General features: G+C 40.4%; 1 protein-coding gene across 1 annotated transcript; it reads left to right on the top strand.

Moving 5' to 3' along the window:
* Nucleotides 1-18,375: 18,375 nt before the first annotated feature.
* On the top strand, nt 18,376-63,381 carry CNIH3 (cornichon family AMPA receptor auxiliary protein 3). The gene is made up of 6 exons (XM_059468668.1): nt 18,376-18,509; nt 40,355-40,423; nt 43,040-43,087; nt 58,033-58,145; nt 60,579-60,722; nt 62,409-63,381. Exons 1-6 carry the CDS (start codon nt 18,429-18,431, stop codon nt 62,434-62,436), a joined length of 483 nt encoding a protein of 160 aa, XP_059324651.1. The 5' UTR covers nt 18,376-18,428; the 3' UTR covers nt 62,437-63,381.
* Nucleotides 63,382-72,089: the final 8,708 nt, after the last annotated feature.

Below are 72,089 nucleotides of genomic sequence, written 5' to 3'. Positions count from 1 at the left end.
GGCTGTGCTGCAGCATCCCTTTGCAAGAACATCAATATTATCTATTTCACACTATTTTTTTATTTTTATGATCATCAGTGTTTCATACTTATTATGAAACACTCATATTAATTCATTATTTCATATTGTTTAATATTTAATAGGAAAGCCTCACATGAAATATCAAATTGTCATAAGATCCTTAAATGCTCAGTTCAGGATAAAAATACCTTAACTGCACATGTTGGAGCTAAACTTGTTTATCATAAAAAAAGCAGGGTTTAGATGTTATTACTTGGAATTCTGTAACATTTAGTAGTCCTTGTTTCACACCTGCTGCCCAGTCTTTACAAGGACACCAAGAGATGGAAACAGAAGAGTGAAAATGAAGTAATGCTTGATGAAGTGCAGTGTTTACTCTGCTGCTAACAGATTGTCACCTGTTGTTGTTAAGTGCAGGATGAAAAGTGCTATTGTCTTCCAGCTTCTGATAGGAACAAATGTATGTGATAAAATGTTGTTCTAACAGAAGAATATACCCTGGTGCTTACTGATATATTAGCATATATCCTGGTTTAGTCTCCAGGAAGAGATGGTGAACAGACCTTTTGCTCTTTAACCCAATCCTGAAATATGGATATGCAGAAATTTGGTTTTGCTTGCTGTCCCTCCACTGTTTATTCTATACCCAAATGACTTGAATTCTGAATTCTGGCTCTGGGTCACTGATGCCTACCTTTGGTTTGGTTTTTTGAATTATATGTAGCTCATTTCAATCCTTCCACTAGTTTGGCTGGTTGATTGTGTTGGGTTTTAGTGTTAAAAAGTTTGGTTTTATTCCTCAAAGACTGGACAAATCATGTTAAAAACCAGTTTGTCTTCTGCTTTGTTTATGGCATATTTTGCTAGCCAGCATAAACAAAGTCTAGGGCAATTTGCCATCCTATTCTAGACAGGGTGTCCAACAAGTGGAGTAAGTGCAAAGTCTTCTGTTTACACTGTGAACTGAGTTTGGAGTTTTTTGCTTCCCTGTTCTGGGTTCTTTATCCCAAAAGTGATTTCTTATCCTATGAGGAGATAACTACAACTCACAGTGCACAAATCTACATTTTTAGGTAAAAATATGTAGTAGGCTGAATAAATGTGTCCCAATACTTGGGTTACAGGAAAAGGAGTATGCTGAGGGAAGAAAGAAGTCTGCCATGTATGTTGATATTCACCTTAGTTTCTGTTGGGAAGTTGGGAAGACCATACTTGAAAGACATGAGGAGTGATGTGCTTTATCCCTTCCCACACACTGGGGCTTGGCTTGCCCTGGAAGAGTCTCCCAGTAATTGTTATTTATGACTGTGCTGCATCTCTCCAGTGGCTCATGAAGTGTCTCTGGCGTCTCACTGAAATGGAATGTTTCAGATACAGACATGAATATCATAAAACACACTTTTCCCAATAAAGCTACACCCCTGCTGATTAGCCAGTGCCCTGAGGTCTTGTGATAATAAGATGTGACTTCAACCTCCACGCTCATCCCTCTGCATGCCTTCTGTGTCAGCACAGCTCTTCCAGCACTCAAGTTCATTTCAGTAGCTAAAATTTGGCTCCTCACCCTCAAGAACATCGAGGTCTGGCTCTTTGCAAGTGGTGCCTGCTAGACATGCACATTAATTTATTAATTTCAGGGAGAAAATGAGAAAAGAGGAGAAAGAAGAGAGCTTAGTAGTGGAAAAGGAGCAAGAAGGTGGCTCAGGATCAGCCCCACAGCCTGGTGGTAGCAGGGTGAGCCACAGTGCTCTGCCAGGAGATCAAAACAAGTGGATCCACCCTCATAATCTTCTTCTTGCACAACCCCTGACATGGCTGTGTTTCACACTGGAAAGAGGTGAATAGAGGACAGACTGCTGACTTAAACAACATTTAGAGGAGATAGAAGTGGATTTTTAGGCAGTCCTTACAGCCAATTCACTGGATAAACTGACAAGTATAAAGGATGCAGTAAGCAAGTTGGTTTTGTATCAGAGTGCAACTAATTTAATAGTTACCAGACCAAACTCCTGCCTTCTGGTGTTTTGAATTCTGAGGTATGAAAATAAAATGTGTGAAGTACAAAATAGGATTTCTAGATGGTGGGAGTGAGCAAGATTTTATTAAGGATGTTTGTTTAAATACTGCTACAGCAGATGTAATACAGATCATAACATCTCACTAAGTCACAGGAGTTCAAGAGTTGAAAATGGCCATTTAAAACTTGTGTGTATAAATAAGTGTCAGAGAAACTGAATAAATTCTTTTCTCTTGAAGTTGAAAAACCTTCTCAGGCACTATAAATGACAGAAATTTCATCTTATTCACCAGTAAGCCTTTCCAGAGCAGTCAGTGACTCACAGATTCAATGTCAGTCCTAAAAGCCTTCCAACCTGAGGAGAATATGAAATGATGAAGCATCCTCTGCTGCACATCTGCTTGAAGTACAGCATAATGCTGTTTTAGCACCCTTGATTTCAGGAACACAGGCACCAGTCTCAAGTCACTGTGGCAAGACAGGATTGTCCCTTTTCTGTGGAGTTTTTTGTTTAGATTTGGGTTTTTTGGGGGGTTTTTTGGGTTGTTGTTTTTTTTTTTCATCTTCAAGCACAGATAGCCAAGGGAGGAAGTAACTGACTGATTGATTACTTGTGACTACTGAATGAAGGCCTCTTTAAAGAAATATCTTTGGGCTTAAGCAGACAAAGTCATCACCTGGATAGCCTGTTGATTTGCAGTAGGAAATCACTTAAACAGATATTCTTCCTGGAAAAGTCCTGTCTGCTGCTTTGCAGAAGTTCAGATGGAGCACTGTGCTTTGCTTCATCATCACTTACAATGTGTAGTATTCCTGTAGGAGTGCAAAGAACAGGCAAGAGACCAACAGAGAAACTTTCAAAAGTTAATTATATAATATCTTGGGCATTGATTATAGCAGGATTTAACCCAGCTGTGCTGGAAATGTGCTGTTAGTTTGGACAAGCAATTGCACCCATTGGCACCTCATGGATTTAGGACAGAAATTTCACTATTAGTTTAAGCCCATCTGAGACTGTACTGCTGCCAAAGGGACATTCCTCCCTCTCACATCAGACCAGGCACCCACATGCTCATACAATAAACTGATCCATCTGAAAACCTGCCTGGGGTGGGGGCAAAGAGGGAGAGATTACTTTTTCAAGTCAGAAAGTTAAGCAGGAAGCCAGAAGGTTGCTGGGGCTTATGGAATGGGTGGACTGGCAACAAGGATCTGGGGGACGGAGAGGTGAGACCACCACCTCTGAGGCAGTGGGATTCAGCAGGTGAGGGTCATTTGAAGCCCTTTAGATGCAGTGTGGCCAGCCAAGAAGGTTTGCTCTGGAGAGAGAAGCAGGTTATGCTGAGTGTGTTGGAGAGGCTGTGCCTCAGGTTAGCTCTGGGCTTGTCCCTGTGGGAGCCTGCTGTGCTGGGTGAACTCCTGGAGTGTCTCTTCCACACAAACTTGTGTGGATGCACTCAGTGTGTACCTGGGAACACCACTGGTACTCATATTTGTTGAGATGTTGAGATGCTCCGATCATATGGAGGTATTTAGAGTCTGTTTGAACTCTCCTGTTTGGGGGTGAGAGGCAGGAATGTAGTAGAGCCAGGGTTGAGCAGATATTTCTTCCACTTCAGCTGATCACACAAACTTGTGTGGATGCACCCAGTGTGTACCTGGGGACACCACTGGTACTCACATTTTCTGAGATGTCGAGGTGCTCCCATCATATGGAAGTATTTAGGGTCTGTTTGAACTCTCCTGTTTGGGGGTGAGAGGCAGGAATGTAGCAGAGCTGGTGTTGAGCAAGAAAAGAGAGATCACAGGGATTAGTCTGGTTTTATCCCCACAAGAAACTGAATATTTTCTGTGGCTATGGTTTGAAGCAGTGGAGGTGTGCCAAGGCTGAAGCTCAGCTCTCTGCGTGGCTCCTGTTGGCCATGGTGAACTCAAAGTTTTCACTCAATGTTTTCACTCAATGTTTTTCCTCTTTGTGGTCATTCCCAACAGGGAGCTCTGCTCTTCTCAGCTCCTGGCTGCTTCACCAAAGCAATTTGTGAACTCACACTCTAAATGTGCCTTTTTGAGCAGCATTCTTAATTTGCCCTTTGGGGGTGTTTTGTGCAGTTCAGCGTGTTTAATCACTTATTCATATTTTTCATGGGTCACTCTGGTAGTAAAAGACAGCAGGGGGCACCAAATCTGCATAATTCTGTTAAAATTGCAACATCTAGGTCCATGCTCATAAAATTTAAGTTATTAGGCATACTTTCAGTTTAACAGTTATGCATACCTTCAATTTAACATCTGTAATTTCATTCCAGTACCAATACTTTCTAAGATACCTCCTTGCTTCTCAAGAGTTGCAGGGCTGAAAATTGGGGTTGAATTTCCACAAAAATAAACATTTGGGCCAGTAGCAGATTTTCTCCTGCCTGTTGTCATCCCATTTCCTTCCCTACTTGGTGCTGTAGGCTCCAGAGTTCATACCCAGGGAGATTCTCTCTCTAATACTTAATTCAGGAAGCTGTTTGTATTTGCAGAATTGGATTAACCGAAGGCTCTGCTTTTCAGTGCCAAAGTATCCTGATATTTGCATTGTGAAAAGATTTTGTGCTGAAATTAGTGTTGAACTATCTAAAGGACTTCTCAATGGCCATGCAGAATGTTTTCAAGCCTAGAATAACCAATGCAGTTGCCTCTGTTCTTTTGGAGAAGCTGGAACTCAACTGTCTTACAGGTTTTTCAAGAAAAAATCCTCTGCAAAATAAAGAGGAAACACAAAATATATTCTCTATTGGTTCTTTGAGTATTGATTTAAAAGTAATCTGTGAGCATGTATTCCTAAATTGAGTGGTTCACACTCATGAGACAGCTGTGGATACATTCAAAGTAAACCCTATTGTTTGTGTATGTAACACACAAGTATTATTTGTACTTTGGAAATGCTTCAGGGTTGGATCCTTATTTGGTAACATACAAAGAAAAGTAACATTACAGTTTGACAGACACTTTTAGAAATCTATTAATTGATTAATCCGTAAATTGTGAGCTACTGGTGGTGCATTTCTGTAATGCACTCAAGCCTTGCTGAGATGGTCATCACATTATTTTTTTTTTTCTGCCCTGCATGCCCAGTCTTGGATTTCTCTTCTCCTAAATTTAAAATCCTTCTTTGAAAAATCAGACCATAAAGAGAGAGAAAGAGTCATGCAACTAAGAAGAGAACATAGGTCTGAGATATAGCTGCTCATCCTGCAGCTTCTGGTAAGTCATTTTAGTGTCAGATCCACAAAATAATTTGGTTATTTGAATTCTAAGTTCAGCTGGTTAGCTGCATGCCTAAATAAGTAGCATTTCCAAGCTTATTTATCTACTTTAAATGTAATCACTCATTGGGTAGAACAGGCAAACAACAGACTTGCTAAGCTTTCCAGAACAGCATGTTCTTACAGGCAGTTGCTATTGTTTCAGTCAGCAGGAAAAAAAATCATCTTGTCAGATGACCAAGGCTCAGGTGAGAGCAAATAATGTGCATATTAACAGCTTGGTAAGTGTCTAACAGCACCTGTCCTGCTCTGTGCTGAATGATGGCACATGCTCCACTGATCTGTGCATGTACAGTCCACCCAGTTTTTTGGAATTCAGTGATTTGGGCAGATCTGAAATGTCAAAAGCGGGAGCTAGAAGTGTGATTTCCTCCAAAATACAACTGGAATTACTCTTCATGATTGGTTTACTGAGCATTTTCTCTTTGGGTTCACAAATCTTGTATTTTGGATTGTGTGGTCTCACAGATTTGCTGACCTTACAGCATTATTGTGAAGAGAAGTACATTAAATATTGGGAAGAGTACTAATACTGCCCTAATGGGGATTGCATAAATATCTTGTGTAGGTAGACTTCACATTACCATTGATTTCTTTGGAGAAAATTTACATCCCTGAACTTTTGGCTTCTCACAATAGCAGGTTAAAATAATGATTTCAAACCCATATTTTACAGTCACCTGCCAAAAACTGTGTAAGACTATAAATAATAGGTTTGGATGGTTCCTTAATCATCTGTAGGATTGCTGTGGGTTTTGTGTTTCCATAGTTCTTAAACTTTGTCAGCTGGAACATCTCTGGAAGCATCCAAGGTCGGGCTGGATGGGCCTTTGAACAACCTGATGAAGCAGAAGCTGTCCCTGGATCTGTGTGTATGACAGTTCTGAAGGTGGCTTATGGAAGCATGGCTTGGTTGGCATTTTCACATTACCATTAATGTCATGTAGGGAGCATGCAAGTTTAGTGATGTGTTCTCACTTTCATGTCTTTGTAATTTTTTTAACTCCTAATTTAAATAACTTTTTGTAGTTTCAGACTATTACATTTTACCCTGTCTGTGGTGGATAGAGAATGTTGTATTTCCACACTTACTACCACTTTACATTTATGTTTTCATGTGTGTCTGCAGAGTTTTCTTTTGGTGTAATGAGCTCAGTTCTTTCTGGTTTATCTCCAATAGCTCTAATATCTCCTGAATTATCTCAAATATGTGCATGCAGCTTACACAAAACTGTAATGTCCCAAAATGTCACTTCTTCACATCTTCAGTGCTACTTTTTGGCTTATGCATCCCAGTACAGTGTTTTCTGTTTTCATTCTGGATTGATGTCATTCTGTTTGTTCCATTTGTGATAAAACATGCAGCTATTTTTTCTGAGTACTGCTGCATCATGTTGGGAAAATGCAGCTGGTTTTAGTAACCATGATTCATCATCAAAATGAAAGGATTCTGCACTAGGGTTTGCAGGATCCTACCTTAGATCTAGCACTAGTCAGGACTTCCATTAATATTTTGGATAACACTGTAGAGAGGATTATTAAATAGCATCCAGCCATCAGCTGCAGAGGATCCCTTAGCTGGCTGTTAAAGGGGAGGATGGAAATTGAGAATCATCATGAGAGTTCAAGAAATCAGGGTGAAAATATACACAACTTAAATTCAAATGAGAGCTACTTCATTTAGGTAGGAATAATTAAATACACAAGAGTAAGAGTGGGAACAATCAGACAGCACTGTGAAACATTTCAGGGCTAGTATATATGGCTTTAATTGCTCATTCTTTTTCCCAAGACCTATTACTTTTTTATAGAAAGAATTTTGTTTAGTTTCATACAATTTTCCTTTGATTAATCATTAGTCCTTGCTGTTTTTTTACTGCTCTCTTCTGGATGCTTGTTTAATTTAAATCAAGAGAAAAATAATGGAATAAACAATTCAACATGCCAAAATGTTGACTGTTCCACAGCTATTCCATTTTCTTAAGATAGTTTTTATCTTCACCAGTCTTCTGGAACCTCATCTGTCTTGCAGGATTTCTCAAATACGCAGTCAGTCTGTGATTACAGCAAATTCTGAAATATAAACCAGACTGGAAATGTGTGCCAGTCTCCTTAAATAAACTCACTTTCCTGGAGGGGCACTTCATGCATATCTCAGACTGCCTCACTATATTCTATAGTATGTAAGAAACATTTTTATTGCTGTCAATGATAGTAAAATATTATTTTTTGTGGAGAAACACATTTCCACAGTATATAGAGATGCCATAAAACTTGCATATTGAAGCAGAATCTCATTGAAGAAGTTGTATGGACAGAAGGGGGAATATCTGCTGCACTTGTGAATTTGAGAAATATTCAGATATAAAATTGTGTGGCAATCCACTTTCACAACATAATATGACAGTAAATTCAGATACCTCAGATTTGCAGGGTTTGGAAGGCACGTATGATGTTCAGAGACAGAAGACACTAAAGTTAACAAAAGAGACATAAAATGCATAAAATTAGTTTATACAACTATGATCTGTGCAGCTTTGGACTGAAATACAGTGAGGGAATTGCTCTTGGTTTATCTGGAGATACCAAATGAAGAGCAATTCCCTGACTGTGTTTTTTTGCTCTTTGGTATCTGGAGACTCCCCCCAGCTTGGTTTCACACCTTGCCTAGGAATTCAAACAAGCTGAATGTATCTTTGCCTTGCAGCGCTGTTAAATTAGTGTTCCTACAACTGGGATTTCTAAACTCAAAGGTATCTTTTTAAAGAAGACCCTGGCTGTGTAGGGGGGGACAATGGAAGATTTCATGCAGTTTCCATGTGCTTTTGTAGTTAAGAGCATATTCTTATTGATTTAAAATAAAATCCTACAGCTGACACCAAAGAATACTGATAAATACAATCAAAGGACAGCAAACAGTCTAAAGTGTTTGGGTTCAATTCAGGCCTGGCAACCCTGCAGGATGAAATAATCCATGTAGGATAATTCTGGAATGGGCAAAAGCAGAGACAGTCCCCGGTGCAGTCTCTGGATTTTAGTGTGGAGTTTCCATTTGTTGGAGCAGAAGGATAATTAAGTTTTTTGTTCCTCTTCGCTTGCACCAAGATGATTAGCAGGGGAATCTCATGCTGCTGAGTTTTGCAAGGCAGACACTTTTCTGATAAGAATTGAATTTGCTCGTTTCAGGCAGTCTGATAAAGAACCATCAGCGGACAGCTTCTCCCAGCCTGTGTCAGGCACACCTTGCCATGCTCAGCTCTCTTGGCTCCTCAGCTGAGCATTTAGTGAGCAGCACATCAAACTCTTTGCTCAGCTGCTTCAGGTCATTTGCAGTAATTCTGCCTTCCTTCCTTGGGATGCACTTCTTCCTCCTCTTCAAGGTGAGAGGAGTTCAGTAAGTCCATTTGTGGACACAGCTCATCTTAATTCATTTTCCTAGTGACTTGTGCTACTTTTGTGATATACTTTTTTTTTCTTTCTGGGCATCTATTACCCTGTTAGTCTGCTCCAGCCGCCTGCCCTATTTATGGGCATTTTAACAGAAGGAAGTTAATAGAAACTCATATTGGGTGTGAATTTCCATTTCACTGATTCACACTATTCTTGCTGGGGACACTTCAGTGTTAAAGGAAAAATAGCTTACAGTACTTTCAAGGCCAGATTGCTTTCTCCCAGCAAGACAAAGTGGCCTTAGTGGGAACTAGGGCAGCTAAGCTGCAGTGCTTGGAAATTTACACCCTAATTACCACAAATTAGCTTCTCCATCCAGGCCAGAACAAATATGTGGAGAAACTCAGAAGGTTGTCCAGTGTGTTACCTTTTCCTACAGGGTGATCTCCACTGAGTGCACGTGGGTCATACCGAGAGCATCTCAGTGGAAAACCCTTTTGCAGCTCCAATTAGCAAAAGTGCTTTCTGATTTTCAGTTCCCTGAAAGTTCAAAGTACCACTCAGAAGGCAGCATGCATGTAAATTACAGCAGTAACTGATGGATTGGAAACACCTGTACTGCTGAAATGTCTTATTTGCTCCCATTTCAAGCCTGAGTCCCCCAGCTTGGCTAGCTTGGCTTAATAACTTTGCTTATGTTAATTGCTTCAATGGACACAGAATTATTGCCACTAAAATGAATGCTTCAGAAGCCAAAATAACCCCTCACTGGAATAGTTGTTGAAAAAGATTTTTCTTTTAGAACACTATGTCCTCAAAGAAAACCTACCTGGAGTTCATTTGATTTTGAGAGTTGCTTTACTTGCAATCCAAAGCAAACTCTTACAAAATCTCTTTGTAAGAGAAGAAAAAAAGTTAATTTCTGTTATGTGTTGTTTCACAGAAGTTTATAGGTCAACAATTTACGTATCCCAGTCAGCAAGAAACACACATATAGCATCTACTTCTCTGAATCAGAGAGCTGGCTGATGTCAAGGTAATTGCATTGGTATAAGGCTGTTGTAGCTTCAAGGAGATAAGAGCTGAGTTTTTCTACAGAAGAACTAAATACCTTGAACAGAGAAGAAGACTCTGTGTGTGCAGTGCTTGTGAGTCATGATATTTTCCAAAAGGCTGTTTAACTTTCTGAAGTTGATGTGAGTCATAGTTCTCTTCCCAGGTAATGACTAGTTAAGATCCCATTTAGCTCTTCCATTTCTCTAGTAATCTCTGAGACCTGTGTTTCATTGATCTTCCAGGGAACAGCAGCTTCAGAGCTCTGAGTGACAGCTGAGAGCTTTAGGAAACAACACAGATCCTTCCATTTGGAGAGCACAGATGACTAGAGCTGGAACCTGTCACTGCTCAGCCACTTTTGTCACATTAAAGTGACAATTGGTTTAACAAAAGAAAGCTTGTACTAACTGTTTAATGTAGGTACAAAACATACAGGATTGGGGAAAAGGTGACTTTGAATGACACAGATAAAAATAGGCACAAGGGCAGGTTTTTTATTTATGACATCAGAAACTCTTTTTCTCCTAACTATTGCTGGAGTTAAACTGAGTATTTTAGAGGACATACAGAATATATTAAAGATCTAGATCCAAGCTTATCTTGTGGTTTAGGGAAGTTTATCTGGACATTTCAAGGTTACAGAAAGAAAAAGAATCACAGAGAGGGTCAGTCACAATGGGTCATCTGGTCCAACCTCCCTAGGGTCATCCTAGAGCAGGTGGATTTTGTCCAGATGGTTTTTGAATATTTTCAGGGAAGGAGACTCTACAACCTCTCTGGGTGCCCTGTTCCAGTGCTCTGTCACTTGCACAGTAAGGAAGTTCTTCCTAATTTTCAGGGGGAGCTTTCCTGTGTTCCAGCTTCTGCCTCTTGCCTCTTGTCCTATTGCTTGCCACCAGAAGGTAGAACAGAAACTGAAATACTTGCAATACAAAAATACAAAATGCATTGGAATCTCTCAACAGGATTTCAATCCTTCTCTTCTTTGTAAGAGATAGGTAAATTGCAGAGAATCACCTTGTCTTGCTTGTTCTTCTTCAGACTGGCAATAAAAATACATTAGGATGTTAAAGCCAGGATGTATTAAATGTATTAAAGATTTATATTTAGAATAAAAATCATCTTTCAGCACAGTGTTCTCAAGAGATTTCTTGCTAAACATGTTCCCAACTCCTCCATTGCCACCTCCAACCTTTTCTTCTGGTATTTTTCCAATTTACAATATGAATTCTTCAGTACTTGTTGTCAAATGCAAAGATAGTTTTTATAAGGGATTTTAGCTGAAGTGACTAGAAATTCTAAGTGATACAGAGTGCTATAATCATTAGTTTTACTCCTACAGTTAAAAATATCCCTATTTATGGCTTTTCTATTTTCTCTGGTTTAACATGAGGAATATGTTCCAAAGTTACAAAAGATTAGGGGATCAGTTTGGAGAGGGTTTAAATTCAGTGTTTTAAAAGAGTTGCATTGCTGATGTGCTAATAATACAAGTCATGTTTTATGGCAACTGATTTATTTATTATTTTCAAATAGAAATCAGTCAAACCTGATACTAATTTAATGAGTTAGAGGACAAGGAGACAGGGCTACAGAGGTCCTGAGCTGATGACCACCAGATAATTCCTACTGTTACTGCAGCACATGCTGCTGCACACCTTGCATGGCCTCTCCTTCCTTTTGTACCACAGATGAGCCCACCTCTCATAAAACTGCTTCAAAACCAACTTTTCTGAATTAATAAAGCCATAATTGAATGTTTATATATTCATTAGTCAACACTGTTAGTTATGCAGACCATATTGTAGCTATTCATTTATGCCTGCAAGTTAAAAATGACTAAGACCATTAATTCACTGAGAACACATATGTCAGTTTGGTGAAATACTGATTTTTTTTTCCTAAATTATAGCAAAGACTCCAGGTCTAGGTTTTCTGCAACAGATTGTTATTTTTGGGACAGCAGGGATGAGCATTCAGTATCAGTCTCAGTACAGAAAGACAAAGAGCATTTGGTTTAATTGGAGATAATTTAATCATCCTCTGAGAAGGAGAACTTTTGAAGGGCATTGCATATTTGACTTTGTTCTGGCATCTCTGTTCACAGTGATGAAGCCATGGGGTGTGATCTGATACAGCCTGCAGTGGGTGGGAGCACCAGCAGGTCTTGGAGATTAGCAGAGTGTTACAGGGTGAGAAAAAATGAAATATTGTCAAAATCAGAGCAATCTGGCCCAGAATGTTATTTTAGTGTTTGGACTAATGCATATATTATGCAAATTGTCTTATTAGAGGTCTGCAGGGTCTTCAGTGACTAATGAAGGATTTCTTATGAGAAAGCTTATTCAGAAAATTTGTCATTCCTTTTTCATTTCTTTGATGGAATTCAGTTATTCAGAATTGATGAAGTTGTAACCCACTCTCTCCCCAGCACAGACACAAATTAAATTCCTTCTTGGCAGGATTAAGCAATGTTAGCAAGAATTACTTCTGTAGGCTTTCCATGTATTGATTTGAAGCAAAATAGGTAATGTAAAAGGCAATTAAGACTGTTTCAGATATTCCATGTTAAGATCTTTCTATTCCCTTCATGAGCTCCCATTCTTATGTTTGGCTTCCCCTCCAGACCAAAGATCTGGACCAGTTCAGAAAAATCTTCTTGGGAAAAACACACAGATGCTATTCTGCCAATGCTGAAAATCTCATTACTAATTTATGGAAGGTTCTTGTCTTCCATGTATTGGAAGGATTTCACACCTGGAAGGAGGTAACTTTTGCCCAATGAAGATGACTTGTCCTGTTGCCATGAATAATTATGGTTTTGTCTAATTCTAATCCTTCTGAAAATTCCACACATAGACATTAGAAATGTGTTGTAATTAAGCAAATCCTTTCCCCAATCCATTTCACTTTAAAGCAGGACCTCCCCTGCAATTGCTTTTTCCACTTGCTTTTTCTCCTCTGTCCTGGAACCAAGGGCAGAGATCCTGTCCTTCTGGGGGGATTAATGTCCTGTCAGATATTTCACCATTGGTGAGGAAGCAGTCCTGATGAGCTCCCAGGAGATAAAAGCTAGATTTGGAGGAGGTATGGAAGTGAGAGGCAGTACATGGACTAAGCTGAGACTATGAGCAAACAAGAAGATAAGGGGAAAACAGGCTAATGGGAAAGAACTGTGCAGTAGAGGGACAGAGGAGGCTGGAGCAATGAGGAGAAAAGAACATCTTAAGAATTAAGAGGTGGACTGGCATCTGTACTCACAAAGTTGCTCCACTAATCCTGGAGGTAATGGGAAAAGTCACAGATTCCCTGATGACAAACACTTTTGTAATTGCTAGCAGATCACTGGTGTCATGAAGAATCAGCATGAGTGTCCTGCCAGTGGTGCTGGTTATCAGAGCATGGCACAGAACAGAACTGAGATCACTTTGTTTTCAGCTGGGGGATCTGAGCTGCAGACCTGAAGCCCCAGTTTTGCCAGGGGCCATTATGGATATGAGTGGGATTCTGTGTAATTCTGATACAGGCTGGAAAGACAACAGCAGAAGCAAAGCAACTATAGTGTCATGCTCTGGACAGTCTTATTTTGCTCTTTAGGAACATTTCTGTATCACATATTAGTTAATCCATGTTTTAAAGTGGATTTCTATAATATGGAGTTTGTAGCCTAACAGGAACCTTACAAACTTCACCGGGGACAAATGTAAAGTTGTGCACTAGGCAGGGAATAAGCCCTGGCAATGAGACAGGCTGGGACCTGACAATTCTGCTGGAGATAACCTGAGACAGGCAGTGGAACAGGTTGCCCACAGAAGCTGGGCTGTCTCTGTCCATGGAGGTTTTCCAGACTGGTCCAGATGAAACCTTGAGCAATAAGCCTGACCTTGCCTTGTCATGCTTTGCACAGGAGGTGGGACTAGAGACAGCCTGAAGTCCCTTCTGACATAAACTTTCCTGTGATCTTATGACAATGTACTTAAAATTTATTCATCCAGGTCCTACAAAAAAAGGTGAAAACAGCTGGCAGTAAAATGAGATTATTGTCAGTGGGTTTGTGAACTATCTTATTCTTGGAAATCTGAAAATGAGACTTCATTAACAAAATGTCACTTGCCTCTATTATTGCAAAGGTAACCTTTTGAAAATGAACTGACCATGAAATAACAGAGTAGTTTCATCTAGAATCTGCAGATAATCTGAAATAATAATGCACAAGGATATGAAATGCTTCTATTAATCTCTGTGGGATATTAGTGGTAAAACCCAATGATGGCAATTTGTATATAAGCATTGTTAATAATTTAGTATTACTTAATGTTCACAAAAGAGAGAGTCACATGTATTATTAAAAATAATCTGTGAATGAGAGTTCTCTACTATAATTAATATAATGGCTTTTACTCTAACAGGTATTCACTAACATGTTACTCTTAACAAGAATGTAGCAATAATACATAAATCTTAAAACTATGAACTACTTTCGCTGAGGGTGTATCATCACCTTGTGGATGGATTTACAGTGATTTTAGCCTTCCACTTCAGGGACTGCAAGCCTTATAAAGACTTGTCCTTTAAGTTTATCCAGTTGTGGTAATTATTTGGGAGTTGAAAGGACTCATTAGCAGTCCCTTCTCATCTCTGATGCTGTTCTGTAAATTAGCCACTGGAAATTTCTTTAAGTACCTTCGAATTCTTTCATTATCTAGCACAAAAGGTCATTTCACATAAAATCAGGTGCTCTGAGACCTGCTAATGTAAGGACATGCTGAACTTGTGAATCTATTAAATCTGTTATCACAATCTGTTTTCACAATTGGATGTTTGTTTTTGAGGGCTGTCTACTGCTCACCAGATGTTCTCTGTTATATTTACCTAGTGACTGAATTTTTATGGCTCCTTCATAGAGGTCCTCACCAAGTATAAAAACCATCCTTAAGTAAAAAAGTCCCCAATCCTGTTTGTGCTTTGAGCTATGGTGATATTTGCAGAGTGATAGCTTTGGAAATCAGCATCTCAGTACTATTTGTACAAATGCAGCACCACCATGTATCTGCTTGTGATGACTCTGTGTGAAATTGGGATCAGACTGTACTGCAGTCATATTTTTCAACAAATATGCAAAATAAAGAGAAATGCTTTCTGCTTACAAGCAGCAGATCCAAAGAGGGATAACTAGCATTCCAAAATTGAATCTGCTCAAGGAAAGCAAGAGCCCCCACAATCTTTTGTAAAACCCTTTTCTCCTCAGGGTTTACATATGCACTGTCACGATCTCTTTGTGGGTACTGTGGGACAAAGCCAGCTCACGTAAAAACTTGTGCTAGGAACTGTTGTCAAGCTTGAAACGCCTTGTGTACCCATTATGAAATATATTTTTAAAAAAGAGCCTCTGGTTAAAGATGAAACCCTTTTTTAATCAGTCTGAACAGAATTTACTTTCCATTTCTCACCTCTCTACTTGGTCTGCAATTCATCTCATGGTTGAGCTTTCTGACTATATTTTCTGTTACATTCCTGAGTTACAGGTGTGAGCCACAGAGAGAGAGAGAGAGCAGCAATCCCTGCTGGAAATGGCTTGGGAATACCATGGAGGAAGCAGGAGCATGGGTGAGATTTTGAGGACGGAAGAGTGAAAGATGAAGTGCTAAATCTGAGACTGTGGCTGCTAAAATGAGCTGCTGAACATCAGAGAGCAGGAATTACTGCATTTCCTGAGAGTGCTGCAGAACCTCTGAGCCTTTTATTTCCAGTAGTAGAAACCCACATGGGTCTCAGGAAGTGTAAAAATGACAGGTTTTGAAAGCAACAGTTTTTCATCAAGGCAAAAATATATTTTATATGTATAAAATAGGTATCTTATGCTCTGTGTTTATCTGTTCTGCCCATTCCAGGTCCCCTGAGCAGATAATGCTGCAGTCTCAGCTCCCACAGCCTCCACCCTCAGCTCCCTCTCCCTCCACCCTGGCTGCTGTGCTGTACATCATTTCAAAGGAGCACAGCTGGGTGCTGGACTGTAATTTCTCATGCAGCTCAGATCAAGTCCATTAGTTTATTTGAAGGTTAGGACCAAGACCATGGAGGTGCACGAGGAGCTAATAGACAGACCGGTGTTCCTGCTGTGCTCACGGGGGCTTAAACCAGGGAGAAAATAGTCAGGCACATCCATATTATTTTCACCTTTTGCTTCACCATTTGCAGCAGTCTCATTCATAAATGACAAAGAAACAGCTCCCTGCTGTGAGGTCCTCATGCCACAGAGAGCTGTAATGAGTTTGTAACGAGATGGAGATAAGGAAGGTTTTTTGTGATTACTCAGACAAATCTCTGAGTGCAAATCAGAGGGGTATGTCTTTCCATCACTCTCCATGGCTTAAACATCTGAGGATAGTTAAGGTATTCTCATGGCATTTTGTAAGAAGAACTCAGTAAGACAAAAATGTTCTAAATGCATCTTTATGGATTTCTTGCCTTCCGTGTATGTCAGAATCTTTTGTAATTTGACAGCCACTAGCAGTGATTAATGGCTGGCAATATGGCTGGGAGCAATGTGTGTTTCAAAGTCAGTATCAGGGAAGCCTCTGTGATCTGGGAAGTCTTTGGCTCTGGAACTGTCTCCTTGCAGAATCAGAAACAAGTGTTTTGCCTGTGTGCTCCGTGAAGAGCTCCAAATACATACCTGGAATATTAATGAAGATGAGAGTGAAAAACAGGGGAATATTCACCTTGGAGTGTGGTGCTAAACTGAGATTTAAGGGTTGTTTCTGTTTCAGTCCTTTATGACAGCTATAGTAAATTTATATTTTTCATATGTATGCATATATATTTGTGGAGGTATATACATATAAATGCTCCAGAAAGAAATATTTTATTTTCATTTCCTTAGAAGAATCAGGTGTTTTTTGTGTTGAATCTTAGCATGGGTAATATATATCCAGATATTAAAGTAACCATGGCAAAATAATTAAATAAATATTTCCAAAGATGACTCCTGTACCTGATTCACTGTTCTTTTCAAAAGGTATGTTTATGAACAAGCCATTTACATCCACAAGTAGATGCTCTACAGGATTTCAGGTACAAAAAAATTAAAAGGTCAGACAATTACAATAAATAGGTTTACTGTATAACATAAATCTCATTTCTATTTGCCATGTCCTGTCCTTCTTAATTAAAGCATCAGACCTCACATACAGTCTGGAGCAGCTCAATTATGAAAGGTCAGATCCATCAGTTTATTCCTGATTGGTTTATTAATTACTGGCCTTGACCCTTGATTCAAATCAACACTCTTTCCTCGGGATAAAAGTGATTATTATGCTACAAATAATATGTTACAAATAATATACTGTACTTTTAAACAAAAAATATATTGGAAATATTTACAAAGAAAGCTTCCACTGGAGTTGGCTTTGATGGAATTATGTTCTCTTGTGCCATGAAGTCTGACTTTCACAGGTGACCACTGGCAAATTTCTAAACAGTGTTGTTACTGAATCCCTTTAATCCATAAAATGGATGGAAAAAATGCTGTGAGCTGAAACTCTATTTCAGTTTTGTAAGGATACAAATACATAACTTCAAATACATAAACTTTCAAATACATAACTTTCATCCACGGTTTTCAAGATATTTTTAAATGGGATTTCTGATGGTTCTCTGATATTTTCTCATGAAAACTTTTTGCTTGCAAGCCTACTCTATTGTGCCAGCTCCAAAGAAGTGGAAGAACTTTTGATGGTAAATCAAAACCAGATCTGCAGAAACAGCTAAATTGTGTCTGGAGACACTGTGGATGCTGTTAAAGACAAGGTACTAATGGATCTATCCATTAAAAATAAGAGAAGGCAGGAGCTTGCTTTTCCTCTGTTATTTAATGTATTTAATGTATTTAATGTATTTCATTTTCTATGTACTTCAGCAACTTGGATATTGCATATACCTGAAAGCAGTGGCAGTTAAGAAAGGTTTTATTTATTTACTCCAACAGTAAATGCCTTTTTCAGCTGATGGGAAAGGGCAAACTGGTCCTGCTTTGCTCAGCTGCTCTGCTTTGGTTCATGAGCTCTTGGGCTGGGCTCCTGTCCCCTCTGCCTCAAAGGATGGACACTCCACCGCTGGTCTGAGCATGGGGAATGCTTCACCCTCTTTAGCTGTCCCTGAAAGGAAATAAAAAAACCAAAAAACTTCAAAAACCCCCATCAAAGCACTTCAAGTTTAGGCACATAATTATCTTCTCAAGACTTGGCCCGAACTGATCCCAGCCTACGCTCCTTCCTCTCACGCTGTCGTGACAGGATTTCAGTCAGGAACACGCGGCTCTCTCTGCCTGCAGACGCGATCGAGCGGCAGCGGAGCCCCCGGCCGGCCGCGCTCCGCCGAGCCCGGACCCCCAACTCATCCCGCCGGGAGAACCCGCCCCGGGTGGAGCCTCCGGGGGCGCGGATCGCGGCCGAGGGGCCGGGCCGGGGGCGTTGCGGGGCTCGGGGCGGGCCCGGGCGCGGCTGCGGGGGGCGGCGGCCGCCCGGCCCCGGCTGCGTGAGGCGCTGCCCGCTCCGCCGGCCGGGGGCTCCTGTGCCGCTCGCCCGCCGGCAGCTCCCGCCCGGCGGAGGGGGGCGCGGAGGGCTCTCCCCGCCATGGCCTTCACCTTCGCCGCCTTCTGCTACATGCTGTCGCTGGTGCTGTGCGCCGCCCTCATCTTCTTCGCCATCTGGCATGTGAGTACCCCAGCCCCGCAGCCCCCGCGCCGGAGGCGGCTCCAGCCGCGGTCCGCGCAGGGTCCCGGTGCCGTGAGGGAGCCGTGAGGGAGCGGGGCGGGCTGAGGCGGGGGCGAGCAGCCCCTGGCCCGGGCGGCCGGGGAGCGGCGTCCCGCGGTGGGGCCGGGGCGGAAAGAGCTTGCCTGAGACCTCTGCGTGTGGGACCGTGTCAATTTCACTGCTGGGAGCGCACGGAGCCGCGGCCACGGGGCTGTGGCAGCCCGGGGTCCGTCTGTGGCACCTCGGGGTCTGTGGGACCTCGGCGGCTATGGCAGCCCGAGGTCTGTCTGTAGCAGCCCGGGGTCCTCCGTGGCAGCTCGGGGTCTGTCTGTGGCAGCCTGGGGTCGGTCGGTCTGTGTGTGGCAGCCCGGGGTCTTTCGGTCTGTGTGTGGCAGCCCGGGGTCTGTCGGTCTGTCTGTGGCAGCCCGGGGTCGGTCGGTCGGTCTGTCTGTCTGTCTGTCTGTGGCAGCCCGGGGTCTGTGCCAGCTCGGTCCCCGCTGCCGGGAGCGCTGTCCCGGCCCCGCGGTGCTGGCGGCGCTCTCCAGGTGACACCATCCGCTTCTCTCGCCTGCGATCAGAGCGCTGTGACGGGGAAACAGCCCCGTTTGTGATCGAGCAGATACGGTGTTTTCCCTTAATAACTTCCTAAAAAGTTAGATGGGAAACTCGCTCGTCCTTCTGATACACGACCCGCACATTGTGGTCCACCTTTGTTAATTTCACTGCACGGGGCTGCTGCTCGTTCCGTGCTGTTCCGGGTGTCTGTGGTAGGCGTAAACCTGTAACTCAGATGTGAGATCGCTCTAATGCGTAACTTGCAATTCTTTTGAACTGTTACATATTTTAGAATTAATTACACTTCGTGTGTGCTACACGATAACTCCGTGCTGTAAGCATTCAGGATGGAGCAGGGTAAGTTGGAATATTGAGCGAGTCTCATGGATGCTTCCACAGCTACCTGATGGAGTATGATTAAAAGAAAAACCCTCCTTTGACTGACAAGCAAGGGAGCTGCAGAGTTTGTTTTTATTGAAATGGAAGTAAAGCTGCTAGCTTAGTTGTGTTTGCACTCTGAAAGAAATCCTTCTGTTGCAAGAATGCTTTGAAATGTAATTATTTTGTACTCTTCATGGGACTGTTACAAGTTCTTTTTTTATTATTTTTTTATTAAGGAAACCACAAAGCTGTGATGGTATTGCCAAGTGCTGTTGTGATGTCAAAATACTGCAAGGCTGTAAAGGATCTGTAGCAGGCAGCTACTGCACTACTCTGAAAAAAGGAGTAGTAAAATTTAGATTATTACTCATGTTTTCTCTCCTCCTCTTCTGCAAACCTTTAGGTCTCCAAAAGTGAGAATTCCACAGCTTCCTCAAGGGGCTTAGAGTTAGAAGTGTGTTCTCCTTTGAATCTCTAGCTACAAATTAAACTGCAGCAATTTTAATGGTTGTTTTATGTGTTTGAAGTTTGTCACTGTGTCCTCTTTTTTTGAGTCTGGAGTTGATGTCCTGTGAATTCCTAAAGGACTTGTAGCAAATCTGGCAAATAATTCTCCCATAAATGACTGCAGTTACTGCAAATTTACTCTTATTGAAACATTTTTTTAAACTTTCATTCTATAAACTCATGAAGAGCAATCCCTGAGTGCAAGAGCTCTGTAGAGGCAACTAGGAAAGAAAACCTCTTCTTGATACATTTATGTTTATGCTGCATGTTTCTTACATCTGTTGAAAAATTGTTGAGGGATTGAAATGGAAAATGGCTGGAAATGCTCTTGTGTTGTAAGAGTGAAAGAATTGGCACTATCTTTTCTAGTAAATAGAAAAATTCTAATAAAATACATGGTTTGTGAAGGAAAGTCATGGAATAACAGATTTAACACCCTGCCCAAATAAACTTTTAGGTGTCCATGTTATCCACATACACAGAGCACAAGGACTTTTATTATCCTTTCTGTAAGAACTGGTGCAGCCTGGTTTCTTCTCTAAGTTATGTATTGAGTCATAGGAGTTTCTTTCACCTTAAACATCTCAGTAGTGAAAATCTTCCCAAGAAACAAAACTCCTACTCCTTCCCTGTGACCTGATTTTTCTTCCACTATAATATACTGGTAAGGGACAGTAAATATATTGCACATAGGTTCTAATAATGGCAGAGGAGTGTTCCCGTAATTACATTGTCCTGTGTATTTTTTAAGACATTCTGCTGCTAAGAATAAGTTGAGTGTCCTATCACTCTGGAAGATTTCTGAGAATAAGAATTTATATTTTGCAAATTATTTTAAAGGATAAGAAAAAGCTGTAGCATTTGGACTTGATATTGTTCTAACCTGAAGCTGAATGAGGTTTGGGCATATATCTGGAATGATTTAACAGAAAATTAAGTAAAACTTCCTTTTCTTCCTGCTGGAAAGTCAGATGAATTATGAATTTCATTCATATTGATCTAATAAGTATAATATAAACTGTACAACCAAAACAAGAGAGTAAGGTGAGGATTTTTGGTTTTGGACACTGTGCTTTTCTGGTGCCTTTCCTCTGAGAAGTTAAACTGCCTGTACATTTCTTACTCTTTGGAAGCAGAATTGAGAACAAAATGCACACAGTCCTCCAGATACCTGGAATATATTGTAATATTTTTCCTGCCTCTGGGTGATTTTCTTGTATAGGTAGCCAGAGGTGTCTGTCATAAAAAAAACCTCCCAACAAAACCAAATTAGAAATTATCAAGAAACTTTTGTTAGCAATAATTCCTGTGCAGCGCTTAATGTATTATTGCTGGAATTCCACTCATATATATTAAGTGGAAGAAAAAGGCTTGAAAATCTACATGTACTGCATTAAACCAATGTGGCACTCTGTGGTGCAGGAATTTTTACAGCATTTTGGTTGTTCAGTGTCCACATTTCCTCTGGGTGTAATGTCACAGTATTAGGAACATCCTACAGAAGTGTGTGATACAACTAACAGCAAAATTTGTTCTACTAACTGCATAATTTGATATTCTCATCTGATCTTGTTGGAAGCTCAAGAATGGTGTTAGTCCTCCTACTAACTATCACAGGCACTTTGTTTTGCTGTCCTCAGCTCTTTTTCTTCTTTATATACAGCTTTTTACTGATCAGTTTCATTCCATTCCTAAACGGTATTGAGCTAAGATTTTAGCTTCTTGTTAACATTGAGCTGAGCCCTATCAAGTCTGTTTGGACTCCCAACAAGCCTTGACACAGCACATTCATTTCTAGTGTAGCTCCACTGAATTGCCTCAAGTGAAGTTAACTGAAGTTGACCAAGTTGTGCCTTATTTCTCCTCAGTTAAAAAAGGGATGTGCTTGTGTTGAGTCCTGCAGCACTGTGTTCTCTTAAAGCATATTGGTTTTGAGTAATCTGAGTCCTTCCCTTCTGGTGATATTTTAAGATGGAAAGACTTGCTTTGAGATTTGTTATTTAAAGGAAAGCTTTAAGAAAAGAGCTTTTCAAAGTGGTCCATGGCAAAGCAATTCATAAGTACCAAGAACATTGCTGTTAAAAAGAAAAGAATTTCCGTGGTGGGCCATCTCTTTTTCAACTCATACAAGCAAATCTTTGCATGTGACTGCTTCATAACCTAAGGATTGCCAGAAAGTTTCAGGGCTATCGTGCCAGTGAAAAAATTGGCAATGCCAGTGTGAGAAGTTGTGCCACACTGGATGTTTTCTGGAATATTTTGATATAGCTGAGAACACAGATGAATCCAGGAACAGCCCTTTGGCACAACAAGAGCGGCGTGTGTCGAAAGTGATGGCAGCTACTTGAGCCAAGCTTAAGGAGAATAAAGCAGCAAAGGATGGAGGTGTTTTGGTTTATGCCCCCCACACCACCTTATTTTTCTTTTGGATAGTATTAATCTTGATAAACTACTTAATATAACTTTGGCTTCACTTAACGGTTACAAGTTCACAAGTGTAATTAAAAACAGTGGCAGGCTGTGACTGAACAGAGTGATATAGGCTAAGATTGACTTGTAGTTTTAATCAAAGCATCCTTTTTTTTTTTTTTTTTTTTTTTTTTTTTTTGCAAACACCAAGGAATTAAGCCCTTGCAATCTGTATTCAGTGTTGTTTCTGCTAATGGCTTTGTGTTTTATGTTTATCAGATACCTTGAGTTATCTATGCCTTGTTTTCTCATTTGCTAAGTGTGAGTAATGGAACTAAACTGCAAGTACTGCCTGTCACTTTATTTAAGACTATTCTTAAAATGTCTTTGCTTTCTGACAGAAGGTGCTATACACATGTAAGGTGTTGCCACTTCTGGTTTTTGTCACTGTAGCATCCTGGTGATGTGGACTGTAATTATTAGCACTCAAGTTTCAATAGCTCAGGTAAAAAATTCAAAAGCTCTCAAAGAGTTGTGGATGCAGAATTTGATGAGGATTTGGTTTCTGACTTACTTAGGCTTCTTCATAAAATTCCTAGTTTAATTTCTGATAAATTGTACAGCCTTAATTTTGACTATACATAAAAAGCACATAAGCTTGGCTTGACGGCAAATTCAGTTGAACAAAACACTTTGGTCGCAAACTGAGTGCTGATCTGTCAGTGCTCTCTGTGTTATCTGTGTCTTATTGTTTCTGTAGCTGAGGTTTGGAGGAGAGCTCTGCCCTACCTGAAAGCTGTAAAGAGATCTGTGATCTGACTTGAGCCTGTGCTTCTCTCTGGTGAAGGCTGCCAGCCATCTCAATTTAACCTCTCTGCAATGCTTTAGAGCCTGTCTAGAGAATAAAGTCTGTCATTTCCTTACAGACTTCTGGTCAAGCCTGAATTTTGTTCAGACATTGAAGTTCAGTGCTGTTCTCTAATGAGTCATTAATGCATTTCTCTGAGAATGTTGGTTAATTATGTGCTTAAAACTAAAATCAGATTAATGCTTGATGAAGGGGAGCACAAATGCTATTGCTGTGTGTTATACATATTTCTTGAAAATGTCTTTTCTTGCCCAAGCAGCTAAGCACATTGTCCCTCAAGGTTTTATAGTCAGGACAGTTTAGGGAATGAGTCTGATATTTCCACTCTTTTTAAAGACAGCACAGCCAGACTGCCCTGGCTATAACATAGCTTGACAGTTCCCTTACAACTTTTCTTTCAGAAGTTTGTCACATTAATGCTGACAGACAGATATTAGGCCAGGCAGCACAGGCTGTGGAGCAAACTGTATCTTTTCTATTGGGAAAGAGGTATATCTGAGTTTTGTAACCTTGCCATGCTTAAATAATAATTTAAAAGATCACAGAAGTCAGTCTATGGGCCCCAGCACAGACTTAAGCAGCATCTCTGTGTATGCTTGAACTGTCATGATGAGATTTATTTGGAGAAAGATTTTAAATTGTGTGTGTTCGCCACTGGCTGTAATTCTGGATGCCTCACAAGGCATAGTCACTCCATTATCTGTGTAAAATAAATTATTCTGTGGAGTCTCGTGCCTCCCACAATATGTGCAGAGAGCTATTTAAATCTTATTTGGTTGTCACATATCCGAGGGGTTTTCGGTCTTAGGATTAGTTGTAAAATCTACTTACTAAGGGGATTTATATCTAAATTGGTAAAGAATGTATTTCTAGTGCTTTTAAGTAACTGCTATGCTTGTTAATAAGCAAGGCAATATAGCTGTCATATTTTATTAGACCATGAGTAAAACTCTTAGACTGAGTTGGAGGCATGAGTTTATAGTTCATTACATGTGTTTGTTTATTCAGCCACCACATACCGCATTAAATCAAATTTAAAACATTGAATTCAGCCTTCAGACCTCTGGCTTAGTGGATTACCCTCACCCCAACATAAATATCCTTTTAGCAAAGTATTTTTCAGAAGGAGGAGAAAGCTCAGCAGAGAATGTTTCCATACAGATAACAGACACCTCTTTGACCCATTCCTCTTTGTCAGACATGCCTCTCATTTATAACCAGTGTGACTGCTGACAGCTGGAGGTGACTCTACCAGGCAGTGGAACTTGGTCTCATTTAAGCTGTAAACTGGGAATACTGGGAGGTTTACTATTCTGGTGATGATAGTTTGGAAAACACTTCCAATTTCTGTGGAAACAAAGAGTATCTCCCACATGAAACAGGTAAAAATTAGTATTATTTCCACTTTGAAAAGAGTCACTTAAAGTCACAGGGCAGAGTCAGCTGATGGGGTAAAGGCAGAAGAATGTCAAATACTGTTTGATTTACTAGGTCACCTTCCAGGGTTTCACAGCTGGAAGTTCCCTGTTAAAAATTCAACTTGTGACTGTGATGGTGTGCAGAGAGCAAGAAGCAATTTTATTAACAGAATGGTTCCTGTATTCCTTGTTAGCAATTACAACTTCAGAAATGTCTTGTTCCTCTTAAAAGAAATGGTAAAAGGTTCATAGAATAATTTTGATTGGAAGAAATCTAGGAAATCATCCAGTCAAATCTCTTCTTCAAGGAAGGCTTAATTTCAAGGTTAGGCCAGGCTGCTGAAGGACCTGTCCAGATCACTGGTGAACTCTCCATGGGTGGAGAGATTAAACAGTGCCTGGATGGATGAGGAGAGAGCTGTGGATATTGTGCACTTTGACTTCAGCAAGGCTTTCCTCACTGTCTCTCACAACATCCTCGCAGGCAAACTCAGGAAGTGTGGAGAGGGTGAGTGGACAGTGGGAGTGGATGTGGAGCTGGCTGAATGCCAGATCTCAGAGGGCTGCTACCCATGGCACAGGAGAGTGGTGTCCCCTAAGGGTTGGTACTGAGCCCAGTGTCGTTTGGCTTACCCATCCATGACTTGGATGAAGGGGCAGATGTGTCCTCAGCAAGTTCACTGGTGGCACCAGGCTGGGAGCAGAGGCTGATACCCCAGAGGGCTCTGCAGCCTTCAGAAGGACCTCGGCAGGATGGAGAGATGGGTAGAGAAGAACTGCCTGGAGTTCAGCAAGGGCAAATTCAGGGTCCTGCACCTGGGTTGGAATAACCCCAGGCGCCTGTGCAGGCTGGGGGCCAAGCTGCTGGAGAGCAGCTCTCTGGAGAGGGACCTGGGGGTCTGGTTGGGCAGCAAGCTGTCCCTGAGCCAGCAGTTTGTCCTTGTGGCCAAGAAGATGAATGGTATCCAGGGATGCATTAGGAAAACTGTTGCCAGCAGGTCGAAGTCCATGGTCCTGGCCCTCTGCTCAGCCCTGGTGAGGCACATCTGGAGAGCTGTGTCCACTTCTGGGCTTCTCAGTACAAGAGAGATGTGGAGCTGCTGGAGCAGGTCCAGGGGAGGCTACAAAGGTGATCAAGGGACTGGAGCTCTTCCTTCTGAGGAAAGGCTGAGGGAGCTGGGCCTGTTCTGCCTTGAGAGGGAACCTCACCAATGTCAATATCTGAAGGAAGGGTGTCAAGAGGACAGGCTCTTCTAGAGTGGTGCCAAGCAACAGGACAAGAGGAATGGGCAGAAGCTGATGCAGAGGAAGTTGAAGGAGAAATTCTGTACTTGCAGCTGAGCACTGAGACAGATTGCCCAGAGAAGCTGTGGAGTGTCCCTCACTGGAGATATTCCAGAACCATGTGGACACAATCCTGTGCCGTGTGCTCTGGGATGACCTTGCTTGAGCAGGAGGTTGGACCAGGAAACCTACTGTGGTCCCTTCCAAACTGATCCACTCTGTGATTCTGCAAGTTTGAGAACTTGTTCCAGTACCTTATTCATTGCACTGTGAACATTGTTTTCTTACACACGGCTGGAATTTCTGTGGTGCAGCTTCTGACTTTTATGCTGTCCTTATGGTGCATTCCCCTGAAAAAAGTTTTGTGCTAACTTCTGTGGAACCCACCCCAGGAAACTGAATGCAAGATCACGGAGCAAATCCTCCTAGATGCCATGCTAAGGAAAAGAAAGAAATGGTTGGTGACAGCCAACACATCCTCACTAAGGGCAAATCGCACTGAGAAATTTGGTGACCTTTTACAACAGGGTTACTGAGTTGATGGATGAGGGAGGAGGAGTCATCTGCCTGGACTTGTGCAAAGCATTTGACACTGTCCTGAGTGACATCCTTGCCTCTAAACTGGAGAGACATGGATTGGACAGATGGATAACTCAGTGGAATCAGCTGGACAGTTGCACTCTCAGAGTTGTGGTCAGCAGCTCGATTGTTGAGACCAGTGACAAGTGGTGTTTCTTGGAGGTGGGAATGGGAACCAGTGCTGTCAAACCTCTCTGGTGACATAGAAGGTGGGACCAAGGTCACCCTTGGTGGGTTTAATGACACCAGGCCGTGGGGTGTGGTCAACACGTGGGAGGGAAGGGATGCCATCCAGAGGGACATTGACAGCTGGAGAAGTGTGTCACAAAACAACACAAAATGAACGACACTCGCACGCTGAGATGTCCAAGGCAAAAAAAGGCCATTTCTGGACCTCCAAATTTATAGAATTCTAAAAGTGACCATGGATTGGAGGATGAAATTGTCACTTCTCCAACCACACTGGTCAAACTAACGGTTCATCAATTCTCTCTTCCTTCAGAAGGGAATGCAAAACAATCATTATTTACATGAAAGTATGTGAGAAACTCCATTACAAAAATGCAAACATCAGAAGGCTTAGAAAAACTTTAGAAGAACAGGGCGACAGAGGTGGACCTGTGTGAGCCTTGTGACATTCAACAAGGCCAAGGACCAGATCCTGCTCCTGGGTCAGGTGCAACCCAAGCACAAACACAGCCAGGATGGAGAATGGATGGAGAGCAGCCCTGAGCAGGACTGGGGGCTGTTGGTTGGTGAGAAACTCAGCATGACCTGACAATGTGTGCTCACAGCCCAGAAAGCCAAACGTGTCCTGGGCTGCATCAAAGGAGCTGTGACCAGCAGGTCAAGGGAGGGGATTCTCCTCCTCCACTCTGCTCTCCTGACATCCCACCTGGAGTGCTGTGCCCAGCTCTGGAATCCCTAGCATAAGAAGAACTGTTGGAGTGTGTCCAGAGTAGTTCCACAAAGATGCTCAGAGGTTTGGAGCACCCTGAGAAGGCTGAAAGAATTGGAATTGTTCAGCCTGGAGAAGAGAAGGCTCCAGGGAGACGTTACAGCACCTTCCAGTACTGGAATGGGGCCTACAAGAGAGCTGGAGAGGGATTTTTACAAGGAACAGAACAAGAGGGAATGGCTTTGAACAGAGGGTAGGTTTAAATTCAGAGAGCTGTCAGTGCACTTTGTGAAGGGAGGACAAAAGTCTTCGCGTTTTTCTCAGCTTCCCATTGAAAAGGTATTGCTATAAAGCAAGGATTTATTTTAGGATTGTCATTGTGGAAAGTTACATTAAAATCACAAAACATTGACAATGGAAGTAGGTTTTCTCAGCAAGATACTGCAGGAGTGCTGAACTTGTGGCTCCAGTTTTGATTATGTGAGCACATGAAGCAGAACACAGGGGAGATGAAGAGGTAGTGCCATCACTGAGTTCTTCCATTGTGCATGGCTCACCAATGTAACAGGTCATGAAAAATCTGAATTGGACTTGGGTCCTTTTGTATTTCTATGCTTTTGCAGGTCATGTCATATTCTAGTTGTCAAATATAGGTTGGGTTTTTTAAAATACATCCAGCAGTCTAAGCACATTGCTGGAGAAACCAAAGCTTAAAGAATTAAGGAAACTGACAGTAAAATGGTAATAATTAGCAACTTATAGCCCTTGCAATTATCTCATACCAGATAGTGTGCAAATGCCAGGCATTGTTGATAAAAGCACCATTTTTTTAATAGAATGACATTTGATTTTTTAAATGCATTTAAATGCCAACCATCTTCACGCTGTGTGTGAGTCACGGTTTCAAGTGTGTAATTGTTTAGTCAATCTTCTGTTGCATTATTATTTCATCACGCTATGAGTTTGGGCTAAATAGTTCACATTGTATCAGCATCTAACTAGAAACTTCTTTATACATTCAAAGAATGGGCATTTATAAGCAAACATAATGAAGGCTCCACTGAAATCAATTTGATTGCATGTGCTTCAGAGTTGTTCTTCCCTCAGTATTATATAAACACTATTAGCAGATCCTTTAGAAAATTGATTTGCTGATCATCCAAGTGACAGGCCTGTTTGGAGCTATGCTGAAATGTATCTTCATCCTTAATCATGCTCCTGTAATTAAACTAAGGAGTTTTATGAGAACATGGCTGAACAGATGAGGAGGTTTTTGGGTGTTGTTCTTTTAATCTCAGTTTTTGATCACTTTTACACGTTGTTGTGTCCCTTCCCCTTGCCTCTTTTCTGCAACCACAGCTCCAGTGCTGCTTTATTGCTTGCCCTTGCTTCAGCCCTGCAAACCCAGCTGTGTGGCCGAAGGCCATTTCACATATGTCTGTGTGTGTGTCTTGGCCTTGGAGTTATTTCCTCCAAGTTCTGCCTGGCCTCTTTTTGGCCAAGAAAGAAAACTTGGGAAGGTCTTTAAGGTGCTCATCCCTGCATTTAGAAGAGCCCCTGTTCCATTGTCCTGCCTCTTGCTGGTCCAGCTGGGCTCCTGCTGTGCCCCTGAAAGTCGGGAAGCACAGATCCAGCAGAATTTCTGCCTCCCACGGGCTCCTTTCTGAGACAGTTTTAGTAGAACCCCACTGCTGAGTGGGTAACAGGGAATAAAAATGACGTGGAAAGGGGGAAAATGGAACTGTGGGAGGGAGGACTTCAGGGAGAAAGATGTGAAGGAAAGAGGAAATGAGAGGAAGAAAATCCTTGTATGAGCCAGGAGACTAACAACAGGGAAGATTTTTGTGTTCTCATTCTCATTTGGGAGGAAATTATTTGGGCAGAAGAGGCTGCCTGAAGCCAGAAGGTGTGGTTAATTCAGGTGGTGGATGTTTTTGGAAAGCCCATGTTATGAGTCTTCTGTGTGGGTATGGTGTAATGTCTGACATGCTTGAACAGATTTTTTAGTGACAGAACCCAGATTCCTTTATGTGAATCCTGGGTTTTGGTGTATGTGCATAAATTGCTGCTCTCAGGAATGGAGAACATGGGAGAGGGGGGAAAAGTATCAGCAGCAATGAGAGGAAAACTAAGGAGTGTGTGGGGAAAAGGAAGGTAATGCTTCTCCCAAGCATGTATCAGCATAACAGAACTTTAAAATATCAAAATAATAACTTGTAGCAATGTGTAGGAGTCTTTGGAAGCTCAAGAAAAGAACAAATTGTGTTGTGGTGATAAGACTGAATACTTGCTTAGAGACAGCACCAGCCAGCTGGCCAGTCTCTCACCTCTGACTTTTATCTACTGATACTGGAAAGAACCTTCTCTTTTGATCTCATTCTCTTACTGTCTTCTTTGGGGCAAATATTTTTTTCTAGTTGTACCTATTTTGGTACATATTCCCATCTGTTTACTACCCTGTCCCTGAATTTATTCTGCAGAAACAGTCTGTTTATTCCTAGCTTTGGATTATCAGCTTCGAGCTGTTAAGTAATAGAAAAAGTGCTTTGGTTCACTTTGAGAATAATTTATGAAGATGGAGCTTTGTGGCTGTAGTGCATCTGTGTGTTTCTCCTTGCACATACTATAATTCTGGTGAGAATTAAAAGATAAGTAGAAACATTGCATGGGAGCACACTGAATTTAAGGTGAGATAGATTAGAGATTGTTTGTAATTTTGAGGAAAACCAGGGGCAGAAGAATAAACCCTCTCACCTCCATAGGTAGGCAGTTATCTTGCTTCCATACAGAATAAACCAGCTATTGGTCCACTGTAACCAGGCCACCTTTCCTGCTCCCTTGTGCACCTGGCCAGCCTCTTGTACAGGTGTTTCACCAACCCATGTGTAGCCTGTCCTCAGTTTTTGGTGTGGAAAAAACTGGATAGTGAAGAATTTGGCCTATGCAAGTAGCAGATGTACAAATCTGTAGTGATGCATCTGTGATATAGGGGCTGTGAGAAAGACATTGGAGTTGTTTTATTTCTTACTGTGTTTTTGTAGTTGATATGGAGTTTAGTGTAAAGAGAAGCAAGGGCAAAGCAGTGCTATCTCTGGTGCTGAAAGCAGAGTTCTGCAGCCTCTCCTGGACATGGACAGAAAATCACACTGCTTTCATCTCCCTCTGCTTGGCTGGGGGACCTGCAAGTCAATTCATCTGCACTAGATATTCCCTGAATCAGAGCCACAGATCTGAGTTTGACACCTCAGCTGTAAAGCTTGGATCCAAACTCCCATAATTTCCTCTTGGCCCATTGAAGGCATCAAGACTAGAGGTGAAGTCTTGGCCTAAATTTATACATATGCTTGTTGAGTTTGTCTGCAGATGTGCTCCTTGTTTACATCCTTTCCAGGACAGAAGACAAAGCTGATGCAAGAATCTGTATGACTTTGTTATGATGACCTTTGCTTTGATCAAGGCACTGGAGCATCTCCCTTCTGAGGGAAGGCTGAGGGAGCTGGGCCTGTTCAGCCCTGAGAAGGGACAACACATTGGGGACCTCATCAAATGTCTGTCAGTGTCTGAGGGAGGGTGCCAAGAGGACAGAGCCTGGCTCTTCTCAGTGGTGCCAGTCAACAGGACAAGTGGCAATGGGCAGAAGCTGATGCACAGGAGGTTCAGCCAGACTGTGAGGAAGAACTTTCCTGTGCAGTGACCAAGCACTGGACCAGAATGGCCAGAGGAGGGGCAGAGTGTCCCTCACTGGAGATATTCCAGAGCCATGGACACAATCCTGTGCTGTGTGCTCTGGGATGACCCTGCTTGAGCAGAGAGGTTGAAAACGCTGTGTTCCCTTCCAACCTGACCCATTCTGTGATGCTGTGACACCTTTTCTTGGTTTGCTGAATGTGTGGCTGTGGCTGTGGCTGGGAATCCTTGTTGTAGCAGGTTGTTTGCTTTTCAAGTCCTGACCATCACATCAAGTTAATACCTAACTAAGAAGTGACAGCATTCCCAGTAATGACATGTCAGTTTGATGTCACTGGTGCTCTGTGGAAAACTGATCTTGGGGTTTTGGTGCTGGACTGAAGAGATCAGAAGCAGTTAGAGACTGAAATGTTTAAAAGGTTTTGATCTTGTTATCTAAATTGAAAAACCTGTTTGTTTTATAAGGAATCCACATTAAGTACCCCAGTGCATGTAGGAGGAGGAGACCATATGCATGAAGAGAATATTGGCAGCATGCTTGTCTCAAAAGCACAAGGAGTGTGGGAGACTCTGTTCCCTATTGCTGCAGAGATTCCACCTGTATTTCCCCCAGCCTACAATGATGCCCAGATATTGTGCCTTTGGGGCTGGTGGGAAACACTGTCAAATGCTCTGTAAGATTTTATTGGAAAAAAGAGAAGAGCACACATACAAGAGCTTGGGAATGCCAACCATACCTGCTGCCTTTGGTTCAGACCCTGACATTAACTCACCACTGACCCATGGAGTCTTCAGCCAGCTGAGGTAGAGGAATAGTTTCTACCACACTGAATGTAATTAAATGGAAGCATTGCATCTCTGTGTCCAAGAAAGCTTCCTTTCTGTTCAGAACAATGTGGTGTATTCACCAGTTTAGGTGTTAAGTGAAAATGTGGGGGTTTTTGCCTTCTTACTGGTAGCAAATGTTTGTGTCCCACTGAGGGGTGAGTTGTGGAGCGTGTTTGATTCACAGAACACTGCTGCTTTCTGAACTGGTTCCCTGTAGTGAATGCAGTAAAGTAAGGTGTAAAAAAAAAGGAAAAAAAGAAGAATAATGACAACAAAATGATGAAATCCTTTGAGAGGGAAAGAAGGATGGCAGTCTGGACACACCTTAAAAATTCCTCCTCTGCTTGAGGTCTGTTTGGAAATGTGTTCAAGCTGCAGGGAGCAAAACTATTAACCTATTTAGAAGCAGGCTCTGTACAGCTATGTTAGCATCATCCCTCCTGCACAGCTTGCTGCTTGTCTTCCTTCTCTTAACAAAATGCACTTTATATGTGCACAGCTGAATTTTGTCTGGCTGCATTTCAGCTGCTGTAGACTGGAAGACAGCGAGTGGGTATAAAGTTGTGATAAAAGCCCAGGTCATCTCTGTCTGTGGTGAATCAGTGGGACATTTGTCTCTGCTGCAGGAGGGGGTTGACATCTCACTTCCAGGATGACTGGGGAAGATATTTCAGTATCTGTGGTGAGTGAGTGAAATCTGTGACCAGAGTCCTGTTGTTCGCCAGTAAAAACTGTTTCACCTTGCAGTTAAATTAAATTATTTTTAAAAGCCCATTTTATATGAGTTGTAGAAATCTGTCAATAGATGCTTGTCAAATCATCCTTCTGGAAACATTGTGTGCACAACAGAATTTTGCAGTTGCTGAGGGTTTTTAGTGGTTTTGCCAAAATAATTAACATGAATTCTTTACATTCAGGAATCAGGTTGCTTTTCCAAACTGTGATCTGCAGTGTTGCAATAATAACTGGTACCATGGACACAGTAACTTTCCAATCAAGGCACTCAAAACTTGGTACAGTGTGGTTGTATTCCTGAAAATAAATTTCTGTATTTTTTCCCAATGTGGATGGAGTTTTTCATGCTTGTGCCAATAGGTTTGGACTGCTTGGGTGACTGCCAAACAGTTATTCTTAATTCTTAGTGGTTTCCCCTGCACCTCACTGCAGGCTTGGAGATCTGATTTTGTGTAGCTGATGCAGTAATATTGCTTTTGTCCATCTGTATAGAGTTGGGTTGTTTTTTATTTTGCTACTTTTTCACCTGCATAGTTTTTATCTATGCAGGGAAAAACAGAGGTGTAAATATAGCAGTGCAGGCTGGCGTGTTTGTGCACACATGCTCTCAGCAAAAGAGCCTTCCTCTATGGATATTCATCAGTATTTACAATTATACCTCTGTATTTCCACTGGTAGGTAGGAAATAATTTTGAGTCATGTTTACAGAATGAAGATTATGCATTTTTATATTTGCATACTGGACTTTCTATTGGAAAAGTCTTATGATCTGGCTTAAATACTGGAGAAATTACACTAAGATTTTCATTACTTTAATCAGCTTAAGCTTCCAGTTAGAGCCTAAAAAGTTTAAATCATGTTGTCCTAAATGCAGCATCTTTTACAGAAAAAGAACTTGAGGAAAGGGATATAGACTGGGTGCTCAGGTGTTTGTGCAGCCCTGGATAGAGCCACATTTTGGATTTCTGAGAGGAGGGTTGTTTAATGGTGGCAGCATGTGAAATTCAAGCTAAGTAGAGCTAGGAAATGCCATACAGTTGTTACTGTGAAATCTGACAAATAGAACAATTTTCTACCCTTGAGTGACTTAAAACCATTTGCAACCTTAATCCAAAAAGGCTCTGCTTAAAGCAGTGTTCTGCTCTAGAGATGAACAACAGCACAATAATCAGGCAGAAGGGCATGGTTTCACTTCTCATGTTATTAGTGTACTGACAGTATTCTCTCTTTCCCTTAAACTTTGTATGGTGCAACAATCCAGAGGCTTTGGTTCTTCTGCCACTGATTCTGTAAATAATTTCATTTCTTTGACCTTCATTTTTTTCCCTTGTGTAAAAAATGGAAATTATCTTTTCCTTTGTTAAGACCTTCATTGCCTTGGAGGCAGATCTATAACTGCAAAACATTGTTAATTGTTATTGTTTACTTTTATTAATATGTGGTGAATTAATTACTCAGAAAATAAAAGAGAAGAGAAGAAAAGAATACTTTCCATCTCACTTTTTTCTTTGCCCTTGATTTGGCTCTCTTGCTAAGGTTCTCATCAACACCAGCATGTCAGATCCACTGGTCTAGGAAGCTACTGTGTGGCACAGAGAGGTATGATGAAAACCAAGACTGGAGACTTCTTTCCCTTTTTAATAGGAGATGCTTAATGAGTGGATATAGACAGGAAATACAACATGATAAAAAGCATAAAATTCAGTGGAATTTGGGGCAGGTCGCCCCTCTGTGACCGTGTTCACAGGGGTCTTAGGATGAGGGAAGAGATGAGGATCTGACTCCATGCTTGAGAAGGTTTGATTTATTATTTTAAGATATATATTACATTAAAACTATACTAAAAGAATAGAAGAAAGGATTTCATCAGAAGGCCAGCTAAGAATAGAATAGGAAAGAATGATAACAAAGGTTTGTGGCTCAGCTCTCTGTCTCAGAGCCAGCTGGATTGTGATTGGCCATTAATTAGAAACAACCACATGAGACCAATCACGGATGCATCTGTTGCATTCCACAGCAGCAGATAATCAATGTTTGCATTTTGTTCCTGAGGCCTTTCAGCTTCTCATGAGGAAAAATCCTAAGGAAAGGATTTTTCATAAAAGATGTCTGTGACACCCCTCCATTCATACAATTTTGAAATATCTTTCATGCTTGGTAACATTAAGCAGATCAATTCAACCAGAGAGCAAAGAGGGATGAATAACACCTCATAGATAAATTTCTTGTTCAGGTTAATTTCATATGGTAAGAACTGGGTAGCAAAAACCCGTTCTCTCAATCTGTCACTTTGCTGTTGTCCCTGTTCTCTGTAGCTCTTTATGGGCTCCCTCACATCCAGGCAGTGACTTCCTTTCCTTTCCAGGTCCTTTTTCAGTCCTCCCTCACTGGCTCTTACCTGACTGACATTCTTTCAGTTGCTGCTTCTGCCCAACAAAATCCAGCCAAGTACCTCAGCCAATTTCCTCATGGTTCAAACACATTTTGCCAACACCGTTGATATCTCTGTGCATCCATTGCTGGGCAGCCATGAAGTTGAGGAGCTCCTAATCCTGCCTCCCTTCTGTCCAAGTGCTGACTTGCAGTCAGCCTGGGTGCTGTGGAAGCTGCCTGGGAGAGTGCAGGGGAGACAAATTGTCTGAAAGAACCATTAAAGACAGTTCCTTCAATATGGGATGGTGGTGCATTGACAGGGTGGTGGCAAGGAAGCATATGTTAGGTGTTACTGTTCTGTTCTGTGGTTGGTGTGCTTGTCATCAAGTTCTGTTTTATCTTAACTTTCCTGAGATGCCAGTAGGCAATAATATCCAACTTCTTTGCTGTCACTGCATTCACACCTACACCAACTTCACTGCCACCCTAAACACCACATTCTCAATTAAAATATGTTTCTGTAAGAGCTCAGTGATTAAAAAAAAAAAAAGTATCTTCCCTAAAAATGAGATATCATGGCTAATTTCTAACATCAAGTGAAATTTTCATTTTGGTGCGTACATAATCATAAAAAGAAAGCAAAATTCATGTTTGGTCTTGTGTGAATACTTCCTTATTCAAAACTGGTATGGTCTCTCTGATAAGCAGAGAGAGTGCAGGCAATTAAAACAAAATTTATAAATATACTTGCAATTGAAACATGTATTGTCATCACAATCTCATTGATGCATTATGTGTATAAATTGGGGCAAACTCCTTGCTGGCTTGTACTGGGAGTTTTGAGATTTGCAGATGGTGTGAATCACCAGAGACTGCAAGCATTATTTTTATAGAATTTCAGTTTTATTAGGTGGAAAACACACACAAGTACACTTCTCTCACCAGGAAAAACATGGCTAGGGCAGAGGCAGAACAAACTCCCTGTAGCTATTTGCAATGTGGATTCACAGGGAAAATTCCCCAAGACAGAAGGTAATGCAATATCCCTTGTCCATTCAATCCCTGGCCTGTTTCTGCAGTAATTATAAAAAATATTGCTAAACATGATGAGCTTTTTCTTTTCCTCATAGGGCTTTGCAAGTCACCAGATAACTTGGTGTTTTGGGTTTTTTTCCTTCAAGTTCCTAAATAAATGTCAGATGGTCCTTATTCTCTGTCTATGAAGCTGTGTACAACATTAATGTTTACTAATAGATATAAATCTCTCTATTTTGTGAGAACCAGTCTCTAATTTTCATGTTTCCATTTGGAAACATGTTTCCAAATTCTGTTCAGCTTTGTGACCAGGGGCTGGTCATTTTTCTTTGGAGCAGTGTGTTTATTGTGTGCCCTTTGCAGAGACTGGGTTGCTGATGTCCATGCATGTGAATGATTTGTAGTCTTGATTGCCACCCTCCATCAAATTAGATTTGATAGCTGAAAGATCATGAATGCTTTATAAAATACATTCATTGACAGGGGTGAAACGATGTCATTTCCTATGGAGTGCCCTGCCTGGGATCTATTTCATTATCTCAGGGTGAGATGAGATGAGCTGCTCAGCCCAGGATGCTGTGAGTGTGGCAGGTTCTGAGGTGAAACAGCCCCTGAGAGTGTCCAGGTGCTGTCCCAGAGCACTCAGCAGCTCTGCTCAGTGGATGTGTGGGAATCAGGATTGTTGGATTTGTGGGGTGCCCCGTGGCAAGGAGGAATGATGAATCGGACTCCATGTTCTCAAAAGGCTAATTTATTATTTTATGATATTATATTATATTAAAGAATACAGAAAGGATACTTATAGAATGCTAAAAAGATAATAATGAAAACTTGTGACTCTCTCCAGAGCCCCGACACAGCTTGGCCCTGATTGGCCAAAGAGTCAAAACAATTCACAGAAAACCAATGAAACAATCACCTGTTGGTAAAGAATCTCCAAACACATTCCAAAGCAGCAATACACAGGAGAAGCAAATCAGATAATTATTGTTTTCCTTTTCTCTGAGGCTTCTCAGCTTCCCAGGAGCAAAACCCTGGGCAAAGGGATTTTTCAGAGAATGTGACAGTGACACAGGATGAGCTGCATCCAGCTCAAAAGGGAGCAGGCACAAGGTTGTTCCTCTGGCTGTGGTCAGAGCGCTGCAGCTCCCCTGAGAGCACTGTGAAATACTTCATGGAGATAAGGGCTTGGTTATTTGGGGTTTGCAGGGGAAAATGGCAGCTCCAGCCACTCAACACCCCAGGCCATTAAACTGCCACAGAATGAGAGTTATAATTGAAAGAGGAAGATGTTTCCTAATTAATTATGCAAACTGTGCTGCAGCCCAGCTGTATTTTCAGTAATATAATATAATTTGTTGCACAATTACTCAGTGTGTTGTGAGCAACTGCTAATCTTAAGAAACTACAGTTATACTCAGTTGTGGTTTTAGATTTAGAACAAATCACATTGTTAGATCTAACAGCAATGAAAAATCCCCAACACATCCCACTCCCAACAACAAAACAGAAGAAAACCATGCTCCCAAAATGCTTTGGGAGTTTCTTTATATTCCTCTAATTCTGAACCTGCCTTTGCTTTATCATTTTTCACTGCAACTGACAAATAGGAAACAGGAATGTGGTTTTTCATAAATTAAAATAGGTATTTTCATGTCATCACTAGCCTTCTATTTCTGGAGATTTAACAAAATATAAAAATATTATGGAACATTTTTTAAAAAATAAATTGAGGAGGATTTATTTTTGTCAACCTCCTTCCAGAGAGACACTGAAACTTTCATTGAAGAAACTTTCCTCCAGTCATGTGTGCTTGAAACCAGATCTCAGTCTCTTTCAGGTGTAGCAGGAATGTCTCTTCACATTGTCATATCTTGTAGGCTCATCTCCAAAGGTTTGTCTGTGAGACTGTTGCATTTACACTTACTGGTTCTGTGAAAACCGTGTGCTAAAATACCTGTCAGATGTGTTTCAGTGCACTTATGTACAATGCAAGCATAACATAAATTATATGCCAGCAAATAAAGAGTGGGGTTTGACTACAGAGCTGGGAATGTTGTTTGTGACTGAGTTCACAGGGGTCTCAGGTTGAAGGAAGAGATGAGGATTTGACTTTATGTTTTAGAAGGCTTGATTTATTATTTTATGATATATAATACATTAAAACTATGCTAAAAATAGAATAAAGGATTTCATCAGAAGGCTAGCTAAGAATAGAATAATAAGGAATGATAACAAAAGCTTGTGTCTTGGACAGAGAGTCCGAGCCAGCTGACTGTGATTGGGCATTAATTAAAAACAACTAACATGGGCTAAACAAAGATCTACCTGTTGCATTCCACAGTGGCAGATAATCACTGTTTCCATTTTGTTCTTGAGGCCTCTCAGCTTTTCAGGAGGAAAAATCCTAAGGAAAGGTTTTTTCATAAAAGATGTCTGCGACAGTTGGGGAAGTTAAAAAAAATGAGGAAGAAAAAGAAAAATATAAGTAAACATAAATGTGCAGTATATTTGAGGCTGACCTCTTTTCCATCCTTCCCCCTTTCTGTCAGTGCTGATATCCAGCTGCAGAGACACCCAGTTCTATTGTGTCTGACTCACCTGTTCACGTGTAACCCTCTCAGCAGTTGCTCCAGCTGGAGGATATGAAGACCTGTCCAAGAAATATTAAATACAGAAGTGTCATGAGCCTTATTCTTCACAAATGTACTGAAGCCCCTCACAGCTTCTCTCAGTTGTTCTTTACCATTGCAGATCTAATTCCTAACTTGGAAAGATACTGCATCCATAGGGAGAAATGCTTCACTTGTAATCGCATTTTATAGTTCCCTCTGTGGTTTATTCTGCCACTTTGACTTGTCATAGTTGAATAAATTGAATTCTGTGGAGTGCTCTTGTAAAATGCCACACTTTGGATTTTTAAATGTGTTTCAGTGGGATGAATGCAGCATTAGAGCAGGATGTGGAATGGTGCTGAAATTCATGGATTGTAGCTCTGGGTTTTATTCTCGAGCCTTTCATCATATTATTGTGCTTCAAGAACAGGCCATTTTCAGGTTTTCTTCTCCTGCCTTGCATCTCTGTTAAATGAATGTTTTTTGGCTGTGCAGCAGGTCTGTGCTGACACCCAGTTTGTTCCTTTCTGAGCAGCCAGGCTGCAGGCACGCTGTTACACATCAAGGAATGGCTGTTGCACTCATCTGCTAATTACCAGCCCTGCTGCCTTGTACTTCCATCATCTTTTATTAAGAACAGACATTTTAGGCTGTAAAGTGTCTGAAAAGGAATCACTCTTTTAACATCTGTTTATGTGGTGCCTGTCAGGGAGCTTTCCTTCCTTGGGTGAAGCAAGACAAAAGCAGCAGAAAAGGTATTACTAGAATGCAAACACCAAGTTAAGAATGTGCTTTGAGATCTTTGAATGAAGTGTGCTGAGGATTATTACAGCTGTTTTCTTTCCAAGAAAAGACTCTTCCAAGAAAATGCTAGCTCTTCAATAGGTCTAACTCAAGATCTTCCAAGAAAATGCTATCAAACACTATTATTTTTATAGACAAATTGCTGTACTTTAAAAGCACCAGTGCTAACCAGGATGTCTCAATCCATCTGTTCATGGAGGAAACCAAAGGACCTGAGCAAAAGGCATCTCTCCACTAATGAGGTCTGAAGTAAAGTTCTAAAACCTGCCAGAATCTAGGAAGGGCATGTTTGCTCTAGAGTGCTTTGCCTTTTGAGGAGCGTTCTTGTTAATGAATAGCAGCTTAATGGGGAAGCTGATACTAACTCAGAATTAATATCTGAGGTAGATTTATCAACTAATAAAAACAGGCTGTTTATGTACTAAACCTGGAACATTATATCAGATGCATCTCTGTGTTTTAGGCAGTTAATGACTTTTTCCATCAAATATGGAGATGTATTCGTTTGTGAAGTCGTTTTCTGTCATGTGGAAATCTGAAAAAAGAAATCTTGCTGATTTGAGGGAAGAAATATGGAAAGTAGCAGCACTGAAAAGGCTATAGATATGATTTTGCAGAGTGACAGATTAATGAGTTCTAGGTGTCATACGTAGGAGTATCCCATGTTTTGTTTTAACTACTTACTTCTAAAGGGAGTGTGTCAGGGAAACTATTTTCCCATATTTTCCCTGGAAAGTGAGGAAGGCAGGCAATGCATCTGATTAGTCCCTTAAGGAAAATAAGTGTTTGAAGGAGCATTCATTACAAGACTTGAAAAAATTGTTTTTCAGATAATTGCCTTCGATGAGCTTCGGACAGACTTCAAGAGCCCCATCGACCAGTGCAACCCAGCCCATGCAGTGAGTACAGCCAGGGGCTGGGGCTGCTCCAGAAACAGGGGGCACCGAGCTCTTGGTGAAGGATGAGTGTGGGAATGAACTGGGAGTGTCTTGTGAAGTCAGCTGTGGTTTGGAAAATTGATTTATTAGGCCAGTCTGAGGAAGCCAGATGGTGATTTTTATGTTAATGGCTTTCCTCTTTGCTGAAGGAGGCAGGAAAGTAATTTGGAAATTCAAAAGCTGAAGAATGTCATGTGATGCTAATGTTTTCTTTTTCACCTTTTCATTCTGTGGCACAAGTTTTCCTTTTTGAAACACTTTGCTTTCTCTGTGTTTGAGCATGGGATGACCACTTTCTCCCCTACTGCCTGTATCAATGAGTTAAAAACTTGAAAGAATTTGTTAAGAGCTGTGTGCCTGGACCTCTCCGTCCCATGGCAGGCCTCTGGACTCTCCTGTGCTTTAGGAGTAAATGTCATTTTCTGCTGCATCTCCTATAGGCGAGCATTAAATACCTTGGATTGTAAACTCAGTTTTAACTAATGAACCAGAAAGGCAGCCTAGATTTAAGCATATCCAAATTCCTCTGCTAATTAAAGCAGTAATCTAGGGTGATGTAGCTGACTACAGCTGCACGTGCCAGTTTGTACCACCAGAGCTGAGAGCAGAACTTGGCTCCCCATCACCTCAGTGGGAAGGACAATGATTCTCACAGGTGCTGAATTTGATCTCTGCAGAGCATCAGCTTGCTGAATTGCCTACAACTGATAACCAGATGCAGTAGCCACTACTTTGCCATTTAACCTTGTTTCATAACTCAGCTGAGGACATGAACTGCTTAAACCACTGATGATTTTAAGCATAAACTTTATAATCCTAGAATATTTTTTTTACTGTTCACTAATACATAAGCAAAGAATGAGAAGAAAAGAAGGAAATTATATTAAGAAATCCTATAGAGGACTTCAGTGGATATAATCTGGTTTTGTAATCTGATTTTCAATCCACTTTATCTGTTTTTACTTCCTATCTGAGAACTACACACTGAATTTATATGTACCAAATTCTAGTAAATTGTTCACTTCCTAAAAGTTGAGATGCTCTATGGAGATAATCTCATTTTATTTTAAAATGGTAATGGAATTGGTCTCCACAATAAAAAAAAATTACAAGACTCCAAAAAGAGGCATTTTTCATTTTACTCCAAAAAGAGTATTTTTCTGGGGCCTATGAAGTTGCCACTGCCTCTGTGGCTCTCAATGGCTTAAACTTGGGGACAGAAAAGGGAAAAAAATCTATTTATTTGCAGACTAGAATTAAATTTGGCACAGCCTTGAGATTGAAAACATTTGAAAAGCAAAAGGCTTAGGGGGAGTTGGCTTCTCACATTGTTATGGTAAATTACCTGTTTAAAAACATTCATTGTTTGGAATATTTCGCCATATCAAAATGAAAATACCAGGTAATTTTCTGAGGACAGCAAACCCACTCTGCTTTTTGCAGAGTAACTAACATTAAGTAGAATCTTTCACAGTAACTCCAGTCAAGGGGCTATGCAGTGAAATTTGGTTTTGCTGGTGAGCTTCTCATTATGAGCCATTGAAAAGAAAGCCTGGCTTTGATTTGTCTTGTTTCTCTGAGTTGAGTTTTCAGAACATCTTTTGAGTCACAATGCTTAATTACAGTGATTCTCAGTATTTCTGAATGCATCTGTTGTTTAAAGTGGCATTTCTAGGCCATTGCAGATATTTTTCACTAATGTGTATTGTGTTGTGAGTGAGGTGCCCCAATGAAGGAAGATGAATCTAACTCCATGCTCTCAGAAGGCTAATTAATTATTTTATGATACTATGTTATATTAAAGAATACTAAACTATACTAAAGAATACAGAAAGGATACTTACAGAAGGCTAGAAAGATAATAATGAAAACTCATTACTCTGGAGAGAGTCCCAACACAGCTTGGCACTGGTTGGCCACTGAGTCAAAACAACTCACATGAAACCAATGAAACAATCACCTGTGGGTAAACAATCTCCAAACACATTCCAAAGGAGCAAAACACAGGAGAAGCAAATCAGATAAAATTGTTTTCCTTTTTACTCTGAAGCTTCTCAGCTTCCCAGGAGGAAAATCCCAGGTGAAGGGGTTTTTCAGAAAATATGACAGTAACAAATGTGTTAAATTCTAGTATCACGTGTTCAGGCACCATCTTAGTGACAGAGGATGAGCTGCCATGCAAACTTCATTGTTTTTCCCACTCAGGTTTATCTTGAAGCTAGAGGTTGGGTGCCTGAAAATGCAAGACCAGGTCTCTGTGGTATCAACTGGCACAGTTGGATAGAACCACAAATGATGACTTAGAAGAGTTGCTGAAGGCTAACACAGGCTTGAATCCCCAGCTGATATTGCCACACACAGTAACAAATGAGAAATAACTTACTGGGACTTAGAAATGGGAAAATCATTGGGTTTGCAAGCAGTGGGTAAGAAGTGAATGCTGTCAATCCAGATTAATAACATGTGCTGCTTCACTGCAGCCATTAATTAAAACACTGACCCCTTGTAATTGTGATATATTGTCTTCATTTGTGACACCAGCTAATCTCCTGCCTTTCCCCCACTTTCTCTTGGCAGAGGGAGAGGCTGAGGAATATCGAGCGGATTTGCTTCCTCCTGCGAAAGGTGAGCGTGAACCAGCCAAGGATTTGTGGAGTTTATGAGAATTAAAGCCATCCTGTGGCAATGTGCATTTATTTTCTCTTTGATCCTCACACTCTGTTGATGGAAAGCTGGATTCAACTGAGAAGTGAATGTCAGGATGACCTTGTAAGGACAGAGCAAGACAAATTGTAAAAGGTTGAAATAATGGAGGGTGTCTGGATAAAAACTGAACTTCAGAAAACCAGCCCATTTATTTTGGAATGAGCTTTTCCAAGGTGGCAAGTCCTTTTACAGTTGCAACTGGAGGTTCTTTTATAGTCCTATTAAACTGCTGTTACAGTTGTAGTACAGGCTTTAAAAATACCCTTTCTTTTTGAGCACTGGCTTAGTATTTGACATGCTGAACATTTTTATTAGTTACCTATATAATGTTCAAGGTTTCTGGTTGATGGAAAAGTTGGTAAGAGTATGTATTTCAGCTTGACACAGGTGAGATGCTGAGTGCCTCAGCTTCTGAGACATTTGAAGGAGCTGATAGATTGTGGATTACTTATTTGTGCCTTCAAATATGATTTTAATAAGCAATCTTTGTTTCTCCTGACTGTGTCCCATTGAAGTAAAAATAATTATGGTTCCAAACTATTTTATTCTGTGTTCAAGTTTCTATACATTTTATTCTGCAGAGTGGTAACAAAGCCACCTAAATCCTACATTTTTCCTTAAAAAGGTCATCACTGCAGTGGGGACTGCTGAACACAACCTAATCAAGCTAAGACCTAAATTCAGATCAGGTTTTAAGAAAAATCATCCTCAGAGGTTTTGGGAAAGCCAGTGCTGGGGATTACCACTGTAGGCTGATCCAAAGGCACAACTGTGACTCCATGCAGAACCTATGGGCTGCCTTCCTCTGCTCAGTGAGAACCTGAATCCTGTCTGTTTGGCACCCCTGTGAGCATGGGCTGCTGAGAGCCACATCTGAATATTTCCTGAGCCTGGTTATGCCACTTGAGATACAAAAATAAAGGAAAATACTTATTACCAATAGCTTTCCACTTTATCAAACAGGCAGCCAGCCAGTCTCAAGCTGTGCCCCAGTTTCTTGGACATAAAGCAACTGTTGAGTGGTAATGGTTTAATATATGTGAGCCCCATGGGAATGCCTTGCCTGCATCAATGTTTAATTTTTATTGCACATTGGCCTTGTTGTGAATGGCAAAATGGAGCTTTTTGGCTAATTGCAGACTCTGTATTCATAAGGGATTGGCTTGCTTCTGTTTCACTTAAATGGTTTGTTAATTCAGCCTCTTCTTCAAAGTTCTTTGGGGAGACATTTGTTTTAATTGAGAGATTATATGCAAGAAGAGGAGGGTGCAATAACTACAGAGATTTGTAGCCCTCAAATCTGACAACCGCTAAAAATAGCTGTGTTTTATGTGGCAGAGAGGAAAATTGAGGAAAAACAGTAAAGAATTGAGTGCCAGCTATATTGATACAGGAAAATAGCTGTTAGGATTCTTCCAGCAAGTACTAAATATATCTTTCAATATTGTGTGGCTTTAGGGTCTGTTTCTATTTTTATGAAACAACAGCATACCTGTTTTGAAGGAAGTTCTTTTTTAGGGCATTGAAAACAGTGGTATTTTGCTATTTTTGACATTAGAACTTAATGTTTAAGAACTGATGTAAATTTCTTGTTTAAAAGAGGTTAGAGGCGGGCTATAAAAGTATGTTCAATTTCATTATTCACTGGTTTTAGAAGGGGTCCTTGGGAATTGTTAAATTGTTAAATATGTCATAGAATTCTGACTCCAGCGAGCAAAGACATTTTTAAGGATGTGTTTTTGGGTTTATATCCAAAACACTTGAGAAGTTTATTGAGAAACTGTGACCAGGTGTGTGATATTTCACCAGATATTATATATACTTATGGAACTTATTTACATTTTCCAAAATAGAATGGAGGATGCAACTGTTCTGCAGCCAGGCATTTTCTGATGTTTGGTTTGGGGAAAATGTTTCTGTATCATTAAAAGAAGCAGGGTTTGTGTGAAGCGGGTAGGTATGGTGCTGGCATGTAGACATGCAGGAACACATGGCTCCTTGTTTCTACAGTGCTGTAGCTTTGAATAAACCTAAATTTTCTGGTTACTGAAGATATTTTGGTGGAGCTGTTAAAATATGTTCAGTTACTGATGACAGCAATATTATTTAATTGTAATTGCAGTTGTATTTCAAGAAATGTAGCCAACAGATTGATTCCTCATTTTTTTAATTCCTAATTGATACTTACGTTAACATTAAGGACAATTAGGAATTTCCTAGATTAAAATACAGTCAAATTCATTAATCAAGCACTGCAATATTATTACTTTACCTTGGAGGAAATTTAAATTAAATTTTGATTAGGTTATGCATCATAATTTTGGAATTAATTCAATAAATCCTCACTAAGGAGGAGAGTTGATTGAACTTCTTGCTCAGTGAACACATTTCAAATTTCAGTTTGCTCATGCCAGACACTGCTCAACAATTTAAGTAACTTTTCTCCAATTATCAGCATATATTTGTTTTTAAAGCCCATTAAGCTAAAGTAAGAATGATTTCTGAACATCAGAACTGGAACTTAGTGGGGAGGGAATTGGGGTTGATCAGACTTTTACTCATTTTTCTGATGTAGTGCAGCATTTTAGTTAAGTTATGCCTAAAACTCCTAAAACTGTAAGTGTAAGAACGTACTGTACCAGAGCTCAATCCTTTTCCTTGATTTTATTTGGGGTTTTTTTGGCTTTTACAAATCCTCAAGGGATGATGGGAAGAGAGTAAATTCAGCAGGAATTCTAACCACAGGCAAGGTGACATTAATCTCAAAGATGTTCCAGATGAACTTGAACTGTCTTGAAGAATACAAACACACAGACAAAAACCCCTGCAGGGGCTGGGTTTGAATAACACAACTCAGCCAGTTCAGCACTCCAGTACCAGCAGTAGCATAGTAAATAGTGAATCAGGAGCTGGGGTGTTTAAAACAAAACAAACCTAAAAACCTATCACCTAACATTTTTGAAGGAAGTTTAAATGTTTTAGTTAGGTGGTTGGGCAGCGCCAGTGCTTGGTCTGGTCTTGTGCCTCTGTCACAGTGGTTTCCAGTGGAGCTGGATCTGCTGTGGTAATGGTGGAAATTAATTCAGTATTCAGTAGTTCTGGTGTTTACAAGGTTCAATTCTGGTTTTTACCACTTTGCAGAAGTAAAATAAATGTCTATTTTAAATTTATATTTCATTTTATATGTCCTAATACCTGTGGTAGTTATGTTTTACTGTATTTACAGGCTTTGGTAAATAACCAAAACCCACAGGACCTCAAAGAGTTATTGTAGAATTGCCATTCTATTCACACTGAGACAGTGTAAATAAAATGTAAAACCTAGTGAGTGTAATACAGAATTCCTGACACACACAGTCTGTACAGTTTTGTTTCAGTGCATTTCAACATTTATATATTCTGTAAAAAAGGTTAATATTACTCACATGTGTGCAAGCAACAGCAGTCCAGAGACATCCAGAGCAAATAGGAGCTTGCAGGGTTTTGGGTTAACACCACAGGTTCAGCTGTGGACAGAGCATTCTGAGGATGAAGATAAGGCTTGGTCCTATGTCTGTGTCATGCGTGTTTGTTAGCTGTGAAAGCAGACTCCCAAAATTTGGACAAAACCCCACAATATGTTCAGTGAAACATTACTGAGCTCCTTGGATCAGCTAACAGGGAAATTTAGCTTTTAGGCTTCTCCTTAATACCAGAAGAGGATTATTTGAGTACAGAGGTTCTTTTCCTTTATAGGTCTCTAAATATTATGTGAAATCAACCTTGTTAAAAAGCTCTATCTTTCCCTTTTTACCCTTATCCAGCTGCCTTTTTTATTTCTCCCATATTTTGGCTGGAGGAGACTGACCAATATGCACTGGAGTAATTGCCATATAAAATAATTTTTTTTACTTGGACCTTGATAGGCTCCAGACCTTTACCTTCCTGTGGCTCCTAGCATTCCCTGCTTGCAGCAGCTCCAGTGGCCACTCTCCTTTGAGGAGTGTCAGGTGTCCCAGTAGCTCATTTCAATTACTGATCACATTCTTTTCTTCTTGGTAAATTTGCTAGTTATTGCCAGGATCACTCTTTTTGTTGTTCTGCCTCATGGTCACTGACAAGCCTGAGATAATGTGATGGATTTTAAGAGTGTGTATTTTAAGGGTCTGTCTGTTGATTGCTTCATCATGCATTTAGGGATTTATGGATGTGTAGCATTCTTTTACTCAGTCTGCAGGCTGATGGTCATTAGCAGAGCCCTTCTGTAAGCCTATAGCATGGCTCATTAAAATGCTTAATGTGAGCTTATATAAGCAAATTTAGCAAATGTGATGCATAATCACAAGGAATTTTGAAAATGGTGTATAATCATCCATATTGTAAGAAGGAATCACACTTTCTCCCTGGGGCTGAGAAATCTCTAAGTGGAAACTCCAGCAGCAAGACAATTAGTTTGTTGTGAAACTGGGAATAGCAGCAATGGTTTTACCTTGGTGGTGCTATACATTTTTTACAACCTCAATATATATGTTTTAATTCCTCATTAAGTTGGACTTAACAGAAAAAGAAAATGTTGCAGCATAGCCACACTTAGAGGGATAAGTCTGCAGGGTTAATATATCCCAGGTTTCCTCTTACCTGGTAGTGGACTTGTCTTTGAAGCTTAGGTACTTGTGTTATCTAAGAGGAAAACAGAATTTTCAGTCTAATCATTAGGCATTTTTGGGCTGTGGAAATAGCAGTGATATTCTGCCTTACAGGAGAAAGAGGATGATGTTTCCAGAGTTCTGATAAACTGCTGCTCAAACAAAGATCACAGAAGGCAACACAAAATGGCAGCGTGTGACATTTTTCCCGTTAGCAGCGATTGTTACAATGATGGAGCACATGAACTTTGTCCACTCTCATTAGAGACCACAGAGTTCATCATTGCTGCTGGCTTCTCTGTACATGTCATGTTTCTTGATGTATCTAATGCTCTCTCTTTTCACACCTCATCAATGTGAGGAAACTGCTGAGTTTTGAGTAATCTTCTGGGCAGCAGGAAAACTGTCAGGAGACCCTTCCCACAGAGTGACTGGGAACATAAACCCCAATCAAGGGACAGTGTGGATATCTTCAGAAGAGTGAATATAAAATTCTGTGGGTAGAAAAAATACTGCAGATACCCAGGTTGTTATTCAGTGTCTCCTTGTGACTCAGGGCAACACAGAAGGTTATACCCAGGCAGTTTATAAAACTATTTAAGTAAATACTGTGTATTTAAAAGATTGTTTTTATCATCTCAAATGCCTTAAATTTTTTTCTCCCCAGTCTTTGCACTACAATTTCAGTGGCTCAGAACAGAGTTGAATGCTTTTGATTGAATCACATTAGATAGTTTAGTCAGGATCTGAACTTGATATTAATTGGCCTGATAAGCAATGTGAATCGGAAACAGATGTTCATTAATCCTTTTTTTGCAGGTTTAAACATATGATCTGTTATTGGGACTACAGTGATATTATAAGTTAACATTATCAGATGAAAACTTCATGTTTTAAAACTGTCTTAAGTCAAAATGGTAGTTTTAGGCTGTTACACATTTGCCTTTCTGGAAGAAAATATAACACAACTCTGCTTTTGTTGTCTTTAGGTGGATGTTCTGTTGTCTTACATTTTGCCACTTTTTGAATTTTGCATTCTGTTCTCATAGTTGGATACTTTGATCTTTTAAAGGTTGTGTTGAGAGATGACTTTCAGCAAGACTTGGCTCTCCTTTTCTATAATGTTTGTGTTGGTGTTTGTGTTACAGCAGTGCTTTTGCTCTCAGGTAAAGAGTAATGCCTGGTTGTGCCAGATGCTACCAAAACCACATGGTAATAAATATGAAGAACATTTGTTTACACTCACCAGACATGTACACAACAGGAAAGGAAGGGTTGCACAGTTGTTCTGATGATAGAAATTTTGTTTTTGCAGATCTGCTTGGTTTTCTTGCTTGCAGGCAGAGCTTGAATCTTTTATTTTTGACCAAAGGTAAAAATTTCCTTGCTGTTTTTGAGAGGTCTGATGATTTGTGGGTTCAATAATTGCATGGAGTTTTGGATCTCTACAGCAGCTGTTCAAATCCAGCCCAGTTTGGAGTCAGACCCAAACTGCTGTGGTCACATTGATATCAGATTGCTGGGAATGAAATTATCTGGTGTTGTATGCTTAGATGCTTGGGATGTTTGCTCTACAGAAATACTAATGAACAGGGGCAATAAGATGAGCTAGATCTCTGTCAATGTCACACTGAGTATGAGCTACACTCCTCTGCTATACATGCGCACACAAAATTCCAAACTGATTCCAAACTGCCTCAGAAGAAATTCAGAGTTTGCATGTAGCCACTGGAATAAAGGATCTTGTTGCTTCAGAGGTATTAATTGTACCTGCAGATTTTGTATGTGTAAATTTGCCCTGCTCTGCATATTGTCTCCATTAGGATTTGGACTGTGATTGCGTCATGCTTCATAAAACTAAATTCATTGAAGTTCTCCATTGTTTGAAGTGCCCCAAAACTTTTTAAAGTGCGTTACACTCTAAACATGTGTGAGAAGCCCAAAACTGGTCTGTATTTCAGTACTCCATTCTTACTTGAAAGGTACTGCTAAACTTCTATTGCATGATAAAGCCAACTTTATTCTGGCCTTCAGAGTGGCTCTGACAAGATATTTTTACATTAGGAGAGAGTATTTTTTACACTTCAAGGGTAAAAAGTGAAGTTAGCTAAAAATGTATTAATACACAATTCTGAGTTTATGAAAATCATGACTTATGGTGGAGTTCTTTTTAGACAACTTTCACACAGCATCTCTCACTAGTCAAAAGAAGCAGGAGATAAATTCTGAATCTTCTGTTCATGTAAGCAGTGAGGCTGTCCTTAGGTTGTGCAAGGGAAAGAAAGAAAGAAAGAAGTATCTCCACAGGAGAAGTGGAGATACAAGAAAAGCAAGTAAAATATTGTAGCTGAAGTGTGACACACTTTCACTAGCTCTGTGTTGGTTTAATTGTTTTCTGCAGCTTGCCTAAATGAGGAGGGAGTTAATATATTCACAGTGATTCACACTTGGTAGAGGTTTTGTTTTCACCAGAAGGATGAAGGACATAATGATTTTCCCTGAATCTTGTAATAGATTTCCAGGCCTTCAGTGCCTTTGTTACCAAGCTGCCTTTTTCAATGCTGCACTCTGACAGAAAATTCAGCACAGATAATCTAAAAGCTTCCCTCTTTCCCTCTCTTAACTCTTTTCTGCCTTATTTGTTATCTATGAAGTGTGGAATGGGATAAAATTGGGCATTCCCTATTCAGTTAGTCTTTTGGGCACCCACATAGTTTGAATTTCATCAGAAAGAATGGAACTTGGCACAGAAGCTATTCTGCAGAACTGATAATAGAATTGGGATCAAAGAATGGGCAGTATTTATATTTTGTACACAAATTATCCCATAATTTTTTCTTGACTAGAGATAGTGCATCTCTTTTTCACACTTTGTTTTATTTTAGAGATTGCATTCATATCTACTAAAAAATATTACTATTGCAGTAAAAATACTGAATATAATCCCTTTTGTCCTTTCTTTGGATACAGTATCATATCTGGAAAGAAAGCCCTTAAAATAGGACTAAAGGACTGAGAGGAAGTGTAGTATTTCTGGCAGGCAATTCATTCACTACTGACACTCATTGATTAAGTGAATTGTGCCAACACTATTTTTAGTCAATTTTACAAGTTCCTGAAATCAGCACTTTTGAAAAGTTAGAACATAACAATTGTTTATTTTTAGCAATAATTGCCTAAGGATGTCTGTGTGCTTACCTAGGGATAATGAGAAGATAGATCCTGCTGTGTCTGCCAGGTGCTCATAGCAGGGGGAGCTTGTAATGGGAGAAGTTCTGAAAACTATTACAAGAGTGAAGAGTTCAAACTTGTGACTCAGCCACAGTTTGGTCCTTATTCCTCTTCTAGTCGAGGGGAGAAGTAGGATTTGCCAGAGTGATGCCTGATGAAAACTGGAATATCCTTTAAAGGATATCACAGTGTTATTACTCATGAAAATATTTCTGTATGAAACTATTTCAGCTTAACTGACTATATTTTGCTGCTAATCTCATCTCTAAGTGTTTAGTCAATAATCAAAGTGCCAAACAAAGTGTCACTCTGTAACTGATGGCCTCTTGCTCTACAATTCAGCTTCTCCCAGTCCTCCTCTGGAGGGTTTGTAAACATAAGTCCTTGCAGTGGGAGAACATCACAAGTAACAGTGGAATAAGCTAAAGATGCAGCAAAAATGTAGATGAGTAATGTTGTCTGTGCTGTGCTCCTGAGAGCAGTGTACTTCTCAGCCACTTGGGGTGATGCAATTTATGCATCTGTTCCTCAGAGCTGTGTTGAAATATTGGCAGAATTTGACTTGCTAATGGCCTATATTTGCTCTAATCCAGTATGCAATAAAGTAAGTATTTGCATTTTAATAAAACGAAGGAAGTTAAACCAGAGGTCACTGTTATGTTTGGCAGAATGTTCAGTGTGGCTTTAAGTTGGGATCACACCCTATAAAGCTACTGAGCAATTACAAAAAGCAGCATAATCCCTGAATGTAGAGCACAATGATTCCACCCCATACCTGTTTATGGATGCAGGTATTTTTTCTGCTGAGAGTTAAATGTCCTGCCTTGCATCTCATTGCTGATGTTTTCTATAAAGCTGTTGTAGTGCCAGGGAGGGAAATGTCTTTTGCCACGTCTGCACTGCACCAAATCTGCTTCCTCAGACTGCCACTCTTCATACACCCGATGTGGAAGCAGCCCTTTAGCGAACACTTCGTTTCCAGCATTTATGGAAGTGTCAGTCTTGGGCAGACCCCCAAGAGAAGGCCTGAGGGCCCTTCCTGAGCCCTGCAGATGGCTGAACTTCATTTTGATCATCCCTGAGGTTTGTGCATTCACAGCCCTGCCTGTGAACCAAGGGTTGGTTTTGTAGCTCCTAATGAGCAGCTGCTGCGCTAATTACCGTTCTCCCTGGTTTTGGGGGAGCACACAAAGGCGGCAGGAGCTCTTGGAGCAGCCCAGCTGCGGGGTGTCCTGGCTGCTTGTGCCTGAAATACCAAAGTGAGGTAGGGCAAGGAGAGGTTTATTACCATGTTTTCTGCCAGCACTGTGGGAATTAGAGGAGTTGGCGCTCCGGGGTAGCTAACCCAGCTTCTGTCGCTGGTTCGAAATTAGCGTTAGAAAAAGGAAGGTCATAAAGATGTCTCCTGATCCCTGCTGAGTGGAAAAGAACAGTTTGCAGAGGAGATGCACTTGTAAGATCACAGCACATCTGCCCTAATGACGTGCCTGCCAAGGATGGGGCACTTCTTGGATTGTGCTGGTGCCCTTCAGACCTTTCAGTCTTTTTTTAAATCCGTTTCATAACCTTTTTACCTGTTGGCTGCTGTGACCTTCCACAGGCTCTGCAATACCAGAATATTTATGGATACTCCTGATGAGTGTCCTGTAAAGACCTGATTCTCATCTCTCACTCCTGTTAAAGTTATTACTGGTCTTAAGAAAAAGCTTAAATATTCTAGTCAGAAAGTAGCACCAGTGGAATATATAGAATTGAATATAATTATCCCCATGTTGCAGAAGAGAGAGAGAGACAATGAGAAGTGAAATGATAGGCCTAAATATAAATGTGTTTAGTAGCTGAGATGGAAAGAGCATCCAGAAATCCTGTCTTTTAATATTAGATCTTGTACTGTGTCACAGATGGATATGGAGTGAGAATACTAATTAGGCTCTTTGTGTTACTCATTTCATTGTCTGGTATTTGTGCTGTGGAGTGACTTATGTTCACATCCACTTAAGAGAAATGTTTAAAGAAATTGCAATAGCTCTTTAGAATAATTAAATTACCTTCACAAAGAACTGACTTTTTGCTGCTTTGTTTCGTTGTGATCCCGAGCAGTGAGTGGAGGGGTGAAAACATAGATGTTATATCCTTCTTTTTTTTTTTAATTTGTGCTCTCAAACATTTTGTTTGTAACATTAAGTCTTGCATGTGTACTGCTCCTCTCCCCCAGATAAAATGTAAAGCTGCCTATATGATTTTAGTAGGTTCAACTGCATGTTGTCCTTTTGATGATCTGGAATCCATTTCCCAAGCATTTTCTTCTGAACTGCATGCACAAATCTACCTACCAAACTGCTAAATACTCTTAGAGGTTTGCATAACATGGTTTTGAATTACTTAAAATGGTTTTGTTACATGTTTGTGTTATAACAATTTGTTGCTACTGAATTAGCAACTAGCAAACAGTCTGTAGAGACACAAGCAAGTGTGGATTTTAACAGGAGAATTGAAATAAATTGGACCTGAATATTTGGACAGAAAACCTTAGTATATTTACTGTGACAGCATTGTATTGGGCTCTAGGGCAGCCTTTCAGAAGAGGTTATGGAAGTCAAGTAACCCAAATCATTTAAAGTAGATTAGAAGGATACACTAGAAAAGTGGGAAGACTTCTTGTATTTCAAGAGTAAAATTTAGTGTTTCATCTGTTTAAACAGAGCAGTATGTTTAAAACTGTTGGAATTATTAAGATGTATGGTCTGTGTATTTAAATCACACATAGTTGACCCTTCTTCTTTGGTTTGTGCAGCAGCAGGAGGAAACAGATGATTTGTTTCAGAGTATGTACATTCCACATACACACACAGTCTGGGCTAAGGCACATGCTGCTACTATTTTTTTGTGTAGTTTTGCTTTCTTTTTTTCACTTTCTTGCATTTCTGATTTTTCCAGTCTGTGCTGTTCAGTTAGGGGAATTTCAGAGTCATTAAATAATCTCCCTTTGATCTCACAGTGTCTTTAATTCAGCTGACACTCCCCAGTAACCCAGGTTAGCTCTGGCAGGCTCTGCAGGGATGGGCTTTAAAGTGCTATTGAAATAACTCCTGTGTCCTGAAAACCTTGGGTACACCTCCACCCCCTCTTTCCCCTGCTATTTATGAGGACTGATTCTGTCAGCTTTTTTTGAGGGATGTGGTGGAAAAAGCAGCAAATGAGCCCCATAGTGACAAGCTGCAGCCCTCCTCTAGTGCAGGCAGATGCAGTAGCAATAACCACTGCAATAAAGCAGAGTGCACTTGGATCAGACCTCCTCTGGGGCCTGGCAGTGGTTCCACACATGCATGATGAAATTTTCTGTTGCTTTCAGGTGGATGGAAAGGGACTGGTGTGATTTTAGGGTGAACAACATGATTGTACTGGGGTAATCACCAGAAGGAGATTCAACCCCCACTTCTCTGCAGGATTTTCCTGCCATCTGATGGAGGAGAAGGCAGGCATTAAGAGAGGAAGTTGCTTCAGCCTCTAACAGTGTAATGAAGACTCTCAGAAGCTCTGGTAGGGACAGAGAGTGTGTAATGGCTGGCAATTTCTGGGTACAGTGTAAAATCTGTGGTTGCATGTGGAGGTTGACAGGCGCAGATGGAGACTGATGGAGACTCTTGGGTGTTTTGGGGAAGGAACAGCAATTCTGTGAGAATTATTATTATTAGTGTGTGGCACTCGGGAGCATTGGTCTAAGCAAAGTGCTGGAAAGAAGCATCTTGACATTTCAGTGGCTTAAGAGTGGGAAAACTATTTGAGATTTGTGAGAATTTAACAGCACTGATGAAGGGATATTATTATTCCTGCTATAATCTCTTCCCAGTTCTGTTTTCTATGAGGTATTTTATGGACCCTGTTCACTGGTGAGACAAACTGTAAGAGTCATTCCATGTAAAAATGATACAGTGTCCTGTAAAATCAAAATTACATTTGAGAAGGAGGTATCCATCTGTAATAAAGAGAATATGGAGGAAAGATACAGACAGAAAAAGACAGGTTTATCTTTTGTATAAGAAAAGAACAGATTTAGGAAATAGGAAACAGAATAACTTTATTCAGGACTGAGCTTCTCTGAAGAGGTCCTTGTATTCCTAAAAACAGAAAGAAGCTGCTGAGAAGTGTTTGAATTCAGTCCTTGTTTTCCTGCTATTTAGTTCTAGGTGTCTGTCCATAGCAAAGCCTGCTTTATTTTCTATGGAATTACAGAAGGATCAATCTCCATGTGCAGTGTATGTGTACTACTTCATATGAGAATGAATTCTTGTGGTGAGATGGTAATGAACATGATACCCACCTAAGGTTTTACATTTAAATGTGAATGTTAAATTGTGAATAAGGGTTTACTGATGTGGACATTTACTTAACTGTACAGTTATATCAGAACAACACTAACAAAATTACAGTGGTTTCTTTTTCCCTTGCTTATGTTGTAGCAGAAGGCATTTCTGATTAGCAGCATTTTGGGTTTTTTTCTCTAGAAGCTGACTTCCTTTTCAGGTTTTCCTGTGGTTTTCCACAGTGAAATATCAGCCATCTGAATTTCTGGTGGTAAATTTGAGCTTGGGACTCAAAGTGACCAAGCTGCCTCCCTATAGGGTTGTGCTGCTATGGCAGTTTCTCCTTCTCCTCCATGTTTCATAACCACCACAAGCTTTATCCTGAGCTGTGTCAGAAAGCAGAGGTCGTTATTTGAATCAGGATGTTCCTGGTTCAAAATAGAAGTGTACTATTTATATCCTAACATGTTTACCATCTGACAGCTTCCTATGCTCTCACAGGAATGAATTAAAGACGTTGGTTTAGTCCCTGTTGCAGTTATCTGTACCACTGAAGTTGCTTTGCAGTTGAGTACCTCAGCAGGAGCTACAAGGATTGACTGCTGCTTGTTTCTCAGCCAGCTTTCTTCTCTCCAGGAGCTGAATCCCATGTTTGCTAAAGTTGATTTCCAGTTTTCATTGTTTTCAGAGGATATAGTGTCAAATGGCAGGATGATTCTTAGAGCCAAGAACCGAGGCAGTGTTTTATTTTAGTTATTTACTTGACCTCATAAGCCTTGCTGTTAGTTAGTGCCTTTCTATACTTTATGCTTCCAAGTCTCACACCTCCTTTTAGATTTGGTCTGTGAAGTATATCAGCTGAATGTAACTGGGTTTGCAGGCTGAACTTTGTTTCCTTCTTTGCAGGAATTCTCTCCAGAAACAGTGATTAGCAATGATCCTTTCTTATTTATGTCTACAGGAAAATACCACTCCAACAAAAGGCTGAAGAGACATCAATGACCCTTTTGCTATTCTACCACAAGTATAGATAGATTTAATTTACACCAGAAATTGTGACTGGAAAGTGAGCCTACTTCTGAGAGTCCTCAGCTTCCTTTGCTTCCTTTCTAATTTCACTGCAGATTTTTGGTTTGTTTTTCAAGCTCTGCATAAATATTCACCGTGGGTTTCCTTCCCTGTTATTACCAGCCAGCCCACTGATCAGGCACCAGGGCTGCAGTCTAGCTAAGTTTGTGTATTGTGTTGGAACCAGCAATCAAATATGTGAAAATGAATGTAATATGCTTTTGAGTGTTGTGATGTTCAGTGGGCAGATGTACATCATGAAGACCTTTCTTGTCTACAATTTGTTATGAAGATGAATCATTCTTTAGGGAAAGGTTATAGTCATGTTGTAAATCACATTCTCAAACTGAAAAAAAAAAAAAGATCCAGCAGTGATAAATAAGTACCATCTGGAATCTGAAGTATATAATTGTATTATGATTTCTCATCCCCATAAAATAAGCCCTTGAGAATGTTTAAGTGGAAGGCACAGTCACGGAGATGCCCAAATCTGTTAAGTTCTTCAAGTGCTGAAGTGAAATGCATTTAAACAGTATGTCCCATGTGAGGTGGAAAGCCTCCTAGAGCCAAGATGATGGAATTCCTTGCAGCACAGCTCTATGGGAGTAGTTATTTGGAAAAACTGTGTAGTAAATTTTACCTTGTTTTTTAAAAAATAGGGCTTCCTTTAATTATTTGACAGATGCTAATGAATTGTCATCAAAAAAGCCCCCAAATGCCTTTTGGGATTTAATTTAAGTTGATGTATCTCCAAGATGAAGCTGTGGATGCAGATGAGTTGTGTATGAGTTTGTCTGGCTTTGAGAAATATGCATTGCTGGAAATAAGTCTTTTCTGTGACTTGAAGAAAAGAAACAGATTTCTGAGAAAAGACATGGGAAGAAAACAAGAGAAGAAAGACAGCTAAGAAATGAGAAAGCAGTGAAGAAAGCAAAGTGCCTTTTGAAATAACTACTCTGAATCAACATCACATACATTTCTGCTTCTGCCAGCTGCCCACTCATTTTCTCTTTTAATAGAAGGAATCGTCATGGTTCTGAAACAACGAGTGTAGGGAGCCTTGGATTTTCTTAGGAAGTGAATTTCCTGTCTTAGTGGGTTTGTGCTTGCAAGACTGACTTGGTAATGGATTTGATCTCTTTAAGTTGTATATAACATGTCTAAATGGTAGAAGCAGTGCTTTGTTTTTCCAGAGACATTCCTCCAATGTAGAAGCAAAACTTCAGGAGTAGCTTTGTTTAATTTCTGAATGCTTCAGTAATAACACTTCATTCTTTGAAAACTCTTAACTCTTTTATTGGCACTCATTTAATGTCAAAATGCTTTTGTGAGGGAGGCATTAATATAATGTATGTTTTGTAGAGAGAGATCTGGAACACCAGATGAAGCAGTAAGTGATTTGTCCCATGTCTTGGAGTACAAACTTGGCTAGAGCCTTAACAAACCTGGCCCTGGGTGCTGTGCTCCTTACTCAAAGCCATGCTCTCTGCCAGCTGAGGTGTGTCTAGGGACAGACACACAGGAGACTTGCAAGACTTGCAGAGTTGATTTGTTCTCTGAAAAACTACCTAGGTGACTAAAATCAAAGAGGTGTTTGTGTTACTGACTTCTGTTCTTTCTGTTCCTTTCCTTTTAGCTGGTGCTGCCGGAGTACTCCATCCACAGTCTTTTCTGCATAATGTTTTTATGTGCTCAGGAGTGGCTCACGCTGGGGTTAAATGTTCCTTTGCTTTTTTATCACTTCTGGAGGTAAGCCCTTCTTTTATATGCTGGCTGCTTGTTAGGCTTGCTTGTCAGCTCAGCACACATGCAGGTTGTGTGAACAATGAAGGACAGTGGTAGGAGTGGAGATGAGCATCTCTTGCCTAGAGGCTCTTGCTTATAAGCCACTGAAACTTACATTTCCAGAGAAAAAGGAAATTTTTTCAAGATATAGAATGGCTAAGGAAAACATATGATAATACAATGTGGCTTTCAGTTACTTGGATGAATATGATGAAGGGTGTCAGGATGCACTCATCACAAGTAAAAACATGGAAGTGAAATATGCTGGAATCTAAATGTGGAGCTTGGTGAGGCTCTAAATACTTCACAGATGGGGAGTTGCAAGACAATTCATATCTGAAAGAGCTTGGACCTCTTCATTCAGCCCTAGCAAGGAAACCTTTCCATTGTAGTTGTGAAACAGACTGGGAAGGTTGACAGATTTTTGTGTCTCATCATCTTTGGCAGCTTTTGGACATTTTTTTTTCAGTGTAAAGTAAGTTTTTTCTTTCTGTACAGCAGGGAATTTCTGTTCTGCATGGGAATCCTCTTTTAGAGACTCGTGGAGTAGGGATTGGAGTAGATGAAGAGCTGTTTCTTCATGCTGCCCATATGAAGAAGTGGGGAGTGTTCCCACTCTGGACCTCTAAATTGTGTTTATATTCACTGAGGGGGTTCCAGAACTTATCACATAAGACTGCTATTGTTTTCCAGACAACAGCTTCTGCTGCTGCATCTCCCTCTGCATTCTAGTGGAGGATCAGCTTTCTGTTGCTTCTGAAAATAACCAAGAAACATCAGTTTTTGTGGTTGTCAGTCTGGGACTTCCCTAGTTCGGCATTTTCACAATGTTTGTAAAAGCACAGATGATTTTTGTCTGTCAGGGTCTCTTTGTGTTACAAAGGTACATATGGTAACAGAAGAATAATTCTGTAAAGAATTCAAAATCATCATCTCAACCAGGAACTAAAAAGCAGTAGCTTTTAAACATATTTTTTTCTGCAAAAGCTCTGTGGTAATGCAGAGTCATATGATAAAGTGTATTATTCAGAAATTAGAGTGCCAGTATAGTTCTCAGAAAGCAAATTAAATGAGCTACAAGTGCTTTTCTCTCTATTGTTGTGCTGCAATAAAAATGACAATATCTTATGCTGCTCTTTTGCTAAGGGTTAACAACTCTTAGTGTGACAATGAGACCCATTAAAAAGATTTCTAAAAACTATTTTTTTTCTTTCCAAGGGGAAAATGATCTGATTCTAAGTAAGGATATCAACCTTTGGAGAAAACTTTTGATTCTTTTTGTTTTTTAATGATTCTTCATATGCTTTGCTGTAGATACTCCATAATTACTCCGGCTTTAACCACAGGCAGGTTTGGGTTCATTGTGTAAAGTTCTGCACAGAACCATGGGAAGACACTGTGTAATATCTTCATCCAAATGAAGAGAATTAAGCAAAATTCCACCTGTGGTTCTTCATAAAAGAACTTGCAATCTTATTAGTGGTTGTAAGTGGATGTGACTGACATTGGAAGGGAGAAAGGCAAAGTTATTTTGAGAACATCTCCTTTCAAAGTTTACTGCTGATCACTTGCTTGATGTTTTTAGATCTTCCTGACTGTCTATCCATCTGTAAGCAATCAGCAATCTTCTGCTTACTTTGTCAAAGCAGCAGAAATAACAATATTTGCTCTGATTCGTGCTGATCTTAGAGCAGTTCATTAACTTTGTTGAGGACTTCTTTTTTTGTTTGTTTTGCTTTTGCTTTTTACTGCAAACTACCTGAGACAAAAGCTCCTTTGCCAAAAAAGTTCTTTGTAATGATTTTCTCACTCAGTCATTGCTGAGAATAATTAGAAATTTGTCCTGTGTAAGAACAAAAATATTTTTTGAAGAAAATTATTTGGATGAAAATTTTTGAGCAATGCCACATGTAGAAAACATTGGTCAGCCACTTATTACATTGCTCCATATTGGCTTTTTTCCTTTTCAGAGTTGGAGGAACTTAGCTACCAGTTGGTTGGGACTGTCACCTTTCGTCTTGTCTGAAATCAGTTGTGTAGGTGCAGTAAAAGCCCTGTAATCCTTCCTCTTCTCTGTGATCACAAACCACCATATATTGTCACTCACAATGTGTGAGTTATGAGTGGATAAGCCAGAAATAACTCTGTAGGAAGGGGAAATGTTTTGATCTGAAGAATTAATAGACCACAGAAAATCCACATTCATTAATTGCTTGGTTCTGTAAGAAAGGAGTGCTTAGACAGCATCCTGATTTTTGCAATGTCTGGAAATAGAGACATGGGAAAGAAAGGGGAATTCCTGTTGTATCATGGAAGATGGTAGCCAGGTGTGTGTCTGCACATACTTAATACAGATTACTAGAGAATCATTCCAGGTGTCTTCTCCTGCTCTTTCAGGTATTTTCGTTGCCCAGCAGACAGCTCAGAGCTGGCCTATGATCCACCTGCAGTCATGAACGCAGACACCTTGAGTTACTGCCAGAAAGAGGCCTGGTGTAAGCTGGCCTTCTACCTCCTTTCCTTCTTCTACTATCTCTACTGGTAAGTCTGGCCATTTCACTAAGCTGCTTTTCATTTCATTTGTGGAATTGCATTTAGGAATGTCTGGAACCAGTTGGACAATGTCCTTAGTCTCATAAAAGGTTGCTTCTGCTGTTGATTGAGGGAAGCACTCCTGCTGAGTGCTGGCACTTCAGTACAGAATATTTAGTGTTTACCTAAGGCCTGAGCCAGGCCCTAGCACCAACCAAAGGAAATAACTTTTGCTTCTCTGTGTGATCTTTTGGGTAAAATGGTGAATGTTGTGCTAACGGCCTTACACCAAATAAAAAACTATAATTCCTTATGATTCAAGAGGATCATAAGAAAAATACTATACCTTTGGTGTAGTAAATACTCAAGATGGTAAATAAATGGGTAGGTAGATTCTGTGTGGGATGACTAGGGGCATGGGATGCACCATGCCCCTAGTCATTCCTACAGGTTCCCTTTCATGACAGGGCGAAGCCTGTGCATGATCCAAACCCCTAAATAAAGTAAATTCATGGAGATATGCCCACCAATTGGGCATTGTCCCCCTGCCCCTTTCAGCTGTCACATGTCCTCAGTGCACAGGCACAAATGCCCAGTGCAAAAATATGTCAGGATCATTTAAGGTAAGGCCTTGCCACGATCTCAGTGTAATCACACCATAAAAACTGCTGGGCAACAAACTCTAACACACTTTAAATGGAGGTGATGCTTTAGCTGTCCTTCTTCTACTCCTTCCTCCATGATGTATTTGCTTAGAGTTGCCTCTTCAAGCCAGTCTTGCATGTTGTCATCCCTCTGCACGGCAGGTTTTTGTGCTGGTGGAAGAAAAGTGTGTTTTTCTCTTCTGATTATTGGTGTCTGACCTGTTCTGCTGTTACCACACCTTCAGGAGTCACTGCTGCACATTGTTGTTTCTCAATATTCCTTTTAAATGCTATTGAGGTTTGTGGGGAAAAAAGCATTTTTTAACTCCACGTTTTTGTGTTGGGATCAAAGTCGGCTCAGCAGTATGGTGTAGCATTTCTCCTGAGACTTTACTGCTGTGCAGCTTCCTCTGAGCCCTTCAATCTGAAACATGGCCACCATCCAAAATCCACTGCCTGGTGCTAGATAAAATAGTATAAATTACAGACATTTTTTCAATGCTTTCCTGGGTATTGGCAGAATTAGAATTGCAGCAAAACGGAGCTGTGGCAATATATACTGTTTTCTCTGCTTTTCAGAGTTGCATTTAATATGTATGGATTCAGGCCAGCTGGTGGCTGCATTTTATGTTTCTTCTAGTGCACAGAGTTTTTTTTCCAAAGGAATCAAAACAATGCAATTTCATGGAAAACCTTGCCTGCCCTGCTGAGAGTTGCTGGTTGAAGTTTGAAAGATCAAACACGCTAAAGCAAAATGGTTTTGTTTCTTTGCTGTTCAAATCCAGACATCAGACTGAGCTTTAAAAAGCTCAAACACAGCTTGTGGTGCAGTAGGATGTGGATAATGAATTTGTTATTTCTTGAGTGCCTTTTGATACCCATCTTGAATACACCATAATTAAGATGCTTTAGAGAGATAGAAGGAATGCAAAGGAAAGCACAGGCCATTACAGCCAGACCTGAGGAACAGACAGCAAAGGGTTATAAAAATCAAAGTGCTCTGCATGCTTCAAAGGGATACTTTCATATTGTGTCTTTCTTTTACATTCAGCATGATCTACACTCTGGTGAGCTCTTAACTGAAAGATCATCACTAAGGACTGAAAACAACAAAGGCTGGAGGTGCAAGGACGAGTGAACCAAGAGATGCATGATTAAAAACAGCAAAGAGGAAAACTTTGAACCCCAGCAGTAAATACGGTACATGAAAGAGAGATCCAGCAAAGAGAAGCAGAATACCATGGGAGAATGGCTGAGTTAATTCTGTTTGTCTCCTGTTTCTCAATGTATTGCAGCAAATCATTTTCAAAACCCAAGCAAACAAAAAAAAATTGCAACAACATGGACCAAATTATACAACTATTCACCTTTCCAGGGATAATGCTGCTTGGTTTAGTGGATTCATTAAAACTATAATGCCTGTAGTCCCTGCTGTCTTCCAGGAAGCAACATTCCTTTTCTTAAGGACTATTCTGGGCTGAGGAAGCACAGGACAAGATGATCTTACATGGAAAGAAGAGCTGTACAACATTCTGAAAACAAGCAGTGAGTGGACTTTGGATGGATATGTGACTGAACTGCAGGGCTGTTCTCATGACACTAGTCAAACAGGGATGTCAAGTCTCATGGAACTGCTTCAGTTGTTTTGGTTTGTTGGGATTTTTTTCCCCCACCAAAACAACAATACCAAAAGAATTTGCAGTTTCAGCGTTCTGTATTCTAACTATATGCTATTTCTGCAGGTGAACATCCAGTATATTTCTGTACTTCATTTGTGATGCACCAACACCATTCAGTGAGATGTAGAAATACATTTGGTTTAACCTAATCAGGCCAAGCACTTATCAGAATAGTGTTCCTCTGACTGAAAAAACAAACCCAAACCAGGTAAAAGCTGCATATATTTAAAGAGGATTGTAACATAGCTATTATATTTATCACAATGCTGGATAGCAAATACTGGACCAGCTAATTGTGGTCTGTAATTCTGTTTTGAAGTTTTACTTCTGCTGTAAAATTTAAGCTGGAACAAATACACAAAATGTCTTTGTCTTGTATGAGGTTCCTATTGAAAGATGTTCAGTTTTTTTATAATTTAAAGGTTTTAAAATTTTGTCATAGAATTCTCATTTGAATTCATTTATATGGGCTGCATATCTTTATACATATATATGTATATACAAATACATATCTGCATAAATACTCACAATCTATTTACATTTTAGGTCCATCTGTTTGCCAGGTCAAAGGCATCAAGTGTCCAGAACTGCTGCTAAATATATTTCAGTGCTGATCCAGGTGAACCCAGACTCATTCCCTCAAAGTCACTGGTGCTGTGGGTAGTAGCAAGGCTGTAAACTCGAGACTAACACCAGAGCCTTCACAGACACTGCTTAGCTCTTGCATAAGGTGGGTTTCTACCAGAGATTGGCAGAGAACAGTGTGGAGAGGCCCATCTGTCCCCTGGCTTGTTCACAGCTGGTCCTGTTGGCAGGAGCTCCCTGGTCACCACCTTTGGTCTGGCTACTGAGAGCCAGCAGAATGATCCTGAACCAAGCTCTGAGGTGTTTTCAGGCTGGGCACAGCAGCTCAGCTGGAGAGATGCAGTCTCACCATGGCTGCTGAGTCATCCCATGTCTGGCATGTTCCCTGCGGAGCTGGAGTTACTGTGTGCCTGCAGTGCCAGGACTCACTCTGGTTTGGTCTGTGCAGTAGCAAAATTAAATCCTGTTAACCAGCAAAGCACAGTGGCTGCATGATAACTCTGCTCCTGGACCGTGCCAGCTCCCAAATCCTGCCTGGGCATTGCTTGGAATGGGGCTAGCTGGCCTGTGCAAGCATTATTATACTGGGATCATTCTAACAATATTTATATGAAGTTGTCCCAAGGGCTGACATTCTTTAATTTACAGTAGTTTGTTTTTATTGGATGCATTTTATCTTCATACAATGTAGTATACCCAGTTCTAGAAGCATAAGGCTGCCAAATCAGATGTTGGGAAGCTGATTTGGATTATGATGGTTCATAGGTTTGGATTGCACCCACCACAGAGGTGGCTGAACTGCTCTTGCAATCACACTGACCCTGCTGGCAATACAGAAATGTTCTCTTGGAATGGGCCTGAGCTAAGGAATTTCACTGCACTGATACAGAGCTAACTGATGGAGCCTTGCTGCAGAGGAATAATTAATGCACAACCCATGAAAAGCTGATGGTTGTTTGTAACTGAATTTCATCTCTGCATCCTGACTAAATCATCCAGTTCTACAGCAGTATAGGAACCAGATTCACAGGAACAAGTCACAGTGAATAACTTGTAGATGTCTTGCTACCTCATAAAACTTTCATCTCTGAGCTCTGAGCAGGTGACTGAATCGTTCCATGCATCTTCTAGGATTTCACAGGAGATGAAATGAAATTACTTCAGGTTCCCTATAGTCCAAATACATGTTTTCAAGTCAGTTTCATTGAAAGGCTTGGAATTTTGTGAGGTTGGATGGGTGAAAGTATGATTGCTTCTTACCTAAAAACACACAGTTTTCAGATCCTGAGGTTCAGGGATGAGCTGGACTGGTATGAGGTCAATTATTTGCCTGCAGGGCTGAGTAGAAGCTCTGTGAGTTTTTGTAACTGGCCTTGGGCTGTAATTCTTGACTTTGCACAAAAAGCAGTTGTTTATGTGGGTCTTCTGAATGTAACCTCAGGAGACTTCAAGGTCTGCAGTGGATGTGCTTGGTCATTTGAAAGAGGTTCTCTATTGCAGGCAACTTCATCAATACACTTACCAAACTCCACTGGAAAGCAGAACACTTCATTTGGTCCTACTACTGCTTTGAGTGAGTGTTTCCAGGATTTCACTGCTCTGGTACTTGAATTTTTTTTTTTTTTTTCGTTTCCAGAATAAATTTATTCTTAGATAATTTATTCCACTTGCTTTTGAGCCAACATTAGCCTGAGTACACTTTCTCTCATGCTGCTTAAGATTTCAATATATAGAGAAAGAAGTCCTTTTCACCCTCCATTCTGTTAAAAGTGAGCTGTCTCCTGTCCTCCCATAGGAAACTCTATTCTCCATGTCTTCTTTAAAGGGTTTCTCTGTTGTCTTTCCAGTCAAATTAATCTTTCTTAAGAGTGAATAATCACAATTGTTCAGAGTATTCTGGAGAGTGTCTTACTCTAATTAGTCCTTGCTGTGAGTGGACAATGAAAGCTAACAGTCTCAGTTCTTTCCAATAAAACTTATTCAAAAAAGTAATCACACAGCTCTCAATAGCATTTTGTGTCTCTTTGATACAAATCTTAAAGCTGATGGAAAAACTGATTATGTTCCCTTTCATTGAATTTTGTCTGCAGAGCCAGGAGTTGGACTTGATGATCCTTGTGGGTCCCTTCCAGCTCAGGAGATTCTGTGATTCTGCTTCAACCAAAGCCAGGGAAGAATAAGAAAGAATAGTGTGACCTTTGGTCACAAGGAAGTGTCCTCCCCATGTCAAACTTTTGAGGGAGAAATAATCTGTGCTATCCTTTTTGTCTCCAGTTCCTCCTTGTTGGTTAGTGGAGGCTGGAGATTTCCTCTGCAAGCCTACTTTCTTCCTGTCTCTTTCCCCAGAAGGCTGGATGTCGTTATTTAGGAGCAGAGTTCTCTTCTCTCACAGCAAGAAGAATCTTCTGGGACTTATTTGATGATAAATCCCAGAAGACACGAGAAAACACATCATCACCCTTTGCTCCTTCTGGAGCAGATGTGAAATGAACATGTTCTTAAATGAGTATTCATTTTCCTCAGCTCCACTATCTGTGAAGTGAAAGAGGTGATACTTACCTTGTGAACTCTTCCCATACATGTTGTACTCTCTTTTCTTTTCTTTTTCCAGTAACTATTGAATCTGCTTAAAAGAAAAAGGTAAGAGGTGCAAAAAATGGGAGAGGATGAGACTTGGATGAGCTGCTTACCAAAGAGGCATCTACACAGTGTGCTGGCCTTTAGCTGTTCCTGGAAGGGATGAAAAGCAAGGTCTCCTATTTATAGTCAGGTAATTGCAGTGATGCTGAATAAAATTATTGCTGCTCTGACTGTTTCAGTTTCAAGCACAGCAAATCAGTGCTGATAGCAGAATGCTTCGCCTACAAATAATTAACTGTACTTAAGCTGTCAGAAATGTTTTTCCATCTGCTTCCTTGAGCCATATTCTTCCTTTTGCACTAAGCCCCTCGAAAAGAAAGAAAAAGTTCTTCAACCTACACCTTACAGAAACTGCTCTGAGGTTGTTATGATCTGGCAATGCTGTTGGGGTCATGAGTAATCCTACATTGTTAGCAAGGGTATTAGCAATCTGTTGCTTTCCCTTTCTTCATTCCATCTCCGCACAGGTATTTGTGCCAAAAAAAGAAAAGGAAAAATCACAGCACATGATCCAAAATCCTTGAATTTACTGGAGGTAAATTATTATTTGTTGTTTCCATTTAATGCCCATTCCCTCAACGTGGGGAATAGGTTCACACTGGAAAGTCTCTAGGCTTTTGCTGGTAGGATTCTTTAGGTTTTGATACCACATCCATTAAACTGAATTATGTTAATGGAAAGGGAACCTGCATTTTTGAGGGATAAGGGTAAAATTTCAATGCTCATGCTAAGCTATCACAGAAAGTTATACCAACTTGGTAAAAATCTGGCTCCATGAAAGTTGGTGGAAATCATGCCTTCTGTTTCATGTGAGCCCCACTTAACACTGCACAATTTCTACCAAGAGGTGGAAATTAAAAATAGAAAAAACCCCAAACAAATACAGTAAGTTTACTTCATCAAGAATGTTATTGGTTGTTAGATAAAGCTTGAGTTGCTACAAATAGAACAGGAGATGAAAAGGTCAAAAGAAACCAAGAGTTGAGTTTTTTATTCTTTGGGAAGCAGCAAGTACTAGGCTGCCATCCATGCTCCATGAACTTTACATTGGTGATCTCATTCCAGATTCCTGCTCTGGTGAGTTTTTCCATCATCCATTGCTCATGAGCACATTGTTCTGATTTATTTTTGTTCTGCTCAGTAACGCAGTTGCAGGTGGGAAGGAGGGAAAATTCTCCCATGAAATACAATATTCCCCTTCTTTTCTCCCAGAAAACATGTGAACATGCTGTAACAAAATTCTGATGATGTGTTTCAGTGATACACCTCAACCAAAGAATGAAGTTGTTTGCTGCAGACAATATTCTGATGCAATTTAATAAACTACAGGTCTAGAAATATTTTTTAGTGCTTGCACACTTGAAGTAGTTATTTTATTACCTCTAATTGCTGGCCAACTTCCCATGCAGGAGAAAATATGCTTCTGTGGCCCAACTCCATGAATTTTAGTGAAGTCAAACTCTCAGTAAAACTCTGAGAAATGTAAAGTGCTTTTTAATTTTTTTTCCTAATAATGAAACCCCATATTTGAGTACTGTGTTATGGCAACAGAATAAAGTATTAAAAGCCAAAATTTCTTGTTTAGTCTAAATCTCAAAGAGATGTTGCTCCATTTTTCCTAAAAAATTATCCCTAATATCACCAGTCTCCTGACAGACCTGAAGAAATTTCCCTGTCCCACTGTTCTGACAGTTTTAGTGTTTTTAAACAGAGTTGCAGCCACTGATCATCAATGTGAAACCCTGACTGGAAAAAACAACTTTTACAGAGCACCCCAAGATTTATGGAAACATTTTAAATAGCACAGAAGTCATCCAGTCTTATGGAAGGGCTCTCACCTGTGCATAGCAATATAAAGCAACAAGCACTTAATAGTACAAGTAATACCTGGTACAAGTCTTGTAGAACAAGCAAAGCAGGATTTCTCTCTGTTTTATGAGCTCTTGGGAGATGGAGGCATTTCTCTCTCTGAGTAGTGCCTGGTACTGCACAGCTGAAATCAGGAATTACACATCTAGGTGGTATTATGATCCTAAATAATGAATACTTTTTCTCATAGGAGGAAACAATGGAATTCAATGGAATTAGTCAAAATGCATTTGTTCCTCTGCCACCAAGATGGGTACCTGACCTGGGCTGGTGCTGTGCCTCAGGGCCTACTGACAAACTGAGGTGTGCTTCAGCCTCTGAATGCATGTGTGCTGTAATTTGATGCAGCCAGAAAGCACTAAAATATAAAGAATAGTGATCCAAACTGCTCCCCATGTCAGTATTTTGCACCCTTCTAATTCCTTTTGGCTTTACCCATTTATTCTCTTTCTTTATCACCCACTGGATCCTGTTTCATACGTCTTTCAGTGCTGCATTTAAAGCAAACCCAGTGCAAGTTCAGACTAAAAAACAGTGGTTCTAATCCAAATCCTTCATCTGCTTGTGGACATTTATTTGAGAATAAAATTATTCTAGTTTGGTTGTAACTAGGTGCAAATGGAAATTAGCTGAAGCCTCGTTTGTACAGGATGTTGAAATGTGCAATAGCACAGTTAGCCTAGATCAGCAGCATAGAAGTTGTCTCAATCTGGCAAAGGATGATAAATTTTTGTAGGCTGCAGAGCAGCAGAGCTGTGTTCACAGGGGGAACATGTCCCATTTACAGGCACTGGTGTCACATGCCATGGTGTGGAGTTGTGCAGGTTGCTGGGGGTCATTTGGCCTGTTTTAACCCCTTGTTTCGTCCACTGCAGATTCTATCACCCTTGAATTTTGCCACCTAACATTTTGGTTCTAGATCCTCAAATTCAGCCCTGAAGCAGGCTTTTTTCAATACATATTGATATATGTTTATATTGTCTAAGACATTGCATGAGATGAACTCTAAAGGAATATAAAGTGGGTTTTATATCCCCTTTATTGTCTGTTTATAGGCTTTTAAATACTTTAGTATTTAATTATGTGCTCCTTGATATGCACATACCCACACAGGCCATCTAAAAGCTGAATAAATTCTTGTCTGTTAATATAATGAACAAAGGAAGTGCTCTTCTGTTATCTTTGTGTTTTACCTGCCACAAAAAGCAGGTCCAAACAGTAACATCACTTATGGGGTTATACTAAACAAGAAAAGGAAGCTGTATTTCTAACTTGTTAATTTAGAACACATTTTTGACAAGTGCTGCTGGCAGATTCAGAGTTGCTGCTGTGGGGTCATTGTAAGCCATGCCACCTCAGGTCATCTGAGAGCCTTTTCTCAAGGGATGTCAAAGATATTCCCTGAATGTGCTCCTTCTCTGACTTTTTGGCCTTGAAAACCTAGATGCAGTTAGCAAGGTCTGCAGGAGGAAAAAGCTGATCAGTCCTGCCTGTCACCCAGAGCACTGCCGTGATCCCAGCAGCATGCAATGCTTTGGCTTTGAATATCTGAATATCTGGGGAGGAATCTGTTGTATTTTCTAGCATGTGTTTGCCTGATGAGAGCAGCCAGTGCCCCTTTATGTTAACTATTAAACAAGATTGTTAAGTTGTATTGGAAAATGTGACTCATTCTTTCAAAACCTGTTGCCTTTAAGTAGAAGCAGCATTTATCCTCCAAAAGCTTCCTGAAGTGCTAGTGGCAGCAGCAGAATTTTAATGTACCCTCTCTCATTCATCATTTGAAGTCTACAACAACAAGCAATGAATCTTTGATGAACCTTGTCACGCTTCCTTTGGATTGTAATAGCAGTTTTATAAGCTTCAGAGCAGTTCAGAAGTCATTTGCTATGACTGTATCTACTTTTTTTTAATCTGTGAGCACTCAGCCCAGCACTGATACATCACCAGATTAGAAAGTCTTGCCCCTGTGTTTCTGGTGTAAATGAAAACCTATGTCCCATATATTACAAGTATATTTTCTAGGGAAATCCCAATAAAAGCTGCCAGAGCACAGAGATCCCTTTAAATATATATGTAATAAATCTGTTGATAGTATCTAGAGACAATCTCTTATCCAGGAGCATGGGGAGCAATTATGAATTGATTTTACTTCTTTCCATTGCACTGTAGGGCTCTGTTTTCTCTCTGCAGCATGTTTTGTCACCCATGAAACACACTTCCATGTAGATAAGAGTGATTATCACACTGCAGATAAGAGTGCAGATTTTATCAGCAATAAAGAGTGTGTTCTCAAATGAGGACATTACTTTTGTCATTTCTTGTTTTGTCATCCTGTTTTTGTGCCTTGCTGTGCTAGAGGGTAGAGTCAGAACTACTGAGCACTCAAAGACCTGGAAATTTGTTTACAGTTGAGACAACCTTTGCAGTCACCAGCATTGTTGGCTACAAAAATAACTTGTCCTTTTAAAAGAAGTTTGCCCTGAGACTTTATGACTTGCAGAAACTCTGGATATAGTTTCTCTCCAGAATTAAGGCACACCAGCATGGCTGTTTCAAGCCTTTCAAAAAGACAGAGAAACCAATCTACAAAAGATTCCTGGCGCTCTGCAAAGCCCAAATGGAGCAGAGCTGCTTTGCCACGTCCTTGCCAATGACTGAGGGCCATGTGCTCTTGGTTGGACTCCATCCTGCCTTGCTGATTCTGGCTGCTGGAATGGTTCCCAAGGGGGAGCTGCTGGCCAGGCTGAGATCAGCTCTCTTACCCTGTTAAATGATGGGCTGCTCTGCCAGTTCTGTGTTTCCCCAGTGGTTCGGTTCAGCAATGCATCAAAGGGATAGAGCAACACTGGAGAGGTGCAGCAAAAATAGACATGTTGTTTAGTGGGTTTCTGCTGACTGGTGGTGAGGCTACAGACTCCTTAAATCCTCTCAGGGCAGGCAGGTGTTTATCAATTCTACCCAAATATGAATATTTCAGTTTCGGTCACTGATGACTTAAGACTTTATGTGCAGAGGTGAATATATCAGGGAAACTACTTCATCAATAGTGAATGAAAGAGGTGACCAAATTATACTGGGAGTGTTATGTCCTCTTCTAAGGCTGACTTTGAGTCTGCAGTTTCTCCAGAATGTTCAGAAAACTCTCACAGGTCGGTCTTTGTAATCTGGCTGTGAGATTGGCAAGATTGAAGATGCTGGTGTATCACCTTTACAATATTCATTATCAATTCTGTGATGAATAACAGCATCTTTTGTTAGTGAGCAATACCAGGATTCTGTGTGCTTCTACACCTAATTTTTTATGCCTCATCTCTCTTTCTCTGATGCTACAGCTGTATATATTTTTAGCTGGGGTGATACGAACAACATTTTTGAATTCTCTGTGTTATTCATTGTTCTACTTTACATGCAACTGTGTGTGGGTTTTTTTATATTTAAATTGCAGCTGTCATACAGGAGTCTTCCCTGAGCTCTCCAACTCTGATAGCCAGTTGGGCAGATACCCAGCTGGGCAGATTGAACTGAGATTAGTCCAGCTGGACCAATTCCTTACTTGGATTTGGAATCCAAACCAGCTACTTTTAAAACTGAAATGCCTTGCAATCTCTGCTCTGGCCTCTGATTCTGCAGAAGCAGACAAGTACACCCCCAAATGGAAATATTGCTCATCCCAATTTCTCAAGCCAGGAGAGGCAGATTTGTAATAGGGAGAGGAGGGGAGAGAGGGAACACAGAAGTGATGGATGAAGAAAATTAACCTTGGAGGGAAGCAGGACAATATGACAAAAGCAAAATATCTGTTCTTCCCAAACAGCAGGAGAAAATATGCTTCTGTGACCCAACTCCATGAATTTTAGTGAAGTCAAACTCTCAGTAAAACTCTGAGGAATGTAGAGTGCTTTTTAATTTTTTTTTTCCTAATAATGAAACCCCACATTTGACTACTGCGTTATTCA

This window comes from Ammospiza nelsoni, chromosome 3 (assembly GCF_027579445.1).
Source record: "Ammospiza nelsoni isolate bAmmNel1 chromosome 3, bAmmNel1.pri, whole genome shotgun sequence".
NCBI lineage: Eukaryota > Metazoa > Chordata > Aves > Passeriformes > Passerellidae > Ammospiza > Ammospiza nelsoni.
The sequence above is the reverse complement of the archived record's forward strand: the minus strand, read 5'-3'. Positions and strand labels throughout refer to the sequence as shown.

What these genes read in the sequence shown, in the direction of transcription:
- CNIH3 (XM_059468668.1), top strand. Translation starts at nt 18,429, where the DNA reads ATGGCCTTCACCTTCGCCGCCTTCTGCTACATGCTGTCGCTGGTGCTG. An exon ending in CTTTTTTATCACTTCTGGAG is followed by an intron (nt 58,146 to 60,578) that starts GTAAGCCCTTCT and finishes CTGCTCTTTCAG; the next exon opens with GTATTTTCGTTGCCCAGCAG. An exon ending in TTCTTCTACTATCTCTACTG is followed by an intron (nt 60,723 to 62,408) that starts GTAAGTCTGGCC and finishes TTTTACATTCAG; the next exon opens with CATGATCTACACTCTGGTGA.